We start from the raw sequence: 61,511 nt of genomic DNA on the forward strand, positions 1-61,511 counted from the left end.
TTCTGGGGCCAGCTCCGGACAGGTACCTTCCTCATGGGAGATTCTCTTACACGTATAGCAGTATCGGTGTAGTTCCTCATAAGACAACGACACCTTGATCACGTCTCCGTTTGCGTATCCAGCCTTACGTTCAAATTGTAGAGGTTCATCTGCGTTTATTTGGACTCGAACTCTTCCATTCTCCACGTCTACCTTATCAACCTCTCCAAGAGCCCCTCCTATGCTTCTGTAGGATTCATCTTTTTTATAATGTGTAGGTACACCAGTGATCGTCACCCACAGGAGGAGGAAATTTGGATAGTCTTCATTGATTGTTGGGGTCCATCTTTCCAGCGAAAAAGTCCATTTATTGAAATGGCATGGTCTGCGAAGCAACACCTTCTGGAGGTCCTCTTCTTTATCAAAATCAAATTGAAACTTATTATTCCCAAGGTTTGTTCCGCGTACTCTACCCTCGACATCCCAGATCCTACGCTTTGGCATGTGCTTGATTAGGGCATCCACGCTCCGTCCATCCTGATGAAACATTCTCCCCACAAGGGAGAGTTTGTATTTTTCAACTAGGTCTGTATAGTCAAACTCCGGGACTTTTATGATCTCCTCCTCCTCTTGAAAGCGTCTCCGGACATGTCGGGAGTTTTCAGCCTTTGATCTTTCGTTCCTAGTACGGTACATCGTAGCCGCCCGTACCAATACAGCAGCGCCCTAGTAAAGGGGAGAGTTTGAGTTATCAAAAACAAACCGTCAAAAGCTAGTTTTCTTGATGCTCACGGTAGTCAAGGATCTGTTTACAAAAAAACAAAAAAGCACTGCAAGGGGCAGGAAACCTAGGACGAGAGGAGTGTGGAGTAGTCTCCCTCTCTCCTATAGTCGTCGTAAAGCTCTAGATCCTACGCCTTGTCAGAGAAGGCTCAGATCTGAAAATCGCCTTGGTCGTCGCCCAAAACCCTAGCCATAATCCGTAGTCAATTATTAGTATATGTCATCTGATTTTTGGATGATTTATTGAAAAAAAGTAATCAATAAATGATCAATGACATGGTAATAAAACTGTAATCGTTGTCATTAAGATTTTTTATAACGGTATCCTCATAATTCTACGGAGTAGGATTGGATTATTTTCACTCCATATTTTCTTTTATTCCTTTTGCAGATCCTAAGAGAATTTAAAAAGAGTTGTTGAACTTGCTCGAGTCTCATAAAACTACACACTTCCACACATTTTCAGTTACATCTGATAGTTTGGCCGAGTGGTCTAAGGCGCCAGATTTAGGCTCTGGTCCGAAAGGGCGTGGGTTCAAATCCCACAGCTGTCAACATTTTTTTTTTAATATTTCAAATCATGAAAACGACGCCGTTACCTAGGTATCAACAAGCGAGTGATTCATCTGCTTCTACACATTGGGCTGACCCAATAGTTAAGATTTGGCCCAAAACCTATTTGGAAAGGGCTTATCGAGCTCACTCAGAGAAGTCATAAACCCTAATATAAAATCGCTATCTGATTTCGCCATCTTCTCTCCCTCTTGCCAAATCTCTGCATCGGCGGCGCAACTACAGGAAGAAAGACGATCTTTCACATCCGTTTCTTGCCCTAAAACATGGTAAGCTTCGTCTCTCAGATTTGACCAGAAGAGTTTCGTTTTGTGTTAATTGGAAGTTATGATCTTTGATGAATGACTATAGTGCTGTGATTCTATGTATAGTAATAAAGTATAGCGTTGTGTTGTGTTGTGTAGTCGAGGAGAAAGACGAGAGAGCCAAAGGAAGAGACAGTGACTCTTGGACCAGCTGTTCGTGATGGAGAGCAAGTCTTCGGTGTTGTCCACATCTTCGCTTCCTTCAACGACACTTTCATTGTATAGCTCTCTCTCACTAGTGTATAGGAAGCTTGCATTGTATCTGATTTACTTTTTTTTTTTTTTTGCAGCACGTTACTGATTTGTCTGGACGTGAAACTCTTGTCCGTATCACTGGTAAGCATCGGTTTGATTTATAATGATGTTACTTAAGTCTCTTGAGTACCACTCTTTGTGTGAATACGATTAATAGGTGTAATGTTTTGTTTTGGCTGGGTTAGGTGGAATGAAGGTGAAAGCTGACAGGGATGAGTCCTCACCGTACGCAGCTATGCTTGCTGCTCAAGATGTTGCTCAGCGTTGCAAGGAGCTTGGAATCACCGCTATGCACGTGAAGCTCCGTGCCACCGGTGGAAACAAGACCAAGACCCCTGGTCCTGGTGCTCAGTCCGCTCTTAGAGCTCTTGCCCGTTCTGGCATGAAAATTGGCCGCATTGGTAAGTTGCATAAACCTAAACTCAAGTGAGAATTGGTTTAATGTGTCTTGAGCATTTCTAACATTGTGGTTCTTGTTTTTGTTGCAGAGGATGTTACTCCGATCCCAACGGATAGTACCCGCAGAAAGGGTGGTAGAAGAGGAAGGAGGCTCTGAGTTTTTGGCTTTTTCTTTGCTCTTTATTTCATTTTGTCAGAACAATGTTTTTTTTGAGTTTTCTGAAAGAGTTTCGAAGTTGAATGCTTTTAGTTAATTGTGGAACAACATATTTCTTCTATGATTAGTCGCATTCGCGAATGACTTCAATTGTTATTTTTAAATGCCATAATTTTCATCTCTGAATTAGTGAGACAAAGTATCGGTTTAACACCAGCCATTTGCAAGTACTCTTCAATTTCTGTTAGTGTTTGCCATTCTGTTGAATGGTGAGCTCATGATTGGTACAAAGACATGAATAAATTGTCAGTTGAGTTATTTGGACTTGTAGTTGTCATGTGCAAGTACCCAATATTTTCTATGCGGACAAACCAAGACCTATGGTTTCATGTCTTCTTCACCAAAAAGTTCTCAAAGCATCCAACGTATCTTTGAGGGGAGCATACCGTCTGACTAGTAACATATTGTAAATTTGTAAGAAAGCAATACTACTTCAGGCTCTATTCTTAAAGACAACAAGGTACGCACCATTGAGTTAACAACTTCTTGTAAAAATGAAAAAAAAAATTTGAAAGCTAGTAGATATCTACAAGTAACAAGAATGGTTAAGGTTACCATGTAAATCGAGTCGCTAAAGCATCGTTTGACATATTTACCCCAAACATTCATCCAGCGTCTTGTCCATAAGTTAATGGGCTTTAGCATTAAAGGCCCATCCAAATAATCAACATCAAAACCCTAGAAATGGAGGACAAACTATAAACATTACTCTTCAAAGCAAACTCAGTTATTTCGAGGCTCTTGCGGCGGAGAAGATGCAGATATTCGTGAAAACGCTAACGGGCAAGACCATCACCCTCGAGGTGGAGAGCAGCGACACCATCGACAATGTCAAGGCCAAGATCCAGGACAAAGAAGGTACCTTTACTCTCGTTCTTATCTCTTTGAAAGTCATTTTCTTTTATTGATCCGGTTTGCTCTGTTTTCAGGAATCCCTCCGGATCAGCAGAGGTTGATATTCGCCGGAAAGCAGCTTGAAGATGGTCGTACCCTGGCTGACTACAACATCCAGAAAGGTTTTTAAAACGCTTATCTTAGTTTTGATTACTTTTACGAATGATTGTATGTTATTAATTCAGTGCTCTGTTTTTTTCGGGATTGTAAACAGAGTCGACTCTGCATCTTGTCCTGAGGCTGAGGGGAGGTATCATTGAGCCGTCTTTGATGGCTTTGGCTCGTAAGTACAATCAAGACAAGATGATCTGCCGCAAGTAAGCTCATCACTCCTACCTCTTTCTTTGTTTCGATGAATTGAGTGATGTTGTGTTGATCATTTTTGTGAACCCATGAACTTAGCTCTTTTGTATCTTAATAAGCGTTAACACTTTAACACCTCTGTTCTTGTGGATAAAGTGGTTTCTTTTATGTGATTTTGTGTCTCATGGTGAGAGCTTATTATATCTTTGTTTTTAGGTGTTACGCTCGTCTGCACCCAAGGGCTGTGAACTGCAGGAAGAAGAAGTGTGGTCACAGCAACCAGGTTTTTGCTTCCCTCTCTTTTTTGATTCTTTGCTTTACTATTTTTAGTTGTGTTTTTGTGATGAGGTATTGATTTCTGATTCTGTTTTTTGCAGTTGAGGCCCAAGAAGAAGATCAAGTGATTTGTTTTTTTCACCGGAGGCTCGTTTATCTGTGTTATGTTTTATGTGTTTCATCTCTTTTGTTTTGACACAAACACGTTTCTGTGGATTTTTCACTAGTGATTCTGATTCTCTTTGGCTTTTATATAATATTCGAAACTGTGATGTATTTTAATCCTAGAGGAAACAAAGGCATGCCTTAATTTTCTTATAGGATAACATTTTTGAAACCATAGCAAAACATACAGCACAAGTAATTTACGGCATCCGTGTCATAGCCATCATGCTGTAGTTGACCACGTATATTTTAACTGTGGTCATTTGAGATTGTACAACATAACACTCGATCAATGGACTTGTTGAAACAACTCACTGTTGAAATCTGAACAAAAATATTAAAAGTCTTGGCTACAATCTCCGAAAAAATCTAATTATTAGAGATTTTAGGAGTTTTGGCTTAGAACTTTTTTTCTTTTACTTCTCAAGTTCATTGTTTTGTATTTTAATGATTGGCTTAAGTGTGTCGTTGTTCATGTTGTTCTTTTACAGTTTCTACTTCAATCCAAATATCATTGCATTTATAAGTTCTCATCTACTACTATCATATATAAGCGTCTTGGGCCTTTTAAAACACTTTGAAAGATTCTTGTTAGTTTGCATTCTAAAATTATTTTTATTGTGATTAGTAGAAAGGTACAAGACGTCCATATATAAAGCATAGACTTCTCTAATCAAATTGCTAAACAGGAAGCTCCAAATTTTCTCTATTTTAACCAACGCTAAAGGATCTATAATTAAGTAGCTCCATTATTCATCTCCAAAGGCCTCTCCATGCTCCAAGCATCAAGACTCTCTACGTTCACAGTTTGTGTTCCATTATTAAACACATACAAATGTGCATTCTCTTTCACTGCTTTTATCGGATACACTCTTGACGTTATCACTGTCTTCCCTAACGCTCCAAAGCTCTCTACTACCGAATGGTCAATCTGTAAATTCATAATTCAATTTTATGTTACATTACATTTACATAAACAAACTATAAATATACGAAAAATTCTTATTATACATACCAAACTCCTTAGAGAGATCCTTCCATCAGTTAGGTCAACATCCACAAAACCAGCAAATGGTGGCTTATACATCCTATCTTGTTTGAGTGGACCCCTGTCTTGCTTTAAGGACGAACTAGACCGATATGTTACATTAATGTTAGAATCTTTAAATGAAAGCATACTATATATATAGGATGTTAATTAATGATATAGATGGTTATGGAAACGTACGGTCTAGCATCGGAGCACATGAGGACCTTAGGCTTATTTATGGAAGTGCCTTTGAAGACTCTAAAGAAGACAGGAGTGTACTCTTCCAGATCAGGAGTGGCTAATGTGATCAGACCAAAAGGTCCAACACTACCTGTCACGTTCGAGCCTTTCACTCTACACAAATCTAACGGCTTGTATGTGTAGCTCGGGTCGAATGGCTCAGCTTTCTCTAGACTTCCAACGTTGAATGTCACTTCCACATCGGCCTGGGCAGGAGTGATTCCTTTGACTTCTAAGCGTTGACCCATCTTGATGTCTTTGTTGTTCATTCGGACATAACTACTTCTTAATGACTCTATTTCTTCAATAGGCCAAAACACTAGTTGATTCTTGTTTGTTGAGTCAAGAAGCACCGTTCTTGGAATTACCTATAATTATTGAATAATTGTTACAATATTGAAAATTAATCAAATTAATTATTAGTTTAGTTAAGATATATAACCTGAAGACCAGCCCAGCCCTTGGATATATCATCTTCAACGGTGTCAGATTCATTAGCCCAACCCCACAAGATTCTTCTGTTCTTTTTGTAGTCAAAGAATGTCTTGGAGGCATAGAAGTTACCGTAATCAAATCTTAAACCGTCCCAACCATCTGGCGATTCACCGTTTGGTACATAACGGTCCTTGTTAGGATAGTATTTGCCAAGCGTGTAATACTCGTACCGTGTCATGTCCAAGCTAACTTTCAACACGTGCTTAGCGTTTGGACCGGCGTAATCTAAGTCCAAACCGTTCTCAAAATCGGTTGTGGAAACCGGGAAGAAGTCAGGACATTCCCACATACCGGTGGATTCTTTGGAGTGGATAGGGTGCTTAGCTTTGACCCAATGCTTAAAATCTTTGCTTCTGTAGATATATCCGATTCCTCTATGCTTTCTTCTTGACCCCACGACGGTTCTCCAATGTCCATCTTTGGAGAACCAGGCCGTGGTTGGGTCACGAAAGTCTGAACCATTCATGGTATAATCTGGCACTGCAACCGGATTATCATCTGGTTTAATCCATTTTCTTAGGTATGGGTCCGAGGGATCCTCCGGTATTGCATAGTTTTGGATTTGAGTTTCGTTTTGGTTAATGCCGGTATAGAGGATAACCGGTCCTTTTCCCGGTACGAGTGTTATTGAACCGGACCATGTACCTTTGATGTCGAACCATTTGGAGGGATAGATGGCATGTTCAAGAGCCTCCCAATTCACCAAGTCTTTTGAAACCGAATGCGCCCACACAATATTACCCCAAACTGCACCTTTGGTGTTATATTGGTAGAAGAGATGGTAGAAACCTTTGTAGTACAATGGACCTGCGTTCCAGAAACACCTAGATTAAGATTATTTTTACATATAATAACAATGCACTACAATTAACATAAGAATATATAGAATTATACAAGTACTTATCTGATAAACTCACCATTTGGATCTATTGGGATGGTCGAGAATGCCACATGGAAACACACACGAAAACAAAGGTTAGTCAAGTCATCAAAATTTAGATTTTTAAAGAAACTAGATAAGATAAGAGGATATACGATACAATAGAATCACATGAAAGTCTTTGGTAGAACACAACTTGTAGATGAAATTAAGAAAATGTGAATAAAGGAGGATAAAGTGCAACAAAATATATATTATACGAAGTGCCGTATCTTGGTAGTTATAGTTACTTATTACTAGATAATAATGGTTATCTTCACTCAGAGACAGAATTTCCCTTTTGGCAAAAAGATATATTTACAGAAACACATGGCCACACAATCACAGATAACTATAAAGCATACATTTTATACAAAAATAAGCATGGCTGCGTTCTCACGTGATATATGATATGTTTCTTTTGGTGCATATGAATTTTCTAAAGCTAATTAAGACTTTAATACTAACACATTTTTTTCCGTTAGAACTTACATAAATAAATAGGTTTAGATTTATACCCCATAACCCTTTTCTCAAAACACACACACGCATATATATATCAATACATGGATTGTTAGGGAATATAATAACGGAGGGAAGTTTCCTTCCTAAAGAATACGGGAACTTTTGTTTGTTTCAGATAAAAAAAATTGTTTCGTTCATTGAAACACCGGTTTTAGTATAACATGCAAATATTGGATTTGAAAGAAAATGAAGAGTTTTTAATCTGGCTATGCAAATAACGTCGTAGTGGAAATTAACCCTAATACCAGAACAAGAAAAAAAAAAAAAAAAAAACCTAAAAACTAAGCATCAAAGCCAAATTCGTTATAAACATACATCTAAGGAAACAAATGCTTTCATAAATTATATATGAAGAGGGACAGATCATCAATGTACCGTTAATCCAATTTCATAAATTATATATGAAGAGGGACAGATCATCAATGTACCGTTAATCCAATGCTTTGGAGGTTGAAAGTGAAAAGCGGATCTGTGAAGATGATTCACTGACTCAACTGACTGAGACTGCAATTTTTCATAAACTTGATGAAAAGCGTCAATTCCTTTGATATTATTGCCTAAATTGATTAGTACAAGCAATAACATCACAGAAATAATACTTGAGACACCCATTTGATCCAAAAACTCAGGATTTAAGTGATGTTTGATAGTTTTGTGTGTAGAAGTTGAGTATCCAGAAATGGATAACTGAAAATATAGTTGTTGTGGTGTTTATATAGGCTAAGGATGAGGAGGAAGATAACTTTTGGGATAATGTTAGTTTAGTGAATTTTTACTATAAACTATAATTAGAAAGATATACATCAGGTTGATTTTAAGTTTTAACTTTTCTTATCCAAATTGAAGTTGAATTTATTTGGTCGACAGCTTCACTCCTTCTTTCTAGGAGATCTCTTAGGTGTAGTTATCCAAAGTTTGATAAATATATTAGTTCACCAATATTATTGGATTATATTTCCATGATTTATGTGACGATCCGTTGCTCACGTGAATTGATCTATTTTACTATAACTTCTACAATAATGAAGTTAATTATGGCTAGCATGTCGATCTGCTCTTGTTTACTTGAACAAGTGAACATATTTTGTATCAAGCTTGCATTTCAGACTCTTATTTATATAAAAAAGGTATGATATATTATAGATTAATTAAATATTCCAGCCTTGATATAATATGTAAATTGAATTTGCGGTCATAATAGAATTTGTTTCTTGGGTAAAAAATTTTATATATATATCATAAGATGCTAACCATAATATGTTAATCTTTGGGAGGAAGAAAGTTGAACCGCAATTTTAGTTTAAAAAAAAGGTTGAACCAGAATAATTCTATCATGTTTTGATCTGAAGAGATTAGAAGTTTAAGGACTAATAACTATAGATGAACATTATCAATATCTTTGAAAGTTGACATGCAAAAAAAAAAAAAACTAAAGTTGACATGCACGTATCCGTAGATCGATCTAAATCAAGAACCAGTTTAAACCAGAGTCACACAGTGACAACACTAGAGACATAACGAACCTAATGACCAGTTATATTTTAGCAAGTTGTCTTAACTAGAACAGGCCATCACATCATAACTCCAAAAAGTGAGCAAAGATTCTTCGCACAGTAACATCTTTAGCATTGAACTTACTTGCACAACTTTTAGGCTAGTTGTCACTATTCATTGCTGAAATTGTGAAACAGAACAGCTTGCATCTTTTGTGTATACAAACCTGCATGAGTTATCACCCAGTCTCGGGTTGGCTCTATATGAGGCTAATGCCTAACACAACATCTTTAACTAATTGTTACCATATATTTGATTGAAGATACATTAATGAAAAAAAAATGTATATAACTCGACTTTATTTGATGTTTTCACTTTCTAAAGTGAATGGCCAAATGTACCAAAAGCTTGATATTGAAGCCAGATATGCAATTACCACTATCATAACTAGGAATGGAACCCCCGCGATGTCGCGGAGGAAAACTATATTAACAATAATATATAAAAATGTTTAGAACCAAAAAATAATAGTAAATGGAAGTCAACATTTAAAAATATTTATATAATTAATATAGTTAAAAATGAAAGGACAAATTTAAAAAAAATTTAAATTATTAAAAATTAATTGTAAATAAAAGATATGAAACTGTGATAAAAAGATCCAGTCTGCTAAATCTATTTTTGGTTTAATATTATCAATAGAGTATGCATAGATAAATATACAAACGATTTGTTTTTGAGAAAGTGATACAACTCTTCAAAACATTTTCTTGTAATGTTGAATTATTGAAAACAGTACTCCCTCTGTTTCTTATTACTTGATGTTGTACTCCAATGCATAAATATTAAGAAAAACTATTTTTTTAACAAAAACATCATTAAATTACAATATAAAATTAGTTTATTTAATTATATTAAAAATAAAAAAAATTCAATTGGTTACATACTTTTTGATAAAGTTAAAGTTACGTAGATTTGTGCAAACTTCATATATTATGAAACAACAAAACTTCTCTAAACCTTCAAGTATATTGAAACAGAGGGAGTATAATACAATTTTTTATTTATAAGACGAGATTTTGAAATATATATTTTAAGAGTCTTAAAAAAAAAATCTAAATAAGCCTGCCAGATACCTAAACACCAAAAATACATGGTGAAAAAAATCTCTAATAACATTTGTGTGTTTTTATTTTATTTTTGCTTTTCAGTTCTAAAATTCACATGCAGTTGCTAATGTTTGATTTCTTTAATTAAAATAATAAATTATGTATCTAATAATTTAGAAACTACAGTTAAATGGAAAAAATTTAACAATTCAAATTCGTCGCTAGAATTTAAAATAAAATTAATAAATTAGAGAAAGTTGAAAAAAAAATCTGGAACTCCATGTCATAGTAAGCTATTTTAAATATGAGCTTCATAGTTTAATAGGTTTATAACTTTGCAGTGAACTAATAATATAATATAATTGATGACATATACGGTGTATCCCAAAGTGATGTGTTTTTCATTGTAACTTGCCATTCTTCATCTCTTTATAATAAAACCTTTGCAACACATGCACCTCTAAAATGACAATAAATTTTACCATCAAAATTTCATCATAAATTTAGAGTCGTTTACAATATAATTGATTAACATTTAAAGGTTAAAGAACTTGTCCTAAAGAGTATTTTGACCCTTGTCAAGCCTTAGGTTACACTAAATACTTTTGTAAGATGAGACAACTAAATTTCCTTTTTTCTTTTAGGCTAAGATACAAGAGATACAAACAGAAATTTTCGAGGTTTATATGGGATTCTAAAAAGAACTTTTATGTTCCTTTGGAATAGTGAATCTCTCTTCCTTTCTTTGTTTTAATGTTTCTTTTTGTTGTGCTTTTTCATTGCTCACAATTATATATATATATATATATATTTATATATATAGATCAAATATAGCAATGGTTAACCACCAAAAATTGCAATGGTTGATCACCAAATGTTGCAATGGTTGAACATCAAAACTTGTAATGGTTAACCATCAAAGATTATAATGGTTCATTTAAATAGTTGCAAATATTCATCCAAACAATCGCAACAATTCATTTAAATGGTTGTATTTGTTCACTTAAATCTCTAAAAACATTGCATATATATAAAAACAAAGAAATACAGATTTAATAAACAAAAATAATTATAAGCGAAAAGGTATAATACACAATTCTACCCTTTTTATGCTTGATATAATACTTGTGGAAAAGTTAAATAGTACTTACGTATGATTGATACAATTATACACATCAACATTTTATTTGTGTAATGTTTTGGGTGACGTAAGTAAACACACGAAAACAAAATTAATAGAATTGAAAAAAACATGATTAAGAAGAAATATTGTTGCAAAAAAAACTATAAAAATTGAAAGCAGTTATAAACTAAAAGACACCAAAAACTGTTATGAACAAAAATATACAATGAACATTCATGAGTAAAACTATAATGAAAAGACACATTTCTTAGAATTAACTGGAATACAATTTTAAAAATAAGAACAGTTATAAACTAAAAGGTACCAAAAAACTATTATGAACAAAAATGTACAATAAACAGTCATGAATAAAATTATAATGAAAAGACACATCTCTTAATTTATTTATCAGACATCACGTGATTCATCTCATCTTCTTCATTGATGAGAAGAATCTATGAAAGTGCATTCTAGGATGGCTGCCTCGCTTTAAAACCCATCTACTGTAAGGGTTCGTTGTCTTCAAGCTTTCTACTCTCAGTTGTAAAAACCATTTTTCTGCAAATCTTCATATGTATTCTCTCAATTTTTCTTTTCCGATCCACATGAACGATTATATACATAAATTTTCTGACATAAACCATCAGTTATCGGTAATTTCTGACATAAAACTCCGACAACATTTCGTCCACTTTTCTAAGGTTTCCCCGAGAATATAATCCATTGTCAGAGCACTGATTGTTCTGAGGTATTACCGACAATAATTTCTTAGAACATTACGTACGATACCCAGTTCATTGAAATTTATTTTGTATGCGGCAAGATATTGACAATATGTTTTTGAGAAAACACCGAGATTCAGACGTAATTCATGTATTCTCGGAAAGTGATCATAAACCCCATCAGAATCTTTCCGACGATAGAAGTTCTGGGTAATTGTCCCTGGAGTGAACGAAGATTTCTTGTAGTGAATGATTTGGGAAGAAATAAAAAAATGGATCAGAAATCAGGAATTATAAGAATATGAGAAAAATAGAAATAGTTAACTGGTTATTAAACAGAGGAAGAGATGCAAACCAAGGGTCACAACTTCATCGGACGCAGTGCTTCATTAACAGACACGAAGCTTGGTAGCGTCGTCTTCTTTAAAACAAAAGGTAAGTCTAATCTCAACCTTTAGATTAAAAAGTATGCACTTTCAACCATTGGACTAAGTTCTATTTTTTAAATAGATGACATCACCTAAAGAAAACAGAACCCTTGGATTGAATACCAAATCAATCTGAAACGTTAGATCTTCTTCTTTTTTTTCCTATACAAAAAGATGACACCAGCAGATTCTAAAATTCAGTTTGCTATTATATCAAATCCGTTTTTTCTAAACCTCTGACGTCATTCCTTTTTTATAGGAAAAAAAAATAAAGATCCAAAGGTGTAGTATGTTTTGAATTTAACGTATAAGATTTTGTTTTAGATAAAACTATGACGTCATCTTCCCTTTGAGCAATGGTCACCAATTCATAGCTTTTCAATGGCGCCGCTTTACATAAACGGCATAACCGTCATTGGCCTTAAAAGTCATCTCTTTTCATAAACTTATTAATAGAATGGATTATAGTTTATTCATCAGATTGTCTCTCGCTCATTGTCTCTTGTCCTCCACATCCAAACCTGGTCGGAAAAAAATTCGTTGGACACTCGTGGCTGCTGATCGATCGTTGTTCCTCTCGCCCTCTCTCCTTTCCACTAAATCAATTTGCTCACTGTTTCTCCATTATGTGTTCATCAACAACTCCTAATTAGGTTTTGAAAGAGATGAATAATTCTCTTTAAATCACCGAGTCAAACGTTTGAAAAAAGACAAAGTGTAAAAAGGGGTTAAAACCTATGTTTGAAAACGCCAAGTACGCGGCCGAGTTTACGGCAGACAGGCATTCGGCGGCAAGCATACGCACTGATTGGGTGTTATACGGTTGAGAAATCGGATCTATATAAAAAAATGTAGCTTTTCATGTTATCAATCAATGGAGTTTCACTAAATTCAGTAGAAAAACAAGAAAAATGATGACGGCGGCGTTTGAAAGAAGTTGACGGCGGCCTTTTTTTTAACACTGAATCATGTATTTTATTAAAAAAGAAATAAGTTCATGACGTCATACATAGATGCATGAAAACTGCATAACTACAGCAGTACAAAAGTGAAAGAACATTAAAATAACAGATACGAAATCAGTGCCAGTAGGTACCATTCAAAAAGGAGAATGTAATAAACTTCAATCCTTGATTCAGGGGATATTCATCAAGATGAAATGCCAACCTGAAAACAATTTAGCATTTGCTGATGTTGTTATTACAATGCGTTTTCTCCGTTGGGTTGCTGAGAGTTCGATCCAAACTCAATATTATCCCAAATGAACACGAACTTTAGTTCCCCTGAACATGAGGAAATGCATTAGTTTTACAAATAGAAAATAATAATAACTGTGTATGATAGAAAAGTAAAATGTGGAAAGTTAGTATTTGATATAAATAACCATGTCTTGCTAAAGCCACGCGTGTGTGCATCGCCAGTCAAAACTGTCAATACGTTTCCTATTATGTGTGCATCGCCAGTCAAATCTCCTATACAAGTATACAACAAAACGTGTATTCATGTAACTGCTTAGAACTTTTTTTTCCACCATTCTATTATTAGTAGATTAGTGAAAATTATATTTTGAAAAATGTATGATAGAGACTATTTATAGATTTTTAAAAGACACAACCTTTCAACATTTTTGTAAAAGACATAACTTTTAAATATTTTTTACAAAAGACACAACCTTTCAATCAATTTTTTAAAAAGACACAACCTTCTAACATTTTTGTAAAAGACACAACTTTTTAATTTTTTTTTACAAAAGACATAACCTTTCAATCAATTTTTAGAAAAGACACAACCTTCTAACATTTTTGTAAAAAACACAATTTTTAAAAAAGTTTTATAAAAAACACAACCTTTCAACATAAGTGGATTCACAACCTTTGGAATTAATTGGGATTGCTATTATTAGTAGATAACACTCTGATACAATGGTGGCTTTGGTTGGGACATCCGGTTTACTCCTACAACTGAGTTGTCCCTGTGGGCTCACACTCCTGCGGTTCATTAAATAAGAATAGCATTCTTTGAGAGGGAAGAGGGTCATGAGTTGTGAGTAACAACTTACCATGTATTTTTTAAAAGTTTCTAGAGACTTTTCACGTGTCCTGACAATGATCATGTTGAAAACATCTCCTGTGTTTTCTCCATCATCGTGTGGAACTTCTGCGATTTATGAAAACAATACACTTAACAGTTTTTGTATACGTCCAAGGCCAAAATATGCATAAGCTGACTCTATGTTATATCTCAGAGCATTAACCTTGTCTCAGTTCCCTTGCAAAGAGAGCATTTCTCCCTGGTGAGAAGTAAGAGCATTATGAAGCTCATCAAATAACGACGATGTTGTCTCATCCCCTGAAGCAAGAAACTGAAATCCACAAGACAAAGGCTTACCTCATCAATGGAACATGCACTTGAAGTCGTCAATGCTGAGACCTCCTCAAGACAAGCATTCGAGTTTGCCTTGTGCAAGCGGACTATATTCTGCACTGCCTCCAAGTGAAAACTATATAAATCCCTTGACGCTTGAACCTTCTTTTTCATTTCGAGAACGGCCTGGACAAATAAATTTTCAGATAGTGTTACAAAGCTAGACAACTATTAGAACATTAACAATTTTCAGCAGACAAGAACAAAACAGCTGCTACCTTATTGTGTGCCTCTAAACGAGATTGGGACAGTTTATTAATACCCTGAAGGTGTGCATTTTGCTGGGACAGACATGAAGCAACCATATTGAATAGACTCGAGATTTGTTCAGAGAGCTCTGCTTGATAATTGTCTACCACTTTTCTGTTATCCGCACTGAGCTAGTCCTCTCTTCCTGCACAGCATTAAACAGAACATATAGGTAACAATTCTTATGATATTGCTAATGAAAAGGCAGCCAAATTAGTAAATACACAGACCAATTTTTTTGGTGTAGTGAAACATTGTCTTTAGTAGCTTTCTCTAAGTTGGATTTTAAAGTGCAAGCTTGTTGAACAAGTATATTTTCTGGCAAAATGCGGAAGCATGTTAGAGACTAATTTTGCAAGCATTTAACTAGAGTAAAAATTTAGAGAAGTACCAGATTTTTTTTCTGCACTGAAATGATGAAATCTTTCTCCTTCATGGCATATTGAGATTTCTCCAATTCCTCGTTTGTTTGTGGAAGCAAGCATTTTGCTCGTTTGGCTCAAGTTTTTCTCTGTATAGCATGATAAAAGTATCAGAGCATGTTTATTTAGGCATAAAGCACAAAGGGACATCAAAAGGAATCAAGCAATACCTCAGTGCTATCAAGCCTGCTAGTCAGATCAGAGTACTCCCGCTCTTGACCGGTGTACAAATAATCAAAAGCCATTTCTGACATTGAGGAAGAAGAACCCAACATTTTGCTAATTTTCTATCTGACCACCCATCTGTTCAATCTGTTCAGCCATTGGCCATTTCCTACATAAGGAGCAAGCAACGGATTCCATGAAGTTACCATGTTATTATATGTCAAATGAACACTGTGTTCCTTCAACTTAAGAAAAATCTGAATTGTTCTCAGAAACTCAATACCTTTCTTTTACTCTCCTCCTCTTGATAGTATCTCTCTTTTGGCATATAAACACCATTTTTTTTCTCACGGGAAGCATAAACCTGTACAAAACAAGCAAATGAAAGTATATGAGTAATACTGTAGTAGACAAGCAGATGAGTCAGAGCAGAAGACTCTGTAGCGAGTATTTCTAATTAGCTGAGTGAAAGCACTCCATCAGTCACCCCTCCAATTATTCTATCTATGGCTACAGTGAGAACGCCTCTTACCCGCCTATGATCGGACCTTAATCTAATTTGGACCAAAAGACAAAAAAAAAATCTCTTACTACCTATTTTAATCAGGTGAATTTATTCTTATTCCCTTAATGAATTTTTGTCTTTTACTTATCAACAAACACTTGGGTCCACTCATTCTTCTTCCTCATCAACAGTCGTTTCTTTTTTTTGTAAACTATCAACCATGGTTTCTTCCTCTCATCTTCTAATCATTTTCTTTGACTCTCTCCATTGATGTGTTCTGTTTCTTCATTAACGGTTGATATTCGACCATTGGCTATAGTAACGTAGTTACTTCTCCGGTGGCATGAGATGCACGTCCGGTGATGCATGTTGATGGTTGGCAGTGACAGCTCCGGTTCGTGTACTTCTTCTCTCCACGTTAAAACTGCTCGACTTCATTGTATATCATATCAAAAACGAGAGCATTAATGATGGCTTCAGATGGCACGGCTCCTCCAAGGCTCCAAGCCTCCAACGGTCAACATCAAAACTTCTCTTCATTGTATATCATTAGCGAGGGCATCAATGATGGCTTCCGATGGCACGACTCCTCCTATGGTGATGTATGACAACTCCAGTCCGGTTTGATGGCATGGCTCTCCGGTAGTGAAGAACAGTAAGATGCGGCAGCTCTGAGTCGTCCCTTCCTCCATACACTAACGTATTATAATTATGCAAGACGAAGAAAAAGAAAAGAGGAACGAAAAAAAAGAAGAATGAGAAAGAGAGGAAGGAAGACAAGTACAACAACAAAACCATCTAATCACCTTTGACAAAAGTGGTGCGGCTGGGTTAGCGCAGTGAGGGAAATGCATACATTATATATATAAATGTTGCATGGTTTGACCAAAAGAAAAGAAGTGGATTTTAGTTAATTGTAGTTAAGTAAATTGGTACAACTCAAAAACAGTGAGAACGCCTCTGATCCGGACAAGTCAACCAAGTTCAGCTTGCCACACTTGATTAATGCATTTAAAATGTAAGATATGTTATTTTTTTAAATGAATTTTTTTTTGTAAAATTGAATCCTTTAGAAACGGAGGTAATATATAGTCAAAATTATTGTTGATACTTGATACTCGCGGCACAAAATTTAATGTTACATAAGTTTTGTATACATCCATGATTTTTTTTCATAATTCACCATGATATTTATAATGTTTGCTGACATTCATGGAACAATATTTAATGTTACATATATATTCATTTAATCGTGTAGAAGATAATTGTCTAAGAAATCTTATTTGTTTGCACAAATATCAGTAAGGTCTTTAAATTCAGAAAATATAGGATATCTAAATGAATGCTTAAGATAATGGGTTGAAACATTAAACTGTTCAAAATTGATAATTTTAATATATTAGATTTCCGCTTAGAATTTATTTTGTAATTTCAAAAACAATTCTAAATTCTAATATACATACCTCAGAAGAGGTTTAGGAAATTTGATTTTTTGTAATAGAAATGTATGTATGATATTTAAATTTAGAAAACATAAAATACTTAAATTAACACCTAAGGCAATGAGTGTTTTGTTAACTTTTAGATTTACACCGTCTTGGAAGTATCCAAATTTGGTTTGCATTTGCAGTGGGCCACCGTGGCTTCAGTCATGAACCATCCTGTCGAGTCATGTCGCAATCGTTACCTTTCTCCTGTTAACATTAAATTCTAATGTTACACATATACCTTAGAAGAGGTTTAGGAAATTTGATTTTTTTTGTAATAGAAATGTATGTATGATATTTAAATTTAGAAATACTTAAATTAACACCTAAGGAAATGGGAGAAATATTTGTTAAACCTTTTAATGGTTCAAATTTTGTTCAAATTTTACGAATAGAAAACTAAACCCGAATACTTTTTAAAAAGAAATAATTTTGAAAATCACATATAATCTGAAGAAATCTATTTAATATTTTGAAAGTATTCAGGTTATGGTTTCTAACAATAAACTTGGATTTTTATTTCAAACTATTCCCAACTCCCAACTTAACTTTGTAGAGATGACCAAATGTATTGGAGTTCTATTGATGATATGCCCAAATAATGCTTGGGAATGGAAATCGCTTAGTGTAAATCTGAGCTCTTGATGAAGAAAAGATAGATTTTTGTTTTGTCCACTACATAGTCGTCTACGAGCACTGATGAAAAAGTATTACCTACTAAACTTCTATTTAAAGCTTACTACTATTACTCTAAACACATTATGTTTTTATGTTTATAAATTTTCAAAGGTTCATTGAACTATTTTTCTGGGATAAGTTTCTTCATCATAGCATAGGTTTCAGTATTTTAAGCTAATCTACTAATAATAGCAATCCCAATTAATTCCAAAGGTTGTGAATCCACTTATGTTGAAAGGTTGTGTTTTTTATAAAATTTTTTTAAAAATTGTGTTTTTTACAAAAATGTTAGAAGGTTGTGTCTTTTCTAAAAATTGATTGAAAGGTTATGTCTTTTGTAAAAAAAAATTAAAAAGTTGTGTCTTTTACAAAAATGTTAGAAGGTTGTGTCTTTTTAAAAAATTGATTGAAAGGTTGTGTCTTTTGTAAAAAATATTTAAAAGTTATGTCTTTTACAAAAATGTTGAAAGGTTGTGTCTTTTAAAAATCTATAAATAGTCTCTATCATACATTTTTCAAAATATAATTTTCACTAATCTACTAATAATAGAATGGTGGAAAAAAAAGTTCTAAGCAGTTACATGAATACACGTTTTGTTGTATACTTGTATAGGAGATTTGACTGGCGATGCACACATAATAGGAAACGTATTGACAGTTTTGACTGGCGATGCACACACGCGTGGCTTTAGCAAGACATGGTTATTTATATCAAATACTAACTTTCCACATTTTACTTTTCTATCATACACAGTTATTATTATTTTCTATTTGTAAAACTAATGCATTTCCTCATGTTCAGGGGAACTAAAGTTCGTGTTCATTTGGGATAATATTGAGTTTGGATCGAACTCTCAGCAACCCAACGGAGAAAACGCATTGTAATAACAACATCAGCAAATGCTAAATTGTTTTCAGGTTGGCATTTCATCTTGATGAATATCCCCTGAATCAAGGATTGAAGTTTATTACATTCTCCTTTTTGAATGGTACCTACTGGCACTGATTTCGTATCTGTTATTTTAATGTTCTTTCACTTTTGTACTGCTGTAGTTATGCAGTTTTCATGCATCTATGTATGACGTCATGAACTTATTTCTTTTTTAATAAAATACATGATTCAGTGTTAAAAAAAAGGCCGCCGTCAACTTCTTTCAAACGCCGCCGTCATCATTTTTCTTGTTTTTCTACTGAATTTAGTGAAACTCCATTGATTGATAACATGAAAAGCTACATTTTTTTATATAGATCCGATTTCTCAACCGTATAACACCCAATCAGTGCGTATGCTTGCCGCCGAATGCCTGTCTGCCGTAAACTCGGCCGCGTACTTGGCGTTTTCAAACATAGGTTTTAACCCCTTTTTACACTTTGTCTTTTTTCAAACGTTTGACTCGGTGATTTAAAGAGAATTATTCATCTCTTTCAAAACCTAATTAGGAGTTGTTGATGAACACATAATGGAGAAACAGTGAGCAAATTGATTTAGTGGAAAGGAGAGAGGGCGAGAGGAACAACGATCGATCAGCAGCCACGAGTGTCCAACGAATTTTTTTCCGACCAGGTTTGGATGTGGAGGACAAGAGACAATGAGCGAGAGACAATCTGATGAATAAACTATAATCCATTCTATTAATAAGTTTATGAAAAGAGATGACTTTTAAGGCCAATGACGGTTATGCCGTTTATGTAAAGCGGCGCCATTGAAAAGCTATGAATTGGTGACCATTGCTCAAAGGGAAGATGACGTCATAGTTTTATCTAAAACAAAATCTTATACGTTAAATTCAAAACATACTACACCTTTGGATCTTTATTTTTTTTTCCTATAAAAAAGGAATGACGTCAGAGGTTTAGAAAAAACGGATTTGATATAATAGCAAACTGAATTTTAGAATCTGCTGGTGTCATCTTTTTGTATAGGAAAAAAAAAGAAGAAGATCTAACGTTTCAGATTGATTTGGTATTCAATCCAAGGGTTCTGTTTTCTTTAGGTGATGTCATCTATTTAAAAAATAGAACTTAGTCCAATGGTTGAAAGTGCATACTTTTTAATCTAAAGGTTGAGATTAGACTTACCTTTTGTTTTAAAGAAGACGACGCTACCAAGCTTCGTGTCTGTTAATGAAGCACTGCGTCCGATGAAGTTGTGACCCTTGGTTTGCATCTCTTCCTCTGTTTAATAACCAGTTAACTATTTCTATTTTTCTCATATTCTTATAATTCCTGATTTCTGATCCATTTTTTTATTTCTTCCCAAATCATTCACTACAAGAAATCTTCGTTCACTCCAGGGACAATTACCCAGAACTTCTATCGTCGGAAAGATTCTGATGGGGTTTATGATCACTTTCCGAGAATACATGAATTACGTCTGAATCTCGGTGTTTTCTCAAAAACATATTGTCAATATCTTGCCGCATACAAAATAAATTTCAATGAACTGGGTATCGTACGTAATGTTCTAAGAAATTATTGTCGGTAATACCTCAGAACAATCAGTGCTCTGACAATGGATTATATTCTCGGGGAAACCTTAGAAAAGTGGACGAAATGTTGTCGGAGTTTTATGTCAGAAATTACCGATAACTGATGGTTTATGTCAGAAAATTTATGTATATAATCGTTCATGTGGATCGGAAAAGAAAAATTGAGAGAATACATATGAAGATTTGCAGAAAAATGGTTTTTACAACTGAGAGTAGAAAGCTTGAAGACAACGAACCCTTACAGTAGATGGGTTTTAAAGCGAGGCAGCCATCCTAGAATGCACTTTCATAGATTCTTCTCATCAATGAAGAAGATGAGATGAATCACGTGATGTCTGATAAATAAATTAAGAGATGTGTCTTTTCATTATAATTTTATTCATGACTGTTTATTGTACATTTTTGTTCATAATAGTTTTTTGGTACCTTTTAGTTTATAACTGTTCTTATTTTTAAAATTGTATTCCAGTTAATTCTAAGAAATGTGTCTTTTCATTATAGTTTTACTCATGAATGTTCATTGTATATTTTTGTTCATAACAGTTTTTGGTGTCTTTTAGTTTATAACTGCTTTCAATTTTTATAGTTTTTTTTGCAACAATATTTCTTCTTAATCATGTTTTTTTCAATTCTATTAATTTTGTTTTCGTGTGTTTACTTACGTCACCCAAAACATTACACAAATAAAATGTTGATGTGTATAATTGTATCAATCATACGTAAGTACTATTTAACTTTTCCACAAGTATTATATCAAGCATAAAAAGGGTAGAATTGTGTATTATACCTTTTCGCTTATAATTATTTTTGTTTATTAAATCTGTATTTCTTTGTTTTTATATATATGCAATGTTTTTAGAGATTTAAGTGAACAAATACAACCATTTAAATGAATTGTTGCGATTGTTTGGATGAATATTTGCAACTATTTAAATGAACCATTATAATCTTTGATGGTTAACCATTACAAGTTTTGATGTTCAACCATTGCAACATTTGGTGATCAACCATTGCAATTTTTGGTGGTTAACCATTGCTATATTTGATCTATATATATAAATATATATATATATATATAATTGTGAGCAATGAAAAAGCACAACAAAAAGAAACATTAAAACAAAGAAAGGAAGAGAGATTCACTATTCCAAAGGAACATAAAAGTTCTTTTTAGAATCCCATATAAACCTCGAAAATTTCTGTTTGTATCTCTTGTATCTTAGCCTAAAAGAAAAAAGGAAATTTAGTTGTCTCATCTTACAAAAGTATTTAGTGTAACCTAAGGCTTGACAAGGGTCAAAATACTCTTTAGGACAAGTTCTTTAACCTTTAAATGTTAATCAATTATATTGTAAACGACTCTAAATTTATGATGAAATTTTGATGGTAAAATTTATTGTCATTTTAGAGGTGCATGTGTTGCAAAGGTTTTATTATAAAGAGATGAAGAATGGCAAGTTACAATGAAAAACACATCACTTTGGGATACACCGTATATGTCATCAATTATATTATATTATTAGTTCACTGCAAAGTTATAAACCTATTAAACTATGAAGCTCATATTTAAAATAGCTTACTATGACATGGAGTTCCAGATTTTTTTTTTCAACTTTCTCTAATTTATTAATTTTATTTTAAATTCTAGCGACGAATTTGAATTGTTAAATTTTTTCCATTTAACTGTAGTTTCTAAATTATTAGATACATAATTTATTATTTTAATTAAAGAAATCAAACATTAGCAACTGCATGTGAATTTTAGAACTGAAAAGCAAAAATAAAATAAAAACACACAAATGTTATTAGAGATTTTTTTCACCATGTATTTTTGGTGTTTAGGTATCTGGCAGGCTTATTTAGATTTTTTTTTTAAGACTCTTAAAATATATATTTCAAAATCTCGTCTTATAAATAAAAAATTGTATTATACTCCCTCTGTTTCAATATACTTGAAGGTTTAGAGAAGTTTTGTTGTTTCATAATATATGAAGTTTGCACAAATCTACGTAACTTTAACTTTATCAAAAAGTATGTAACCAATTGAATTTTTTTTTATTTTTAATATAATTAAATAAACTAATTTTATATTGTAATTTAATGATGTTTTTGTTAAAAAAATAGTTTTTCTTAATATTTATGCATTGGAGTACAACATCAAGTAATAAGAAACAGAGGGAGTACTGTTTTCAATAATTCAACATTACAAGAAAATGTTTTGAAGAGTTGTATCACTTTCTCAAAAACAAATCGTTTGTATATTTATCTATGCATACTCTATTGATAATATTAAACCAAAAATAGATTTAGCAGACTGGATCTTTTTATCACAGTTTCATATCTTTTATTTACAATTAATTTTTAATAATTTAAATTTTTTTTAAATTTGTCCTTTCATTTTTAACTATATTAATTATATAAATATTTTTAAATGTTGACTTCCATTTACTATTATTTTTTGGTTCTAAACATTTTTATATATTATTGTTAATATAGTTTTCCTCCGCGACATCGCGGGGGTTCCATTCCTAGTCACTAATAAAAATGGAATGAGAAAAAGTAAATTCTTAAGACTTGAGCATTCTTAAAACCCAACCCAAAGCTTCAGCATAGGAAATTCAAAAAGAATAAAATGGTTCTGATCTAATAATACCTTGAAAGATCAGCACTGATTTTTCATACAATTCAAATATTAGTGTTTCAGGAACCAGATGTGTTATGGATATTGGATACAAGGAGTGATGGACTGGTAATGTTAAAATAGACATTTTTTACAAGATGTTTAATTGAAAATAAACAAATAAGACCAATAACTTTTAATTAGACATTTTAGACAAGATGGTTAGACAAATAAGATGTGGCATATCATGTTAACAATTAACTTGCTATTCCAAGAACAATTACCTTGAAGAAAAATGCTCTTTCTCAGTAGTATAAGAAGTATGTAAACGTTAGATGTCAAAAGAAACAAATAATTGCTCTTTCTCAGTAATATAAGAAACAAAATTGTTATTCAAATTTAATATAAAAAAGGCAAAACCTACCTCCTTTTGTAATTGCTCTCTCTCACTACCTTCTTCTCAGAGTATGATTGGATAATCTTCTACACATTTTCCAATTAGATTAATATATATTTCAACTATTTTCGTCCGAATACAGTTGAGAATAGTGTAAATTATAGTCTGAAAACCAATAACTTTAAAAATAAAAATAAAATCTTCTTGCCGACGATTTAATAAACCGAGATTTTTCGGTGTCCGACTCTTTTGCCGGTGTGTGGAGGTCGGTAAGGGTTTGTAAGAATTTCATCTATTTTTCCGTTTTTTTTCAGTTTCCATCTTCTTTGTTCGTTATCACCTCCATCATTGAGTCAAACTCTTAGTCTCTTACTTTCGGTGGTTATCATGTTAAGGCAGGCGGTGGAGTGGGGCAATAGAGTCAAAGCTTTCTTTTTATCGGCGTCTAGAGAGATATCTCTATCTACCATCGTTCGGAGTTGGCTTTTTGTGGTCTCTTCACCAGAGAGATTTGCTACTCGGGAGAAGCTCTATCAGTTTCGCGAGCTGAGAAACTTGATGCGTTGGAATTGGCTTGTGCAATCTAAGAACGACGTCAGCGCGTGGATCTTCTATGACGTTCGGTTGATGGTTGCACTTCTTCTTGACATATAGCTCACGGCAATAAAGAGGTGGAAATATTTGGAGGCGGACAGGCAGTTGACGGTATTCTTTGGCTTCACGACGGCACTGATCTACCTCCTATCTTTGCTTCCTTATCCATAGCGATTGGAGATTTCTCAAGTATGGATCTTCGGTAGCCTCCTTTTTCTCCTTTTTCTTTAGAGGTGCCAAAGATCTTTCTGTGTCAGTGGTTGTTCTGATGGATAAGGAAGATTCAGAGTTCATTATTGGTGGACTATTACTCTACTAGTATCTGACAACCACAAATATTGGGTCCGAAGCTACGGGGTATGCGGCTTGGTTGTGTATCCTTCTAGAAGTGTAGTTGGATTCTTTTGGGTGAACTTTTTGTCCAAGTTATCTGTTGTAAGTTGTAACCATTATTGATTTCCATTTGGATTGATAAATTAAAAAAATGGTGTACACTATCTCACTTGTTTTGAGTAGAGTAAACATTTCCTCTCATTTTTTCTTTTCGTTTTTTTTACTCCTTAATTAAACTGTCAATTTACTAATCACACCCTAATCAAGCTTCAAATTACCAATCACACCTTTAGTGTCTACACAAACATCCAAACATGTTTGAACCATAAAAGGTTAAAGCGACCAAACATTCTAAACGAAAAAGAAAAAAAAATTTAGGAAACCAAAAAATGATTTAAACTATGAGTACGACTGTATTGTACTTTTAGAGTAACTTCTACTCTAAAAATAAATTTACTCCAAATCCCACTTAAAGTTTACCAATTAAGTGGAAATTACATTTCTCAGTTTAACTCTACTTACTATTTAAATAGAGAAAAACATAGACTTAAGATTACTTCACATTTTGCTAGAGTAAAATGTTTATGTTATTTTCTTTTTCTTATTTTCCACCTGTTTTGTTTCCACTCATTTTCACCTCTTTTTTAACTCTACTTTTTAGAGTTAAATCAAATCCTATAGATAATTATGTAAAGAGACGTGGAATAGACTTACGGTGTAAATAAATGGAATACACCATTTAATGTAACAGAGTTGTATTGTATTCCCACATTTACTGTTTACAATGAAAAATATGTGCAGTAAAACATAAGTGACGTGGATGTGCTCCTTAGCTCCCATTGGGAATAATTTACATGTTAATGGTGTTCACACTTTAAAACGTCGACGTCATCTCCAGTGGCGAGCCACCTTGTTATTAGGAGGGTCAATTGATACATGTAGTTTTTGACAAATTTTGTTTTTATACTCTTACAATTTGCATATGATAGACAAATTTAGTATTTTGTGATTGACCCTCATAATCTAAGTCTAAACATTCTATCTGCACCTGTTCAATAAAATTTTACGTTTGGCCATTTGATTATATGATTATTGATCCTTGTGAAACACAATTCTACTTCCGCCATTGGTCATCTTATTCTTTTGTTACCGATAACTTGTAAACTTGTAATTACGAGAAGTATAACCGGATTGTTTGAAGCATAAATGATATTTTCTTCATTATGTCAAAATCAGTGTTATCCTCTTAATTATGAATTTGGTTATTTGACAAATTAACCCATTGTGTAATGATAATCGATATGTCCGAATACAAATTCCAGGAGAAAAAAAAACAATCCACACCACGCAACAAAGGGGTGTTTTTCACTACAACAAATATTATTTTTTATCACAAGAAGTCAAAGAAACTCCTCGACAAAATCACCGAACTCGAAGTTACCATTACAAGACTCGATGGCGTTAATGACGTCTTGAAAAACGGAGAGGCTACAAGGGACGACCAACATAACCTTCTGATCCAAACAGTGGAACTCGTCGTGTGACTTGTCAAGGAGCATCCTGAACAAAGGGTGGTTCAAATAGCTTGTCGGCACCACGCGCCTCACGCGTTCTTCCCCTACGTACACCGCAAACGTTCCCGTAGGCGTCTTAGTCGCCGCGACGTCCGCCTCATTGATCAGGAGAGACTCGTTATGAGTTGACTCGGAGCCGCCTTCTCTTGTGTTGATGCTCTTCATTTTCTTGGCTAAGTTCTTGAAGGAAGCTATTCTTTTTCCCATCATTTTCTTTTTTCTATTTTTTTCAAGTTATTAAGATTGAGAAGATGAAGAAGAATAAGAAGATGGATGGTGATTATATACCAAGGTTAGATGTATGATAATAAAAAACGCGAACCGGAGAGCTTTGACTTTATATATTTTATTTATTTCGATACTTTTTGTCTTTGTTGACTTGGAATAGTGGGGAGCATTTCTTGGCGGAGAGGATAGTTACAAAAATAAAAGTGCATACATCTTCGTCGCAAATCACGGTTACGTGATACATGCAGCACGTCTTTGGAGTTTGTAAATGAATAAATATGGCACCACTTTTACTTTTTACGCACTTAGTAATACTTTTATACTTTAGTACATTACGCAAGCGGTGGTTTATCACGGAGGTTCGTATTAGTACATATGGATATGGTCACTGACAATTAATTTAAAGTATAAAACGTCATGCTCTATTTAGGATAGGCCCCCTATATTCAACGAGATGATTGCTTGTAGTTGTATCACAAAAAGAAAACTCTTAATTAATGATTTTCTGATGACCATATATTTAAGTTTCAAATAAGGAGTTGGTGATCATCTAATGCATTATTGGATATAAACATAACTATAAAACGAATATTAATTACATAAATTGAGGGAAATAAAAGTATGGTGACATAAACTCTAGTATTTTCTACGTGATGTTGATATATGTGCATGTGCATCTAACCATGTCATAAGTATTGCCGTACGAAAGTGTGTACAAGACTTGTATATTTTGATGATGTTTATTAATATGCGAGTCGAATTCATCTAATAGAATGGTAACATATGTGCAGGGGTTTATATTAAACAGGAGATAATTCAAATGTCAAATGTTAGAGTGGTTGTGTAAAATGAAAATTATTTCGTAATTATCAAATCTCTATTAAAATAGTTTATAGCACATTAGCCAGCTTATAGCATGTGTTTTAAGAACGCGCGAGAAATTAGATGATTTGTAGAATTTGTATAGATGTAGAATAATGATTTTCAAGACGGCTCTTTAAGCTGGCTAATGTACAACGAGAGCCTATAACGACATCTAGTTGTTAGTTGTTACCATGATCTGTTTATAACCTATTAACATTAGTTGTTAATTATTGTTATCCTGCTTTTTTAATTCATATTCCTGATGACCATTGTGGTCAGCATGAAGAATAAAACAAAAGTGATCAAACTTTATGTCCAATTTTTAAAACGGTTATAAGTTCTATTTTTGTTATTATAACTTCTTATCTTTTAGTTATTGGCCAGTTCATGATTAGATTGAAAATGCTCAGCACCAACCTCCTACACTAGGTTTAGAAATCATAACATAAAGTAGGTACGTGAAAGAAGAATTTAATAAATATCATTGAATTTGTATATCTTATACATATCACATATGTAATCAAACTGATTATTCATACTTACATAATATTTATCTTAGAATAATACCATCATCTACTATGATCGCGTATGTAATCAAAGATAATGTCTTTGTACATCTTGTTATCGTTTTGATTGACAAAGAAAGGATAGAGAACCAAGTGGACTTGGCTTAATTGTAAAAGATTCACAACTATGAGTATATTCGATTTTTTTTGGCTATCCAAAGTATTTAAGTGGTAAGAAAACATGGATCATGCAGGCTTCGTGGTGATTAGTGTTTGGAACTAGAAAGTATTTGTGATCAGATCACAGCTATCAAAAAAAAAATAGAGAAGCTTTTATTTGAATTATAAAACGAATTACATATTTTCTACGAAAACAACTATACATGGTGACTTCTTTTTTTCCTGTCGATTCGATTTTATATAAACTGATCAATTTGGCGGCTTATACAGAAATTTTTTGAGAACTGATTTATTTTCGTCTTTTGCATGATTGGTTTGAAAGTTTAAGCATAATTAATATTCATAGAATTCACAATGACAATGCGATTATATATAGTCTGAATACTTTCCCATCTCCAGAGCCACACCCTAAAGGCAATGCTTTAATCGTCTACAATACATAAGCTAATGCAACATTATATTAATAAAAACATTATATTAATTAGCCTACTACGATAACTCTATATTTTCTCTTTCATTCAACGACAATTCTTCATTTGTAGTGGAAAAATAAATGTAGGAGAGGCAAAAATGGTAACAAAAGGATGGTTTCAAGCGGGAAAGTGTCGAGAAGTGGTGGAAAACTAGAAACAAGTGGAAGAATCATTACCATACTGGACCACCATACTTTATCCATAGTCAAAGGTGTAGAGCTTCTCGAAGTTCTTCTAGTGGCCCTCCCCCATTAAACTCAAGTGATCTACTTAAAGAAATTTGTGGACTGTGGTGTTTTCCTTTACATGAATAGAGTTTGAGATTACATTCCAACATGTAGTAGCTACTTAATTCTGTCACTTTGAGTCTTTGACTTTAATTTTTCTCTACTTCCCAATATGTTTGGGTTTGAATACACATTTATTTTCGCCCCTTTCTTTGACTATATGTTTTTGCCTCTTAGCTAGCTAGATTCTACTCTCTATGTTTGTGTAAAACTTGATCAGAAATGTTTTAATATACAAAGAAGCGACTACAAGTATATTACCAATCGTCTTTAAAAGTTAAACTAAATTACTTGGCAACAGGGTCTTTTTTGCCCCCAAAATTTAAGTGCTTAATACCAGTGGTTGCTAGATTATCCACGAGACTGAGACAAGGTTTACATCTTTGAACTATACTTTGATGAATCACTCTCTGAGGTTGTAAAGAGTAAAGTTTCTACATAAGTAAAGTAAAAGATCACAAAAGTTATCAGCATATTATTATGTTATAAAATGGAAGAAGAGAAGGGGACATGCAAGTTATATCCAGCAACAATTACTCTTTGAGATGATATTCCCTTTTATTGAAACACATCGAAATCGAAAAATGTGGTGGGACTTCTAGTGGAGTGTTGAGGCGGGTTCTGCTTGCTTGTGATGCCAAGCCACAACGTCTTTGTAAGGTAGATTTCCCCCAAAAATGTCCAAGGCACTTCCTACTGTTACATCCACACGCCCCTTCCCAGCTTCTTTGATCCTCTCTACATCATCCATCACCGTCACCCCTCCCGCATACGTTACTGGAATCTGTCAAGGGTCAAAATATACATCTTAGATCCATAATCCAAAGCTTAAAAAAGATAAAAACTTGCAATCAAGACTCAAGACTTTTTAGCAAGTTCACGGATACAATCAAAGCTTTCTCGATTAGTCAGTGTATATAGTATAGATCATCATAGTTTTGAGAAATAACCAATCTATCTCTATGTCTCTAATGAAGCATGACCACTATGTACCAGTTTAATAAACATTTAAAGCATCACAACTTTGCTCACCGGAGAATAGTTGCCAAGCAATGCTACAAGCTCTTCATCAATCCCTAGCCTTTTGGGAGAGAATAAGTATTAGAATCAGTACATAATCTAACTACAACTCAAAACGAATCCACTCTAAGACACTGAAAGCAAAAAGCTTACTTCTTTCCTTCAACATCAACACCATGCACCAGAAACTCATCTGCAAACCCTCCAAGAAACTCCATTGATTTCTCATCAACCAAGACATCGCTGAACTTCTGCCATCTATCAGTAACGATTGCATATCTTCCATCCTGCGCAGAATGGATCTTTTCATCACAAGATAATGAACAACATGATCCAACTGAAGACATAACAGAGGTCATAGAATCACCTTCTTTCGACAGCTAAGGTCTAGTATCAATCTTTCCTTCCCAACAATCTTCACAAGATCTTTCAGTCTTTCAAGATCAAGCTTCCCATTGTTAAACACATACTGAAAACAATCAACACAAAACATGACTACTACTGCTAACCAATGTTCTAAAAATTGGTCTAAGCGTTACCTAAATCAAACTATTTTTTGAACACTGCTACTAACAAAAGACAGTATGAGATAACAGATTCAAAAGAGCTATACCGAAGTGACAATGACATGACTTGCTCCCTCCTCTATATAACTCAAGCAATTCTCTGAATTGATTCCACCTCCAACTTGCAAACCGCCTAGAAGTCATCGTCTTGTAATTATCATTACACGACACAATGATTAAACGTGACAGTAAGACCAAAAAACACAACCACAAAAAGGGCATTACTTTACTTACCGGGATAAGCATGTAAGGCTCCTAAAGCAGCAGCTTGGCTTAAAGGGTCAGCTCCAAGCATGATCACGTGCCCTCCCGTGAGCCCATCTTCTTTGTACATCTTCGCATACTCTTCCGCGGACTTGTCGGATTCGAAGTTTGTAACGAGGACTGACCCATCTTCTTCCTTCAAGTCGCTTAGAGTGGATCCAACTATTTGTTTCACTTTGCCCTTCAAAAGACACATGAAGAGAGTAAGGATTCAGCTTTCGAAATGGGTGAGCTTGAAATTCAATTAGATCAATACCTTGTGGATGTCGATGCAAGGTCGGAACTGAACGGCGGATATGAGTTGTAGTCTCGAGGGTTTGGAGAAATTGAGATGCTTTTTAGATGGAGAGCTTTGGTTTTTGGGGAAGAGAGAGATTCCACCATTGGAGTACAGTTGAGAGCTCAAAGTTCTCATCTTTGGATGCTTACAGCGATCGGTTCTAATTTTAGTTTTCTAGGGTTTAAAAACCGGTTTAATTCTCGGTTTGTTAATATTAGATGGTAAACCGAAGACTGTGATGAATGGGGTATGTGGAGTCATGTGATATGGACAAAGGCTTTAAGTTTTTTTTTACAAGAGGATAGGAAAGGAAAGAGCAAAAGTTTGATATGGCTTCTAATCTGTTCAGGGAGATGAAGGAGAAAGTCTGTGAACTCAAATTCGGTTAGCTTCAACATCTTATGTCCAAAGTTATATCTTTAACCAACGAGATTTTTTGATCCAAAAAAGAAATATTTGGAAAGCAAAAAGAATCCGACCTGCCGGAATCGAACCAGCGACCTAAAGATTACAGCAACTACTACAGTCTTCCGCTCTACCAACTGAGCTAAGGTCGGACACTGACGGTAGTGCCTATTCTATAATTATAACATTATGTTTGGATCATTCTGGGCCATTTCTCTGCGACTAAACGTTATTATTCAGTCTGGGCCCTTGACAGTATACAGAAAAATCAGTTAGTCCACAGAACTACTATTATTTTTTGCTTTGCCTTACCCAAATGAACGAACTTGTTTCGAACTGTATAGCTTTTGGTCACTATCAGTTAGTTACCTACACCTTATTTTCTACTTCACATTCCACGTTATATTGCTACACATATAGGCTAATAATTTATACTACTTGACGCTTACCAATCATCCGCAATACATATTAGTACTTGGTAGCAATCAATTTGAGAAATCCATGAATCTCTCTGATCGATTCATACTATCCTCCCATCGTTATAAGGAAGAAAATGATCTGATCAAGCTAAAACTCCTTTACTTTAAAGCAATTTACATCTGAAAGAGTAGAGTAACTGCAATTTTAAGGGCATCTCCATCAGTGGCGGAGGGAGAAATTTGTTTTACATGGGTCATAATTAAATTATTATAAATAGAAAAAGATGTGCATAAGACTTGAACTCAGAACATAGGGGTCAAGAAAGAAAATTTAATCATCTCACCACAACAATTACATATAAACTAACCTAAAGTTCATAATTTATATATTTCACATGGGTCAACTGACCCCCTCACACCTAAGTGGCGGAATCTCCATCATGACATCATCACTCCATAATTTACTTCAAAAATGCAGTAAAAATAAAGTATGAACAAAAAAAAAAAATTCCTCCATTTATAAAATAATCTTTTATTTTTTGTTCATACTTCATGTTCTATTCCATTTCTCTAGTAAATAAATGTTTTTTTAATAGCTAGCTATTCCATTTTTTGTTCATACTTCATGTTCTATTAAATTAATCGTTTATTGCATAAATTGTTCTATAAATTTTAGAAGGCCCAATGGGTAACCCAATAACAATCGATTGCCGTGGCGCGATGTGATTGGCTAAAGACTCCTTCGTCAACCGCCGGGATTATAATTCAACCAGCGAAGAAAAGCCGGTGACTTCCACATTTACCCGGTGGATTTCTCGCCGGAGCTCTCCCCATCACTACCTTCTGAACATGTCTTCCGATGGAGACAACAACATCTCGACGCCGGTAGCGGTGGCCTCCTGCGTCGCTATGGCACTGTTCTACGTCTTGATCCTTTACGCTCCCACCGTCATCCTCCGCCTCCCGTCGCCTTCTTCCTTCTATAACTTCATGATTCGCCGATTCGTTTGCGCAGCTATTTCAACCGTCGCGTCTCTCGTCTTCACAGCTTATATACTTCCTGTAAGCTTCTTTTACAATGTTAGAGTCAAAGACTAAAACTTTGAGCTATGCACACTAGTTACAAGAATCAGTGTAAAGTCTCTTCCTTTGTTTGCTGTAGAGATGTTAAGATTAAAAGACTGTGCTTTGTTTGGTAATATGCATCACACTAGTTTCAAGAATCACTGAAAAGTCTCTAACTTTGTTTGCTTGAGAAATGTTAAAAGATAAAAAGCTGGGAGGCTTCTCTGATACTTGGAGTTTTTGGCATAAGGAAAGATCATCTTGTAAGTTCCTTTGCCTCTCTCAGTCCTTATCTATCTTTAGTATTGGGTGAGGATCACCATGAGAAGCTGGTTTGTTTGTTATACCATACCCATCTTAAAGGATTCTGTGTTTGTGAATATGGAACCAGTGGCAAGGAGTGGTGTATCCTCTTCTATTGACCTCGCTCATTTATGCCGGATCTTTGGTCTTGAACTTGTTGTTACTCCTGGAATCATGGAAGGAAAGTGGTGGAGGATGTAGTTCCTTTAGTAAATTCAGAAGCTTTGTCCAAGCAATCCCTGCTTGCATCTTGACATGTGTTTCTGATGTTTCCTTTTGGCGCAATCTTGTTGTGGTAATCAACTCTTCTCCATCTCTGTATCGAAACTGCATAAGTTACTACTAAACCGAACAGATTGTGATCTGTTACAGCTTCTAATTGCAGGCACCGTTAACTGAGGAGCTGGTTTTCAGGGCCTGTATGGTACCTTTGCTTCTGTGTGCTGGATTTAGGATTTACTACGCTATCTTCCTCTGCCCAATTCTCTTTAGCTTAGGTTTGTTTTCTTTGCGTGCTTCCCTGTGAATGACAATTTTACAGCTCGAGTTGAGATGAAAATTGCTGGATTTTTTGGTTTATTATATGTTTTATGCAGCCCACTTGAATCATTTTAGAGAAATGTACATTAAGCATAACCGCAGCTATATCAAGGCCTCACTGATTGTTGGTACGTTTAACCATAATCATATTAACAATCTTTGTCTCAGGCGTAAACTAATCATCCCTGAGCTTTAACTTGGCCCTTTGATCAGGTCTTCAGCTTGGCTACACAGTCGTTTTTGGTTCATATGCATCGTTTCTCTTCATCAGAACCGGTACATTTACATCTACTACCCGCTTGTAATGTTGTTCTTGATAATGATTTATGTTATATTTTAAAGGACATGTTGCTGCGCCTTTGTTTGCTCATATATTCTGCAATTACATGGGATTGCCTGTGCTGCTACACCCACGAGGAAAAGGTAATCTAAAAAGAACTTGGTCAAATCTCCAAAATAGCACATTTCTAAGTTTATATCACAAAAATAGCACTCAAAAACTAAAATGACCAAAATAGCATTTTATCTTTTGAAAAATTTAAATTTTTTTATTTTTTATTTTTTAAAATTTGAAATCTTATCCCCAAAACCTCACTTCTCAACTCTAAACCCTAAAACCTAAACTCTAAACCCTAAACCCTAAATTCTAAACCCTAAACCCCACCCCTTGATTGCTATTTTTGTGACTTTTGGCCTTGAATGCTAGTTTGGGAACAAAAACTTGATTTAGTGCTATTTTGGTCTTTTTCTCAAAGAACTTTCAATGTTGGTAACAAATGCAAATGCAGAAGAATAAAAGCTAAAGATGCTTTCATGGGTTCTTCTCTTCAGGTTTGGTGAGTGCAGCTGCGTTAGCCGGTGTGGTTGGATTCGTCACACTTCTCTTTCCTTTAACAAAGCCTCTCATGTACAACGATAGAACCAACAATTGTCCGTGTTGGCTTGGCTATTGTTTGTGGAATTGATACTCTGCACTCGTAGCTCTGATCTTCTTTTTTTTTTCCAGTTTCCACTGATCATGTCTTATTTGTTGTTTTTTAACAGATTGTGGTCCGTTATCAAAGTTGCTTTTTACAGACAATTGTTTATAAAAATGGTAATGGAAATTAAAGGAGAAAATGGCTGTTTAGGTACACATAATGTACCGTATATTGTACAAATTCTATAACAAATTTTATATATTTATAGTCCAACCAATTCATGGACTCACGTGATTGTGATTGTTGATGGTTGTTAACTAGACATGGTATATTCTTATATCATTATTATCACTAATTTCCTTATCAGTTACATATTACTTTGAAAACAAACCTGGCCGAGGTTATCAATAAAGAAAAAGACTAAGATAGCACTAAACCAATTTTTTGTTCCCAAAGTAGCACTCAAGATTCAAAGTCACAAAAATATGTTTCATTAAAGAGGTAAATATACATTTATACTCCTTGGGTTAATTAATCCAAACCTTAGGGTTTAGAGTTAAGGGGTGGAGTTTTGGAATTAGGGTTTAAAATTTTATAAAAAATAAATACTAAAATAAAAAATAAAAACTTTAAAAAACAGTTTCAAAAAGTATTTTTAAATTATAAAAAGAAAATTTCAAAAAAAAAAATAAAAAAAAATTTCAAACAAAAATATTATAAAAATTTCGAATCTGAAAACATATAATCTGAAACTATAAAAAAAAATTTCTTTTTTTCATTTTTTTTATTTTTTTATTTATTTTTGTTTGTTTATTTAATTTTAAACTAAGGGTATTAAAGATATTTTACCCTTAATGAATGTCATTTTTGTGATTTTCTCTTTCTAGTGCTTTTTTTGAGACATAAACTTCAAATGTGCTATTATTGACAATTGCCCTTATCAATACTATTCAAAATGAGATTTTAAGATTATCATAGATTTAATCCAAAAAAAAAAAGATTATCATAGATATTTAGTTGATAACAAAATATGGATATATTCAAACAAATATGGATATATTCCAACAATCAACAAATTTCAGATCTTCCAAATCTTAACAATTACTACATAATTTAAAGCTCCACTTAAATCTATATATATAAAGAAATGTTCGTCTCTCTCCCGTGAAGCCACCTCATCAATTCGTGCGTTCTGGGAGTGACACGTGTCCCATTTTATATTTAGGACCAAAATAAATGAATGCAGTTAAGGGTAATTGAACCCAACACCTCTAGCACTGGTAATTTCTCTTAGAACCACTAGGCTAAAGTCACTTTTTATAAATATATGGCCGCGAAAATACTTATTATCGTGTCACCTGGAAGCCCATGCTTCTTCTGCTTGTGGCCAAGGCCGACACTGAACTGGCGTCAAGATGAAGATCGTGAAGTTAAAATTTTTGCTCCAAATAGTTTTGCAATGTTTCCAACCTTTATAACTTGATGCACATAATATATATTAAAATACATTTGTTGTACACACTTTTATTAGTTTTGCTTTTAAAAGAAGGTATTTACAATTATAAATGTTTTGTGCCAGTGAAGTAATGGTTGAAAAATCTCTATACATATGTCATTTTAAAATAACACCCAACTTTTATATATAGTCAATACATATGTCCGTGTTATATTCTAGACTAAATATTTTCTCTTTTAAAAATATAGAAAACAATTTTTGTAGTGTACAAGCAAATGTTGTAGAGCAAGTATGCATTATACAAAATAATATATATTTAAAATCCATACAAAAACATAAAAGTTGTTATAGGCCTCTTTCTAACACATGCACACTCTATTATGAATAAGAATTAAAAAAAAAAACCAGTATTGTCATCAAACTTTATCACAAATCCACATTTGTACATCTATAATTATGAATTGGACAATTAGTTAATTTGATACAATACCAAAGCAAGAATAATCGAAAAACAACTATACCACCACATACTAATAAGTAACACATAACAGATAACCAAATTCTTGAATCTTAAAACAAATTTCAACTCGAGCATTTAGTGAATATCAAATTAACTAATATCCCACCCGTAGGGCGGGCCGGCCCTAGTATATATATGTATATATTCCATTAATACGGAACATGAAAAGAAAGGAGGCAGCTAGAAGCAACCGTGCGTGAGAGAGAAGAAACAAGGTTTTTGAATCTTTTTGTGTTCTTTGGTTTTTACTTTAATTTTGTACGATATGGACAAAATCAGTCGACTGCCGGATGAATTATTGGTGAAGATACTATCGTTTCTTCCAACAAAAGTTGCTGTTTCCACTAGCATCTTGTCCAAACAATGGGACTTTCTCTGGATGTGGTTACCTAAACTCGACTACAGTACTAGAAAGTATTCAGAGTCCGAACGCGCGAGGTTACGGCGTTTTCTTAACAAGAATCTGCCATTACACAGAGCTCCGATTATAGAAAGCTTCCGCCTCGATTTTATTGCTTCACAATTCAAACCCGTGACAATTAGATCATGGCTTCTAACCGCAGTTTCACGCAACCTACGAGAGGTGGAGGTTTCTCATGGTTGTAATAATAAGGTGCTCAACATGTTGCCAAGTAGCTTGTATACTTGTAAATCACTCGTGTCCGTGAAACTCAATGGAAGAAGGCTTCTAGTGGATGTTCCTCGTATGGTTTCTCTCCCTTGTCTGAAAACTTTGCTGCTTCAGGATGTGAAGTACAAGAATGAAGATTCTCTTCAGCGGCTTCTATCTAATTGCCCTGTTCTTGAAGATCTATTGGTGGAAGGATGCAAAGGTGACAATATGGTAAAGTTCATTGTTATCGTCCCCTCGTTGCAACGTTTAACAGTCAATATACTTGAGGATCTAGATGAGTTTGTGATGGATACTCCTTCTTTGAAATACTTCAAACTTGACTACTATAACTACAAGAATCACCACTGTTTGATTGAGCGTATGCCTAAGCTGGAGGAGGCATATGTAGAACTTAGCTTTAATCATGTTTATATTGATAGGTTTATCGGATCAATCACTTCTGTCAAACGTCTGACGTTATGCATAGATGATGTGTATGGTGATGGTTTTGTCTTCGACCAGCTTGAACATCTGCAACTATGCGCATGCGATGAACAACATACGTCGGTTGCGGTGATTATCCGGTTGCTCAAAGATTCACCTAACTTACGAGTACTAGACCTATTCAAAATGGAATATCATAACCCTATTGGTCTGTATACTTGGAATCAACCAAGTACTGTTCCGGAATGTATTTTGTCGAGTCTACAAACTTTCAAGTGTTCAGGATACTTAGGAAGACCAGGAGAAAGAGATCTTGTGATTTATATATTAAAAAATGCTAATAACTTAAAGACTGCAACAATCTGGTTTCCGACGGTTGACATGAAAAAAGATTTGGTTCTTTCTTCTCGAGCTTCAAACGCATGCCAACTTGTATTTGATTGAGGATAGGATCTATACACCTTTTTGTTTTTGGTTAGGCTTTGTCTCTCTTATTATACTCTTGTTTTTTTATATAAAGGATGAGTATTACACTGAAAATAATATATATATATGTATTCCATTATTTCCGACTAACCCTTATATACATATATATTTTTACTAACCTACATTAACTATTTATCTAATCTTATTTAAGTTTATTCTAATGAATCTATTATTAAAATAAGGTTTGATGATTTGTACCATAATTAATAGCATATTTCTTTAGCTATTAAAAAATATTCAAATTACTATTTCTAAGAAAACAAACCAATATATATATATATATATCCGACTCTCATGATAAAATAAATATTAAGAAACAAAGATTCATTTTTTTAATACACATCCTTAAACCAAAGAAACATTTTATTATATAAGGAAATCAAAGCACTTATTGATGACATTTACCGTTTTCTAGGCCCAACACGTAAACTTTATTGGAATCCTAAATCAAACACTTAATTTTACATTTAACATATTTGTATATTTATTTTCAATTTAAGTTTTAGAAATAAAAAATTTCTCACGTTTTTAAAATGCGGATCAAAATTTAGTAAATCTAGTATAAGCTAATGTAAATACAGTGAAAAAAATTCTTAAAGAAAAGAAAATGTAGAATAATAAAAATAATAAAGATACTGGTTGTTTAAGAAACGAGCAGAAGGTAGTACAACGTAGTCCCATAATCCACCATATCCTAAAAAACAACCCCACATGAAAAGGCAACAAAGAAATCTAATTAATATATGAATGGAAACAAATGTAAAATATCCCTGAGAAGATAAGTAGAGAGACACAATATATGCTTCTGTCCTTTTAGTAGTAGAAATAATTTAGAAGAACCCACAAGTTCAAATAATAATAATACTCCTACTGCCCACTAACTTTTGATTATTTTCTTACATTACACCAATACAAAGGAACTACGAAGAGATGGGTTCTTCTAACTGAGCAGGGTCATGATAATTTTTTCAGTATACCAAATCCAATACTTGTCCTAAGAGTTTTACTGCATCAGGATTGTCCAGAAGCAGAACTTGACGAAGAGAGGTTGCTGCTTCCTTGCTTTGATTCATTAGGGTCCTTGGTTTTGGAGAGCTTCTGGTTGAGTTCAATGAGAAGCTGTTGATTCTCCTGATTCAGGATTTCAGCTTTCTTCCTCAACCTTTCATTCTCCTTTACTATATAACAGTTTTGCAGGTACAACTTCGCGTTTAGCCTCTCCATTTCGATAAACTTGCTCTCTCAAAACTAACAAAACAAACAAACAAAATCTCTTATGTCAAAGAGAAAAGAAAAAGATATGATTTATAAATCGCTGTGTTATGATTATAGTTGGGGTTAAATCCTTGCAGCACCACATGATTTGTGCAGCTCGTTCACACATTTAATGTGGAATTACATTAAGCAAAATCCATGACAGCATTTATTTTGTTTTCAACAAAAAAATGTCAATTTTTCTTTTGAATAAAAACCAATGATCAAACAGAAGAACAGTCATGCTTTTCTTGGTTTCGAGAATAGGAAAGATAAAGCCACCACAAGAAATGAAAACAAAAATAAAGTTATGACGATGCAGTACGTATAATGATGAAGTTTGAAAACGAAAATACAAAACACATTTACAGAAAAAGAAACCGACCAAAACAAAGCAGGTATACTAGCAATTTCCAGAGGGCTCGGCGGTCGGCCGGCGCGTGAGCGTCCGTGCCGCCGCCGGAGCTCGTGTTTCTTTCAGATAAAATTACCAGGATCCGGCCTTCTCCTCGTTTCTGCCGGTTCCCGCCTGTCCGATCTCTGGTCTGCCACCAACCGCTTTGGTTCTGGTCCTGGAGTAACGACGCGGTGGCTGTGTAGATGACGCGGAGAAGACCTTAGTTGTTGTCGGAATAATATCTCCGGGAGGCGGAGGCTATCGCAGATCCGTCGCCGCCGGTCTTTTGTCTCCGTGGCGGGGAAACTCCTTCAGGTCCGCCGTCATCGGATCTAGTCTCCGGGGGGTGAAGGCTTCTTCAGCCTTGCGTCGCCGGCTCGTGGCCCTTATTCTTTAGGGTTTTGTTTCTTTCTTTTCTTCGGTCGGGTTTTTTTGTTTGTTTCTGTGGGTTGGTGTGTTCGTCGGAGGAGATGGAAGAGCTCCGGCGGAAAGAATGAGGATGCATGCGATTCCTCTGGCGGGTCCCGGTGGTTAATGTTGATGGAGGAGCTCTCGCTACGGCGATTGAGCCTCTCCGGCTTGAGTGGCCCAAAGTTGGGTGAAAGTAAAGAGGAACGGAGCGATGGAGCTCCGGTTTGGCCGAGTGGTCCGGTGGTTGGATCTCCGGCGCCGACGAGTTGAGATGGTATGGCGCTATCCTTGTGGCACGTGTTTCTTCGCGGAGGAGGATCGCGACACGTGTACAAGCGGCCAAAAGTGGGTTTAGTGAGGCGGCAGTATGCCTTTCCGCCTGCTCCCTAGGGTTTTCTCGTGATGGGTCCGTAGGGCTTAGCCCATTAGAAATTTGGGTGTCCTATTTGTTGTTGGGCTTATGTTATAATATTGTACTGGGTTTGGCCCGTTTCTTTTATAATATTAAATCCCTTTGATGGAAAAAAAAACAAAGCAGGTATACTAGCAAAAACAGAGCCAAAATGATCTTTATTGTAAAATTAAAAGGAAAAAAAGAAAGTTTTGAAACAAGAAAAAAAATTGAAAAAGACAAACAAATAGGGTTTATTCAGTTGCCTTTGTCTGAAAGAAAAGGATCTTTAAAATTTATCCATCAATTTATTGCTATACAAAAATAAAATACTAAAAAATAGTTGGGTGGTTATGCAAATGATATTCACCTTGCTTGTACGTGAGGAGAGAGAGATATCTAGAGAGAGCGAGAGAGATGCTACCTTAAGGAAAAAGTGTTCGAATAGGGTGAGGAAGAAGTGTAGTGTGTTTATATGTTTGTAGAGGAGAGAGATTTGTATGGAAGGTAGAGGGACAAAGAGAACAAAATGAAGATAATGTCTGGTCCGATAATGTCTCTTATATAGAGCCTCAAAAGCTAGAGATAGAGAAGGGGGACATGCCCCTCTCTCCTGACACAACAATCATGCTTTGTTTTGTGTGTTATGCTTAGATGGCGGCCGAATACGCAGCTCGCAATCTTTTGTATTTGTTTCTTTTATAAAGTGAGAAAAAATAACCTAGTGAGGAAAAAGTGAGAAAAATATCTGGTTGCGTCATGTGAATGATGATCGAAAGAGGAGAGTTGAGAAATAAAGAAGAAAACTTAGAGGATAGAGAGTCCTACTTGAGGGGTCTACTTTCAAAGTTTCTCTATATGGTTACTTTTTTTTCTTTTACTTGTATTTTCAAATTGTGTTTTGGTATGAGATGACCATTATTTGTTAATCTAACTCTATATTTTCTTTAAGCTAAAATATCTCTATTATAAAAGTAGTTTTTCCTCAATGTATGATTTTGTGATAAATAGTAAATATTTTTATAATTTTAGGAGAAAATATAATTAAATTTACTTTTACATGTATATTTATAAACAAAAATAATATTTAATTATATTTTTAAGAACAGGAAAAATTCGAGTAAAACTCATATCTGTAATAAAGTTAAGTTTATTTTAAAGAAAATTATAGACATTAATTGAAGATGGTTTAAGAGCATCTCCAACCTCCACTCTATTTTTCATTCTAAAATAGAGTTTATAGTAAAAATGCTTCAATAGTACTACATTTCTCACTTTATAATATAGTAAAAATATGTTTATTTTAAATATAGAGTAACTTGTTTTTTTTATTCATTAGTCTATTTTCTACTATAAAATATAGTACTACTGGAGCAAACTTAAACTATATTATAGAATTATTCTATTTTTGAATAAAATAGAATAAGCCATTGGAGATGTTCTAACAAGTTTATTTCTCACCGACCAAGTAATCATTCACATAAACCGTTTTTGATATCATTATAGACCAACAAATTTTTATAGATATCATAGCAATATTTCAAACAAGTAGAACTAACTCATACAACTCTCACTTTTGTCCAATATGCATCAGTTTATGTATCATCTAACTAATATTAAAAGGGATAAATGAGGAGTAGTTAGACTATCCACGTCCTCATTTTAAATCAGCCAATCAGGAGCTTTTACTTGGACACATCAGATCACGTCAAGCCGAAAATGAAAAAAGCTGGCCTCTTTCGTGTGGGCTCATTGGTTTTGTTACGGCCCAAATTTTGAGAAGCCTATAGTTTAATCCTAATCGTCTCCAAACCCTATCAAACATCTGTTTGCCATCTTTTCCGCTTATTATCTGTAACGTCGGGCTCCCACAACTCTGTGTAATAAAACCCATTACTAATTGCAGCAATAGTGAGCCATGAAACCGTTGCGATTCCCTCAACATATAGCTTTATAAACATCAAACCAGGCGATGACTATAAGAACAGAGAAATCCACCGGGAAGGTTCCGCTCAATTCTTCAATGATGTCTCTCCTGGCTTGGCGGAGGCCGAGCTACTTTTCTGGCTAATCCATTTCTGGTTTGTATTTAGTTACCTTTGTTTTGAGTATGCAACAAAGGCAACTGACAACATGTGTAACAAAGGTAGTGGAATTGCTGCAAAACCTCGTGGAATTGAGAACGTCATAACAATAACTGCATATGGGAGTTCGATCTCATTGTTGCAATGGTTGAACAGAACAAAGGTAGAAACAATAGCATTGTTTTGTTCTGTTTTTTTTTTTAAATCTTTCTTCATGCTCCTTCAACATAACGTTTTCAAGGAAGTTTTTAATCTTTTATTATTCGCAGCCAAACAATGTGGATAGCGAAATCTCAACGCTAAAAGGATACTATGTTTCTCGGAGCTTATATTGGTCCTTCCTCTTTATGATCAATTGTTGGTTTCATATATATATATTTTGTAATCTCAGACTAAATGTTAACTAAGTTTTGCTCTTATCTCTTATTTTACCCAGTTACTGCAAGAGTCATCATGGACATAGACATGTGGTGGAGCTAAGCGTACGTCAGTGTGATTAGTAAAAACCAATCTTCTTAATTTGTTTTATCTCTTCGTTATCATTTGTCATGGTTTGGTCGATTTTTCCGCAAATCACCATCTCAAGATCTGTTTTGGCTTTAAGATGTATTTCCAGTGTGTTTCTACTTTCTACTCTTTTACATACACTTTATTTTCTTTTACATACACTTTAGTTTCTCATGTATCACTCTCATTCGCCAAATACATATGGTCTGATTTAGCTTTTTACTATTAAATGTTTTCTTTGCATAAAACTGTCAAAGGATTATCAACGGCAAGACCATCACTGTACGGTTTTTCAGGTTGGTGCAGCTCTTTCGCTCAACCAGACACATGGCATTTGTAACACGAAGAAGGTCATATACCCCATATTCAAAGGTCTACAATTTTATTTAAAACGTTGGTATGTTCAGCCTTATAATACGTGTTGAGTAACTGAAGATTACTTATTCGCTTGGTTTCTCCGATATACATGAGAAGTATAACATAAATAAATCATAAATCACAATTGTGATTGGTTACAACAATTGCAGCTACTCATACTGTTTTTTTTTTGTGCAGTGATTGGTTAGTAATACAAAGCAGCTACTTATACTTTTTTTTTGTTCTTTACAGTTACAACAATTGCAGCTACTGATTAGAAAATATTCCAATTGCTCACTTTTCTATACGCAGCGTTTGATGTAATAATGGTTTATTTCTCTTCTTCAGGTGTTAATTGCTGTTGCTATGATCCTAGGCGACGGTGTATACAAACTTGCAAGGTGAGCCGGACCCTTTCCGGACTATTAAACCAGATCCGAGGTGGACCTGGTCCGAGAACCTCCTTTCCCATTGCCACCAAAGATATCATATGATGATCAGCATAGAACAAGATCCTTCCTTAAGGACCAAAATTCCTTCATGGGTTGCTGGTGGAGGCTATGAGCTTCGCTTACCTGAATGGTACTACATTCTGGTCATCAGTGTCTTCGTCTTAGTCTTGGCTTTATGCAATGCGTTATGGAGTCAGGCTCACGGTTTGGTCACTAGCCAACCCATGTTTACAATCAGAGCATGGGCTGGTTCAGACCATGGAGGTCTTCCTGCACATATATAGTATCATATATAGTATCCACAGCTTCAGACCTGACACAAGATTTCAAGATAGGTTACCTAATATTGTCATCTCCAAGGGATCTGTGTTGTGAGCCGAGTGATTGGAACATAAGTGGGAGGTTTGATTTCGCCATGTGTGTTCTGGCTTTTCTACAAGTTTTTACTGTTTTCTGAATTTCGGCTTGGTTTAGAATTGAACTGCGATCTTTGTATTTGTTTCTGACGTTGTTTCTACATGTTTGTTTCTTAACTGTCATTTAAGGTTTTATTCTTCAGGGGTTAACAGATATCAAAAACACCAAAGGCTGATAACCTTAACTTGCCTTCCGTACCAATAGCACATGTTGGACCTCTACCTGGTCGAGTTCAGGTTAAGCGTTTCAACCATTCTCTTCTACGAACTTGAGATGCTTCAAAGCATGAGTTAGCTCTTTATGTATGCCTAATGAGAGGCTTAACGACGCGATTAACATGCTGAGGATTAGTTTAGATTAGTGGCGGTACCACCTAGCTTCACGTCATGGATAAGTTATGGCGTTCTCTTTGTGGAGTAGATCTACTAAGCTCTTTGTGTATTTTGATTTTCTTTTGTACGTAATTAAATGTCAGCTTCAAGATTTATCTCTTCTCAACATGTTCTTTTTTTTCCACATAATTCTAATACTCATGCCTTTCTAATGCCAAAGATAAATAGGTCAATAAGTTTTAAATGAATATCTCTCACCGTTTTTCTTCTTTATCTTTGTTTCCGTTAACAAACATGAATCACTTGAACATTGATTTTGAGAACAAGATTGTAGATTTTATACAAGAATTGAATCTAAAAAAGCATTAAGATGGTTAAATTTCTGTGGATTTTATTTATAATCAGATAGCTCATGCTGATTTGTTTCGGCTATAAAAAACGGCTGAGCACAGGGACGGCTCAATACTGTTAGGGGTCCTACGGTAAAAAAATTTTTTTTACTCTCTAAAATTTATATGCAGATAATGTTTAAAATATTTTTAAAATTTAATCAGTAATATTTTGTATATTTTCTAATGAAAATAAAACTATATACATATCAAATTATTTTGAACCCTTTTTAATTTTATTTATTATATTTATAATTTTTTTTATATATAACAATATAGATTTTTTAAAAATAGGGTCCCTTTAAGCCGGTCCTGGCTGAGTATTCGTGTTGCCTATACTAGGAAATAACACAAACACAAGTCCATATTCTGATTAATGATTGTGCTGCTTTCAACTACGCTATATTTATTAATCCATTTAATTACTAATAATGAAGTTCTTATGTACGGTGTTACAGAATCTAAATGTATTCTTAGAATCTATATGGATCATAATTAAAGCTTAGACAACACAAATGCTCTCCGCCTCTTTGTATATAGCCGAAGCAAATCAACATACGAGAGTTATGTGATAATAAATAAAATACACCAAAATTTAACCATTTCTAGGCTAACAAATGCTCTCTATTCATCTCACATGTTTGCTCAGCATCCCAAATATATATTTGATAGTAACAATAAGCAAATTTTGAGCTTAAATCATTGCAAATTTGATATACGATTTATATTTTATATATCATAGCCATGATATATGTGGATTATATATTAAAAAAATATAACTGTCAAAAACCCGGGCTACGCCCGGGAAAATCCCTAGTATAAATAAAGACTGTCTTTAACATGGTGTCATGAGAACATTCAAACAAGATTTCAATACGTACCGGCTTGAATTAATACTTAGATCATAGGAGAATGGTATAGTTTTGTAGTAAGTAGAGGGTTAAAATGTAACTAGAGAAGGATTGAGACGTTTGTTGAGTGAAAATGATGATGATAATGAAGAGGATGGCTCTATAGGCCGTAGTCCCTTCAAGATACGCAATGATGGTTGGGGATTGGTTCTAAACATATCATTATTCATAATTCAATTTTAAGTTTCAGTTTGGACCATTTTCGTTACTCTCTTTTTACTTTTTTTCATTTCCCGGTTTGGTCGATATTGGTTTGTCAATACTACTCATCATCAGCCATAATTTCATGTTCGATTTTTCTTCATGATCATTTTATTCTTTCATCATCCTTTCTTTAGATAAAGATTGAAATCATTAAAAGGAAAAGAAAAGAGAGTAATGATGAAGAGAAAAGTTTTGCGACCCCAAACATTTAGAGAATAAACAACTCTCTTGTGTGTTTATGAGTGTGTCACAGCGTGAAAAAGATCATATAGTTAATAATTTTTCCAAGGTGGAATTGTTTTTATCTTTTCATGAGCTCTTTCGTCACTTCATCTTTTAGCTTCACTAAACCATCGTCCCTCGTGGACCTCGTTTGGTTTAATAATACTACGAATTATTGCACTTTCACCTCTCTATAATTACCTTTTCTTTACCAAATCTTGTGACTTTTTTTTTTGGATTTTGTTATTCTATCACAGAAAATTTTGGGAAATCGTATAAATGTATATTTTGTGAACGGTGAATGATTAATTGATGGGTTGTTGTCCTATTTTTGTTTCCTTTTGCGCTAAGCGTTCCAAATTGACAATGGTTTTAAAGTTTCAAAACACAAGTTCGAACCCATAATTATTATGTGTGTCTTGAAATGGAACTCTAAATAAACAAAATGGAATTAAAAAATAAATAGTGGTTGCACTTCTTGTTTACATCAAAGCCAAGGCAATGACAATTAATAAGTAGGGAGGTGTGTGTGAGTCATCCATGTCAATGTTAGAAGAATTTTTTGATTAATTACGAGGTGTTTAACTTTTATTAGCTAATCAAAAGTTTATAGTTATGGGTTTTATCTTAGTTCCAATTATCATTCGATATATCAAACACTCTCTATATTATAGTTTCTTTGTTTACAATTTCGTTGATTTCAAATCGGTATTTCTTTAAATTTGAAAAATAAAACAATCCATCTTTTCTTTAAAAAAAACTACAATTCGAGACACTAGTTCTATACTTCTATTACATCGTAGAACAGACCTAAAGTTAGTTTATATATAATATTTAAGAAATATTGTGAGAGCTATCAAGGATTGTACCAAGGCAAGACAATTTAATAAACTTTTTTTTTGTCACGAAAAGACAATTTAATAAACATAAGGTCGAAATATGGTAATAATATGGAGGGCTGTGATCAAGGCTTCCATAGCTTCCCTTAGGGCCATATGTTGAGTAAGAACTTTGTTATTATTTTTTTCTTTTAATTATCATTTTGTTAATTAATTATTTTGAAGGAAAAATGTTATATGTAGAATCTATATATATAAAGGGGAGTTTTCTCTCACCTCAGTCCTCCACATCATTATTCAGCATGGGGCTTTTTCTGCCACGTGGCAGTACTTTATAAACTTGCGAAAGCTGCTTCACGTTGTTTAATAATTTGGGCTACGTGTTTTTTATGATCAAATCAGTGGACTTTTGATTATTGTCCAAAACGGCCCAAATTATTTAGGGTTGTTCAATTTTAGCGGACGGAGTTGGAGAGTCAGCCGTCGTGGTTCTTCACATCTCACCGACGACGAACGGCGATCGTCTTTGTAACGGCACTTGGAAACATTAATCCAAGCATTAACTTTTCTGCGCCACTCCTCCCACTCTCTTGAATTAAATTGGCCATAGCATTCTCTAAAGTAATCCCCTGAAGCTTCAACTATAAATGGCTTTGTTGCTTGGGATAAACAGTGGCGAGTTCATCTGTTTTTCTTGCCGATTTAAAAGCTGGATGCTATTCAAACACCGCCGAGGTCCCTCTCCTCAGATTAAAAGAGGCAAGAAATGTTAAGAAAGGTGGTCTCCATAAAGAGAATGTGACTCCGGCTAGCCACCACCGTGTTTTGTTAGCTCTTTCTACTCAACCTTTTGATAGTCCGCTCTTATTATATGTTTCTAAAACAGTCAAACTGTCAACGAGAAGGTACCTATTCTTATTCCTAATTTTTTGTTTTTGGATTTAACGTTAAACTAAGTCGTCACTAACCATAATTTATTTACTCTGTTTTTTTTTTCAGTTGATTTTGTTTTTTTTGAATATTTTTTTCAGTTGATTTTGATTCATGTTCAATAGCTTAATACTTTCAAAAATCTATTGAGGGAAGGAGTGATGTATGGGCTTCGTGGTGTTGATGCCGCTGGAAGCACGTTTCACTGACCACACGAGCTTTGTTGAGGTCACGGAACAAGTGACCATCCCAGCAGAGAAGTTTCGTTTTCAAAAGTATGATCAACTCATGGCTTTGGCTAACACCAACGTAGATTTGTCCGGTTTGTATAACAATTTTGAACTCATACTTTAACCGTATAGTAGTATCAGCACTGTTTTCAATAATGAAAATCATTCCATTCATCATGTGATGATAACAATCTAATTAGACAGGTACAAAACCAATCAACTGATCTATCTTAAGTTGTTTAGTATTTTGTTAGTTTGATTAAGTGAGTCCACTGATAAACCAAACACAACTATGCGAAGCTCATAGTGTGTGTTTAATAAAATTGATTAAGAAATCAGATCGCAGTCAGTTGATTGGATTGCAGGAAAGACATCTCTTTCTCTCTGCAAAGCAAAACTGGGTTAGATCCAGCGACTATAGCTTCCTTGTGCTTACTGATAAGTTCAAAGTTCACTCATTTATGAGACTAAACCTGTGATTCAATTTCATATAATGGAAATATTCCAGAACAAACTTAGGATGAATTGGATGACTTCAATGCTTGGTTAGATATCTCTCCACTCTAAATCAAATGTATGTGAAAGTATATTTTTTTCTTTTCTTATCTTATTGATGTAAGAGATGGTAAAGAGTGTCCTTTTTCTCTGTTGTGCAGAAGAAAATCTGCAACTCTGGAGATGTAAATGAATGTAAATCGATGGAAGCTAAAATCAGAAAACAAAAACTTGATTTTGTGAAGCCTGCTCTAGGGCTTAGCTTATTATACGTTTTGTGTTCTGTAAATATTATATAATTTTGGGGATCTCGGATGTTTTGTGGTTGTAATTCATGCCATCATTGAGAAGAGAAAAGTACACTCATATGGTTATCATATGGTTATTGATTTTGTGCTGACTAATAGATTCCCGGTTAAAGGTGTAATCAGATTTATCAGGATGCCATGATGTGTATCGTTCCATAGGTACCTGCACGGCCTGAACTGCAGTTTTTTGGAGTTAATGGTTCGTGACCCTCCAGTTTATTAGGTTTCAGATTGTCCCCCGGTGACCAGGAGATATTTGATATAAGAAGCTATATCAGGCAATTTCATTGAGTTTTTTTTTCTTGAATTATATAGTTGGATGTGTAACTGATGATTTTTGCAACTGTTTGTATAATTCAAGACTAGATCATGATGTAGCATTTTGAAATAATGCCAATTGTAAATAGTTGTTAATCAATGTTTGAGATTTTTTCCATACATATGCTGCCATGAAGCTTTCTTAATATAAGAGAGAGGCGGAGGGACTGAAAAAAAAAACAGAGTAGAAAAGTTATGACCTTAGACATTTCATTAGATCTACGTATTGCAAAACAACTCTTTGATTTTCCATACACAATTTTTTGTGGATTTATACTATTTGGAGATGATCAATGATTTTGCCAGAATCTCGAGAAGCTTCTTGAATGTTTTCTCATATTGCTACTTGAATATGGCAATCACTTGAAAAGGTTATATATATGTGGAGCATCAATATAATGATTAAAATTATAATCATCGCATGTACTAATGTCTAACACACGCATTGTTTTTCTTTAGTTTTCTACAACACTTATGAAATAAGTTTATGATCCTTCTCATTTGACGATTTAAAAGCCAACTACGACAGGAGAGATCTTAAGTTGCAACTAATTATGAAGTTCAACTCATTCATACTGTTTCAATCAATTTTGGTCTACAATAACAATGATTCTCTAAAAATTAAACAACGGCCAAAGCGTGAAACGGATAACAAAACTTAAACCTTTTTTTTTTCATTGACAAAACTTAAACCTAAAAACATCACAAGATGGTCTAACCCACCCAGGTAGGGTGAATGGGTGATAATTTACAAACGTCCACATGAAAATTACGTATAAAAAAAAACAACTTAAATCTAACGCGTCTTTATCCCAAAATTTAAAACGTAACTTGCACAGAATTTTTAGCAAAAAATACCAAATAATTTCCAAAAAAAACGAGAATATAATTGTGGAAAATTAAAAAAAAAACTACTACTTGATTAAATAAAATAATAATAAACAGAGTGGTTTAATCGTTTGATCTAAGATAACAACACATAAAATGCACTAACACTATTAAGTTCTGACCCGTTTCACTTATCTAATGGTTTAAGTTAATAGCCAAAACACTTAAAAACACATACACGTTACAAGTAATTACGGAAAATTAACTCAGTCAATAATCACTGACAAGAACACTACCATGCATAAGTTGAAACATTTAATACAATTGCAAATTCCACAAAAATATAAATTAGACCCTCCTGCTAGAATAAAAAAACTCATTATCAATACAAAATTCCAAGATGAACGGAGCTCACCCACTATCAACACTCGAAGAACTCCCTCAAGACATCCAAGGCGATATCATCTCAAGAGTTGCACAGTCATTAAGAACTACCGCACGTCATGTCATGCAATCATGCCCACTACTGGCCAAAGAAGCTAAAGACAACCGTATTTACAAGAATATATGACCATCAAACTATTATCCATCCATCCAGTTGCTTCTTTGACAAGGTATAACGATCTCATGTCAAAATTTTTTTTTTCAGCTGAAAACATAGAAGTTCATTATGATAAAGGCATTGAAGAATATTTTTTTAAAAACAATCCCAAGCCGGCCTCCATCATCTACAAACATCAGCAGACGTTTTGTACATAGATATGCAATTTACCTATACGGTCTAACAATGCTTTGCACGGGTGAGAAAAATGTTGATGAAACCTATATTAATAAAATTGGTTGGAAGCAAGACCATAAATTTGACGATCAGTGTTCGAATCGCTTTAAGAAATTATTACAATGACATTAAGAAATTAGTACATGGAGTTCGTGTTAAAAAACTCAAGTCTATTAGACAAAAAAAAAACTCAAGTGTTACTCAACCACTTTAAAAGCAACGAAAGCCACAATACTATGCCATCCGGACAACATCAACAAGAGGTACGAGAAATGCTATTTTTCAACCAAATGACTAAATTTGTATACTTTATTTTATTCATGGTCATTTTTTAACTTAACATTAAGCATCAGATCGTCGCAATTTTTGTATTTCAACAAGAACAAATATTTGTGAATTTATGATGGTCACAAATATTTAATTTCACTCTGTTATGTTCAATAATTGACTATTCCTTCTTATTCTCAACGATATTATATTACGTAAAGTGAATGTCCATACCAAAATAGTAATAAACTCAAGAGAAAAAACAAAGCATATTCCATCAACAAAAATATTTACACGTCCATAAAACACACAAAACTCTTAAAATACAGTTACTAACGCAAATTAAGAAAATAAATTCCTCACATATATTTCAAATAAAACATTAAATCAGAAAACCAAACATAACAAATATTTAGCACAAATGTCAAACAACCACAAATATTTCATTATTCAATTAATTTTACTAAATAATAAAAATTTATAAACATTTACATTATCTAATTTTTTTATTAAATAATTATTTAGATTTATTTTAATTTATTTTTTAAATATTGTATACATGACATCTAAACCAGCAATATTAGCTGGCGCACCCATGTCAACACAATTACAAAATACAAAATAAAATAATACACTACTATCAGTAACCACTATTAAATAGATCCAAAAACACATTATCAACTCATTAAAAAACACAATATACGAACCCGGCGCGTAGCGCCGGAATACCGCTAGTATTACATATAGTCACGAAATATTACTCAATCAGCTACATATCTATTATTTTCATACAAAAAGATCTGAATTTATCTTCTCTAAAAAATAAGTCCAACCATGATGTAAAAGCAGTAACTCTATCTTAGTTATTCAATAATTCGACAAATATTAATTATTTATGAGGTTTTTCCCTATACTGATGTTCCCACGTAAATGTCTTTATGTTCTTGTTCTACAAATCTACCAGTCTTGTTATCCATACCTTGTTACCGAATTACAAAAAATGGTAACTCTTAATATGCCCAGCCAGCCAAGGTATGAAAGTTTTTAATTTATTCTTAAAATGGTTTTGTTTTTCAATTTTCAACGCGTTCCGCTTTCGTCCTGCATTTTGGGGTTCCATTTTGTTTTGTTTTGTTATGTCTACACATTTGTCTGTTACTGATATTTAATTTCATAAAAGGCACAAGTGATATAAAATCAGTTAAAATAGGAAATAAAATAAAGAGGAAGCACCGTGTTAACTTTGCTCTCTGGGTGTTACACTATCGTGAAAAATTCTATCTTTATTATGCACATGCGCTACTTTATATTAAGTTATTAACTTATAAACCAGCAGGTGTAACCATTTTATCGTTATTACTATATTATGTGGATTCATAATCTTTCAATAGGTGAATATTCTTTCGGATTTAAACTCCCTTATTAGAGAACGACAGAACGTCATATTAAACTTGAAATGTATAGAACATTTATTGGCATATAACACGTTATATCCAATGCTGATTTAAGAGCATCTTCAACTATATTTCATAATTTACTCCAAAATGAAGTTTGGAGTAAAAAAATGTTTTTATTATTTAATTTTGTACTCCAAAAAATAAAATAGGGTTGAAATAATCCAAAGGCAAGAAACAAAAAAAGATAGATAGATAGTTTTATTCATTATCTTTTATTTTATTTTACCAAATTTTAGCATTTATACAGTTTAAATACAGATCTTGAATTGAGAATCGAGTTAGAACCGGAAGAGATAAATGTGATGATGCCATTTACAATGAAACATTCACATTCTTTTTATGGCTTCATCAGCATCCCTTTGATATATTCCAAAACACCATCTACATCTACCGTCCACGCCACTGACACTGGTGAATATCCCACCCATGGATTGCTCCCATTCCATCTACAAACCGATCAAAACAGCCGGTGTAAAGATTTTTAAAAGAGTGTTTCTTTGTGAAGATTAAAGTTTATAATATTAAGACCTCTTGAGGCCTTGATCCATGAGCGTGTGGCCAACACATATTCCTTGAGTCTCCACCCTAACAACGCCTTTCTTATATGTGAATAGATCAGGCCTTACTACAGCCACAAAGCTCACCGGGTCATGGAGGTAAACTCCTGAAACAAGCAACAATAAACAATTTGAATCAAACCTTGCAGCAGCTATATAACATGTTTAAGATCACAGTTTCTTGCTTTTTACCGTAAACACCATCAGACTTGACGTGCCAGTCTCTATAAAACTTGCACATGTCACTTAACAACTTAGCGTGCTTCCCCTTGGAGTCACGCAGGGCTAAGAGATCATCGTCTGAATCATGAGAAAAAGACAAAACAAACACTTGGTTTCAGCGAATGTTTAAAAGGAGATAAAGAGTAGGAGAAAGTTTTCTTCACCTGTTAGTTTAAGTTGTGTTGTGATGTTTATCCCAACAACAGTGATATCAGCACCACACGTGAACACAACATCAGCTGCTTCCGGGTCACCATATATCTGCATTGTAGAGGAGCAAACAACCATCATTTACTTTTCATTAATAGAAAGATTCAAGAAGAGGTTGTACATTGGCCTCAGCTGCAGGATTGACATTTCCCAAAGCAAAGAAAGCTCCACCGAGTACAACAATCTTCTTCACCTTACTCGCAAATGAACTATCTCGCTTGATGGCCTAAAACCAAAACAAACCGTCACGGTGACAAACACACAAACTGAGTTTTATTATTAAAGAAAGAGATTTCAAGATTCTTACTATTGCAAGATTGGTTAGAGGTCCAAGGGCGAGAATAGTGACTTCACCAGGATGCTCAGAGACCTTCTCAACTAGAAACTCAGCTGCACTTTTCTCACATTTCTTTCTACTAGGAAGAGGAACAGAGACCTCTCCTAGTCCGTTTTTACCGTGCACAAAATCAGCAACACGTGGAATCCCACCCTGAATCAACACATCAAAAAGCATTAGTAGAGCTTATAAAGTCACCAAAAAATGGTTTTGAGATGTAAAGATTGTAACCTTTAAGGGTTCGGAGCTTCCTTCTGCCACAGGAACATCAGGGAATCCAGCAATCTCACACTGTACATACCAGGAGATCACATACACATCCCAACAAAATTTTGCAAAAGAAAACTTAAGTGGATGGTTTGTACATACCAGGAGTAAGGCGTTGCGGGTAGCATCTTGTGTGGAAACATTACCAAAGACAGTAGTGAGTCCTAATATCTCCAGCTCTGGAGTTTGAAACGCCATCATTATCGCCATGCTATCATCTAACCACACAGTGTAATGTTAATAACCATTTCTCAGATTCTCAAAATCAAGTCACATGTCTCCATAATCAAACCCATTGGCAAGAAACATAATACTAACAATAATTACACAAGCACTGAGCTCAAAGATCCAAACTTTACAACCAAATGAGCTCAGATAAACAGAGTCAAGAGATCACCAAGATTCAAACTTTTCAACTAAATGAGCTCAATAATCAGATTCAAGAGATCAGTACAACTCTTAACTCAAGAATATTGCTTCAGATTACGATTCCAGATACTAAGAAACTCTCAGACTAAGCATCAAGATCCGTTGACTAGAGTTCATGTCTAAACAAAACTAATGTTGTGTCTGAACAAACGAGGAAGAAGCTCACCGATGCCTGGGTCTGTATCGATAATGAGCTTCTCCCTCACCAAAACGTCGCCGTTTGAGATCCCACCGTTGCAAATCTCCATAATTATGATTTCTCAGCTAAAAAGTTAAAACTCAGCAGATGAACTTTAAACCCAACTGAAAACTCTTCTCGATCGCCGTGGGCAGTTTGTTTCCTGATTTGTATATACGAATCAGATCAAAAAGGCCTGACCTTTATGCGAAATATACCTCAGAAAGGTAGAAACTTTTTTAAAGGACGAAGATTCAATCCATCCAGCTATGCTTTTCTTATTTGTTTTATTTTTTTCTCCTTTATTTGTGGTGACAGAAAGATTACTTTCAATTTTACCTAACTTTCAAAGATCTTAACTGAAAACAAATACTGTATTTTTAACTTTATTTAAAGCCACCTTTTTTATTTTATTTTATTTTATTTTTAACCCACAATACTATAATTATCTTTCATGATAATTTATTTTAGTTACTAACAAATTTCGTTAAAATTAACTAATTTTATATTTCATAAACTTTTTGGAAAGCTTTCGCTCTTATAGCTTGACTGGTCTGCGAAGGCACTCTTAGTGTCTGCCTGTAAGGTAATTTTAGAGTAAAAGTTAATGGGTGGAAAAATATTAACGCCACTTCCTATTATTTAGTTACCAATCAGGTGGAAATGCTTTTCACCCATTAACGCTAAAAAAAAGTGGGAAAGTACATTAATATGTTATTCTCTCTATTAGTGGAAGAAATGTTTTACTCTTGATTTGAGGTTTCTTTTTCCACCACTTTTCACCATTTTATTTTCACCATATTACTCTACCAAAAACCAATGACGCCCTTAAGTGCAACACGTGACGAGTTCAATGCTCGAGCAAGGCATGAAGAAGAAAAAAAAAACTTTTTGGAAGTTTGTAAAATTTGATAAAATTTGGTTGTTTGTAGAAAAGTGTTTTTTCCTTGATTAAAAATGTGGAGTTTGAATTTTGGACCGATGTGGTGAAGAAAAAACGTTTATTAATTAGAAGGAATTAAAAGAATAAAATAAGGATCTCATAGAATAATAATAAGTTGGAATATAAAAAAAAAAAGAATTATTAGGGTTTGTTTTTTGAACAAGAATTATTTAGGTTCAGAAGTTGGAAGGAAGGAACCTTTTGTCAGATGTCGACTAAGCCAGTTGTGTCACCAACGACGCATTGACCAAAGTCTATAGAACGCACTTTGTATTTTTCGTAAATAAAGGCCCAATATGTCTTGGGCTTAAAATGAAACTCAACCGTACATTTTTTAGTTTCTTTTTTTCTCACCTTATGACATTTAAGCTTTGATCATAATGGCGTGAACTAGTTATGATTTCTAGAAAAATATTCAAGTGTGCAAGTGTATAAATTCATATGCATATGTTTAGGGTAGTCTATCTTTTGTTAATGTTGCATTTTAAAATTAGATAAAAAGTATTTTTTTTTAATACTTTGTTTGTTGGTATGTAATATTTTTGGCTCTGTAATTATATCATGTCAAAAGAATCAAGTCTTTTTGTTCATGAAGAGAGAATTGACCAAGAAGTAGTCCTCGTTGAATAAAGAATAAACCCAATAATGGGTTAATTAAATAGACTTCACTAAGAAGTAGTGGTATCTCACTCTGCAAGCACCATAATTTGGGATATGCATCCCAACTGCATGCAAACCAAGACAAGAATTTCGATACTTCTGATATATAAACAAAATTATGGATACAACATATATACATGGCTATAAGTTATCTAATCCCTTAGATAACAAAATCTCAAAGTAATCTCACGCTTCTAACAAAGTCACACTTGTCGATATAACATCTTAAAATGTAATTTAAACACATCCGGGATAATAAAAATCCAAAACGAAGTTCTTGCCGACAATAAATCAATTATTAGATGGGACATGTCAAAAGAAAGCGTAAATAAACAAATAGAAAGCAAAGTGGGAACATGGGACGGACGAGAGAATCTTAGCGGCCGAAAATGGGGTTTATTTGGACCAACCTTCTCCATTATCTCTATTATTATCGAATAAATCATAATATATAATCAAGGCTGGAATCATTTGTGTATGAGTTGTTTAAAAAAGTATATTTCATCGTTTCAACAACAAAATAACTTTAAGAAGGAGAAGCAAATACCTACTAATCATACGAAGCTGATTAAATACAAGTATTATAACATATAGATAGTAAATCATTCAATAACCCTTTTTCTTTCTAAAAGAGGCTTCGGATCCCATTCTGACTAGAGCACTGTAAGATTCTAATTATCTGCACCATGTCAATGTCTTAGGACCATAATTAACTTCAGTCTATTAATTGGAGATTTTAATTTCGGTTAAAAGACCATGATTAACCTCAGTCTATTAAGAACTGTCTTTTAAATAAAAAATATAAAAACTGTTTTTTAATCGAAAAGTGAAAAAAAATATCAAATCATGGGTTAAGAACCTCGACTAAAAGACCGGAATTAATCATATCAGTGATGCTAATTATATTCTAATGTTAGAAAATAATCACATGAAGACATAAATGTACAAAGGATTAACAAAATTTATAATTGATCTAGTGATAAAGATGCTAGTCACCATGACAAAGATCTGGATAAAATGCAACTTGCCATCACTAATATAATAACTCCACGAATGAGAAATAAAAAAACAAATATCACACAGTTTCATGCCAAACAGTTTAGGCAAATTCATTGTTTTATGCCCATATACGTCATAGAGCTTATCTATAATAATAAAACAGGCTTTTCTCTCACCTTAGCCTTCCACGTCCCTCTTTAGAGGTGGGCATTTGTTAACATGTGTCGCCATTTAATTGGTTGCGTTTTTTCTGTTTTTTTTCTTATTCGATTTGGGCTTCGGCTAATGTGATGGCTATTTAGTTTTTATTTCACAGCCCATTTTAAAGCCCGCTCATATGAACTGATGGAGCTTAGGGTTTTCCTGTATCGTCTTCTACCTTCTCATCCTCGACCGCGAGACCAGAGATTCGAGCCTGTTCAAAATCCTTAACGCCTCCAATTTCAATAACTCTGCAACTTAACTCCACCTCACCCCTTTTAATCCAGTCCTTCCACTTGAATTGCTCAATCAATACACCTCTTCGTATTCCACCGTACCCAGCTTAATCCTCAGCTATAAATACGGCATCTCACCATCTTAAGATGCACACCTCAAATCAGACAGTAATGGCACTCACCAACGCTCTCCAGTATATCCGGTTCAATGCCTCTTTACTCCTCCTGAAACTCTCTCATGGTATAGATATGTAGAACGCCGGAGACCTTCGAGGCAAAGCTTTTTCGTCCTGCTTGAATATTAAACAAGCACTCGCTTTCTGAAACCCCGACAATCTTGAATCAAGAGCTACGTTTCTCTGAGCTGAAGGCTGGTACCAGGGAATTAATCCCGCTGGAGCTTTTCATGTTTTCCAATTACGACCAGTTGATGTTGTAGGTGAACCACCAACACCTATTTGCCCGGTATGTTGTATTAGACTAATCTCGAAACCCCTTTATTTGCACTCTTTAAACATTTCCTGCAAGTAGATGCTACATACTTATTAGATGTTGTTGGTGAGGTCATGCGAATTACAACACTTATAATGAAAAGCACATAACTCAACGTATTATGGCAAACACACGTATTGAAAAGTGATACCATTGTCCCTGATTTTTGTTATTATACTCAGATATTTTTTTCATATCTCCCGAAGATTAAAAGAGATCTCAAAACTTGGGCAGCCATGGCAAGCACCAAAGTCCAGAGGATTATGATCCAGCTAATTGTACGTTTCCTAGGATCTTTTCTCTTTCATCTATTTGTTAGTATTGCTTTCTCTGTTTTCTTTGATTGAATTTGCCGAGCCATTCTCCTTTTTTATGATGCTAAGACCCAAATTTGGCTATTTGAACAGAAAGATCTGGGCACAGAAGAAATATGAATGTAAGTCATCTTTATCTTTTCTTGCATTACGCATCTCTTAGCTACCAATGGGTTGCTAACGAGTACAAAAAGCATGTGCTTAGTTTTGTTAGTAGAGCAAGCGCGAATACTTGAACATCGTGACTATTTCTATATTTTAGTCATTAGAAAAGAAAATACCCATCTGAGCGAGAGCCTCCAACTTCAACAAGCTTCCTACACCTCATACTCTTTCTTGCCGTGTTGAGGAAGAGTTATGTCCCTCTTAGCCAAGCCCTAAAGTCCAGCAAGAAAGAGTAAGGCGTCAACAAATCTTCATGGTTGTTAGTGTTTCATAGGTTAACAACATTTACTCTGTGTTTCTTTTATCCACAGGTTGAGGCTAGACTAAGAGAAGGCAGAGCAGTGAACATGCGCATGATTTGTTGTCGCAAGGAAAATGCGACAAGTACAATACTTGCCTTTGGAGATTGATAACCGAGCTTAGATGCTACGCCACTAAACCGAACCAAGACGCCATACCCAAAATATCCGACCAGAAGAGGAATCTGGCTTAGTAGGTGTTCAATCAGTTTCTCGAAGATAGCCATGACGAGGAACATTGAGATGAGAATGTCTGTAACTACAAAACCAGAGGAAACGGCGTTAACTAAGTCATCAAATCGAGATTTGCATGGTTCTTCTCGCCAGTTGTACACCAGAGCTCCAATGGGAGGCCATGGATGGTTCTTCTGGCCTTAGTGTTGTTAGTTCGTTAAGGTGAAATAGAGAGAGAAGTTAGATGAAAAAGGAGAAGATAGTGAGCAATATGTGATAATGTGAAAGTTTTGGGATTTTGTTAGAAATTAAAGAATTGTAACTTTTTGGGGACACACGTTGTCTTCTTACTCTGCTTTTTTGAGATTTGCAAAGAAAATAGTGATGTTTGCTATTCTAAAATAATTAAATTAATGAAAAGGAGGATTATATATATATTTAAACGTGCTTAGTAGGGACCAATACCTTCAGCTAGAAAAAATATGGTAAAAACTAAAAATAGTTCAAAACGATGACTATCAATTGAAGAAACGTGCTTAGTAGGGACCAATACGAATAGAGATAAGCTTACAGGTCCGCTGTTAACTATTCAGATTCTTATTCTCGAAACATTTTGAAATGCGATGGTTTTTTAAGAATAATTGCGTATTCTCAATTTTATTGTCTTCAAGGTGGACAACGAGAATTTCGTTTTGAACCAGAGAAAAAATCAACCATTACAGTGATGATTCTAATATAAATGTTTCATGAGCCATTTTTATTTACTATTTCCTGAAGCTGTTTTTTTTTTAAAAGTCTTTTGCTAGGGAATTACAGAGTGAAAATACTTATACAGTTACAATTATTTTTTTTTGAAAAAATCAATTTGAAAATAAAATTAGTGGGAATACTTAATAATAGTTTAGTGAGAAAACGCAATATAATAAAAAACAACACTAAATTGAATATAAAAAAGAGTAATTGCAGTGTACACATACAGTTTATTCCTTTACAACATCATTTTCACGTTTCATCAAACACATTTTATTCATTTTTTTTGATGCAATAAAAAATCCCTTGACAATTTTGACATTGTGTATGTTTTATATAACTTATATTTCAGTTACATTTTTATTAAAAAGTATTTGATATAATAAAAATATTATATATAATAATGATTTAAAATAAAACCAAATATCAAATAAATAAATAAAAACTTTTCTGTTCAAGAATAAAATTTATATTTTTTTATTATTATATAATAAATAGTTACATATATAATACATCAAAATTTATAAAAAATAAAAACAAAACCTGATAGAATATAATAAAAAACCATTTAACCATATAAGTAATTGTTTTAAATTATAATCAGTTATTTGAAGTAGATGGGATGCTTGATCTAAAATAATAAAACATACAAAAATAGTAATATTAATCTTTTTAATATTATCAACAGTAGTGCGATGTGGTTTGTAAACATTCAAACCTTTATTTATTATATTCTAATACAGTAGATCAATTAATATTTTATTATTCTGATTATTTAAATTAAATTTAAGATAAACTATCAACGGGAAATGAAATATCTATAATAATAAAGTTGTATTTTCTTTCTCCACAAGCCGCCATATCAGTAGAGAGGGGTGGATGTTTTTGAACATGTGTCGGCTTCTGAATCTGGAACTCATTTACTAATATGTTCCATTGCCATAGTTAGTTTCATACCGAAAATCAAATAAGAATACATATATATATATGAACAAAACTTCATTACACACGTTTAAATTCAGATTACTCTCTAAAATAAAATTTAAATGCGATTTCTTTTATATATTTTCCACATGATACTTTAACAGTATAAGTATGTTTTCTAAATAAAATATCAACTTTACTTTATGTTTAAATTCCAACTAAATTAACTTTGTTATGACTATTAGATTTTTATATTATTTTTATTGAATCCATTAGTCAGAACCATTTATGCTATTCTACTTTGAACAAAGTAATTTCAAAACAAACAAATACATTATGTGCACTAATCACTACCGAATGGGTCAG

The 61,511-nt window shown here is 34.0% G+C and overlaps 9 protein-coding genes, 3 long non-coding RNA genes and 2 other non-coding genes across 15 annotated transcripts; 8 read left to right on the forward strand and 6 right to left on the reverse strand.

Moving 5' to 3' along the window:
• Positions 1–1,236: 1,236 nt before the first annotated feature.
• Positions 1,237–1,316, forward strand: TRNAL-UAG. Its single transcript has one exon. It is a non-coding gene; the product is annotated as a tRNA-Leu (tRNA).
• Positions 1,317–1,468: 152 nt separating this feature from the next.
• LOC106391301 (40S ribosomal protein S14-2) lies at positions 1,469–2,607 on the forward strand. Its single transcript, XM_013831919.3, has 5 exons — positions 1,469–1,604; positions 1,740–1,859; positions 1,931–1,976; positions 2,081–2,296; positions 2,384–2,607. Exons 1-5 carry the CDS (start codon positions 1,602–1,604, stop codon positions 2,449–2,451), a joined length of 453 nt encoding a protein of 150 aa, XP_013687373.1. The 5' UTR covers positions 1,469–1,601; the 3' UTR covers positions 2,452–2,607.
• A 582-nt stretch (positions 2,608–3,189) lies between these two features.
• On the forward strand, positions 3,190–4,241 carry LOC106391302 (ubiquitin-60S ribosomal protein L40). Its single transcript, XM_013831920.3, has 5 exons — positions 3,190–3,369; positions 3,441–3,527; positions 3,620–3,722; positions 3,925–3,991; positions 4,086–4,241. Exons 1-5 carry the CDS (start codon positions 3,267–3,269, stop codon positions 4,110–4,112), a joined length of 387 nt encoding a protein of 128 aa, XP_013687374.1. The 5' UTR covers positions 3,190–3,266; the 3' UTR covers positions 4,113–4,241.
• Positions 4,242–4,886: 645 nt separating this feature from the next.
• LOC106385410 (beta-fructofuranosidase, insoluble isoenzyme CWINV4-like) lies at positions 4,887–8,005 on the reverse strand (the record flags this gene model as incomplete). Its single annotated transcript, NM_001315553.1, is given in 6 exon segments — positions 4,887–5,080; positions 5,165–5,279; positions 5,378–5,787; positions 5,862–6,721; positions 6,832–6,840; positions 7,787–8,005. Coding segments are annotated over 6 exon segments (1,772 nt in total), but the record flags the coding sequence as incomplete, so codon positions are not given.
• Positions 8,006–25,890: 17,885 nt separating this feature from the next.
• Positions 25,891–26,949, reverse strand: LOC125606602 (auxin-induced protein 15A-like). Its single transcript, XM_048775537.1, has one exon. The coding sequence runs from the start codon at positions 26,379–26,381 to the stop codon at positions 25,998–26,000; it is 384 nt and encodes a 127-aa protein (XP_048631494.1). The 5' UTR covers positions 26,382–26,949; the 3' UTR covers positions 25,891–25,997.
• Positions 26,950–29,083: 2,134 nt separating this feature from the next.
• On the reverse strand, positions 29,084–31,073 carry LOC106437905 (1-(5-phosphoribosyl)-5-[(5-phosphoribosylamino)methylideneamino] imidazole-4-carboxamide isomerase, chloroplastic). Its single transcript, XM_013878918.3, has 7 exons — positions 30,816–31,073; positions 30,530–30,740; positions 30,343–30,428; positions 30,097–30,198; positions 29,883–30,016; positions 29,742–29,790; positions 29,084–29,493 (listed from the first exon to the last, which is right to left on the reverse strand). The coding sequence occupies exons 1-7, from the start codon at positions 30,972–30,974 to the stop codon at positions 29,308–29,310; spliced, it is 927 nt and encodes a 308-aa protein (XP_013734372.2). The 5' UTR covers positions 30,975–31,073; the 3' UTR covers positions 29,084–29,307.
• Positions 31,074–31,312: 239 nt separating this feature from the next.
• On the reverse strand, positions 31,313–31,396 carry TRNAY-GUA. Its single transcript is given in 2 exon segments — positions 31,313–31,348; positions 31,360–31,396. It is a non-coding gene; the product is annotated as a tRNA-Tyr (tRNA).
• Positions 31,397–32,377: 981 nt separating this feature from the next.
• Positions 32,378–34,722, forward strand: LOC106437904 (CAAX prenyl protease 2). The gene is made up of 8 exons (XM_013878917.3): positions 32,378–32,725; positions 32,932–32,991; positions 33,120–33,326; positions 33,417–33,528; positions 33,628–33,699; positions 33,785–33,847; positions 33,914–33,994; positions 34,403–34,722. Exons 1-8 carry the CDS (start codon positions 32,513–32,515, stop codon positions 34,534–34,536), a joined length of 942 nt encoding a protein of 313 aa, XP_013734371.2. The 5' UTR covers positions 32,378–32,512; the 3' UTR covers positions 34,537–34,722.
• Positions 34,723–36,214: 1,492 nt separating this feature from the next.
• Positions 36,215–38,089, forward strand: LOC106443527 (FBD-associated F-box protein At4g10400-like). The gene has a single exon (XM_013885089.3). It carries the CDS (start codon positions 36,733–36,735, stop codon positions 37,966–37,968), a length of 1,236 nt encoding a protein of 411 aa, XP_013740543.2. The 5' UTR covers positions 36,215–36,732; the 3' UTR covers positions 37,969–38,089.
• Positions 38,090–38,735: 646 nt separating this feature from the next.
• Positions 38,736–40,999, reverse strand: LOC106443526 (protein LITTLE ZIPPER 4). Of its 2 annotated transcripts, none has more exons than XM_048775571.1 (2): positions 40,888–40,999; positions 38,736–39,258 (listed from the first exon to the last, which is right to left on the reverse strand). In XM_048775571.1, exon 2 carries the CDS (start codon positions 39,232–39,234, stop codon positions 39,022–39,024), a length of 213 nt encoding a protein of 70 aa, XP_048631528.1. In that variant the 5' UTR covers positions 39,235–39,258; positions 40,888–40,999; the 3' UTR covers positions 38,736–39,021. The 2 variants fall into 2 exon arrangements, with proteins under 2 accessions (XP_048631528.1, XP_048631526.1); XM_048775569.1 differs by having other exon boundaries at positions 40,834–40,968.
• Positions 41,000–41,087: 88 nt separating this feature from the next.
• LOC125606643 lies at positions 41,088–44,796 on the forward strand. Its single transcript, XR_007337933.1, has 3 exons — positions 41,088–42,710; positions 42,817–43,426; positions 43,760–44,796. It is a non-coding gene; the product is annotated as an uncharacterized LOC125606643 (long non-coding RNA).
• Positions 44,797–47,565: 2,769 nt separating this feature from the next.
• On the forward strand, positions 47,566–49,580 carry LOC125606652. Its single transcript, XR_007337944.1, has 2 exons — positions 47,566–48,911; positions 48,994–49,580. It is a non-coding gene; the product is annotated as an uncharacterized LOC125606652 (long non-coding RNA).
• A 3,391-nt stretch (positions 49,581–52,971) lies between these two features.
• LOC106437903 (uridine nucleosidase 1) lies at positions 52,972–55,284 on the reverse strand. Its single transcript, XM_013878916.3, has 9 exons — positions 54,977–55,284; positions 54,484–54,599; positions 54,346–54,405; positions 54,085–54,267; positions 53,899–54,003; positions 53,732–53,828; positions 53,538–53,645; positions 53,317–53,452; positions 52,972–53,234 (listed from the first exon to the last, which is right to left on the reverse strand). The coding sequence occupies exons 1-9, from the start codon at positions 55,056–55,058 to the stop codon at positions 53,126–53,128; spliced, it is 996 nt and encodes a 331-aa protein (XP_013734370.2). The 5' UTR covers positions 55,059–55,284; the 3' UTR covers positions 52,972–53,125.
• Positions 55,285–57,944: 2,660 nt separating this feature from the next.
• LOC125606667 lies at positions 57,945–59,866 on the forward strand. The gene is made up of 5 exons (XR_007337954.1): positions 57,945–58,492; positions 58,702–58,797; positions 58,927–58,955; positions 59,096–59,230; positions 59,310–59,866. It is a non-coding gene; the product is annotated as an uncharacterized LOC125606667 (long non-coding RNA).
• The last annotated feature ends 1,645 nt before the right edge of the window (positions 59,867–61,511 follow it).

The sequence above is a fragment of the Brassica napus genome, chromosome A3 (genome assembly GCF_020379485.1).
Source record: "Brassica napus cultivar Da-Ae chromosome A3, Da-Ae, whole genome shotgun sequence".
Lineage (NCBI taxonomy): Eukaryota > Viridiplantae > Streptophyta > Magnoliopsida > Brassicales > Brassicaceae > Brassica > Brassica napus.

Bases quoted from the DNA above. Each gene is read 5' to 3' on its own strand.
- LOC106391301 (XM_013831919.3), top strand. The intron at 1,860-1,930 runs GTATAGCTCTCT...TTTTTTTTGCAG, and splicing joins CCTTCAACGACACTTTCATT to CACGTTACTGATTTGTCTGG. The intron at 2,297-2,383 runs GTAAGTTGCATA...TTTTTGTTGCAG, and splicing joins CATGAAAATTGGCCGCATTG to AGGATGTTACTCCGATCCCA.
- LOC106391302 (XM_013831920.3), top strand. From the start codon at position 3,267: ATGCAGATATTCGTGAAAACGCTAACGGGCAAGACCATCACCCTCGAG. The intron at 3,370-3,440 runs GTACCTTTACTC...CTCTGTTTTCAG, and splicing joins CAAGATCCAGGACAAAGAAG to GAATCCCTCCGGATCAGCAG. The intron at 3,528-3,619 runs GTTTTTAAAACG...GATTGTAAACAG, and splicing joins TGACTACAACATCCAGAAAG to AGTCGACTCTGCATCTTGTC.
- LOC125606602 (XM_048775537.1), bottom strand. From the start codon at position 26,381: ATGATGGGAAAAAGAATAGCTTCCTTCAAGAACTTAGCCAAGAAAATG.
- LOC106437905 (XM_013878918.3), bottom strand. From the start codon at position 30,974: ATGAGAACTTTGAGCTCTCAACTGTACTCCAATGGTGGAATCTCTCTC. The intron at 30,199-30,342 runs GTATAGCTCTTT...GATTGTTTTCAG, and splicing joins GTCATGTCATTGTCACTTCG to TATGTGTTTAACAATGGGAA. The intron at 30,017-30,096 runs GTGATTCTATGA...CATTCTGCGCAG, and splicing joins ACCTTAGCTGTCGAAAGAAG to GATGGAAGATATGCAATCGT.
- LOC106437904 (XM_013878917.3), top strand. From the start codon at position 32,513: ATGTCTTCCGATGGAGACAACAACATCTCGACGCCGGTAGCGGTGGCC. The intron at 33,700-33,784 runs GTACGTTTAACC...CCCTTTGATCAG, and splicing joins CAAGGCCTCACTGATTGTTG to GTCTTCAGCTTGGCTACACA. The intron at 33,848-33,913 runs GTACATTTACAT...TATATTTTAAAG, and splicing joins GTTTCTCTTCATCAGAACCG to GACATGTTGCTGCGCCTTTG.
- LOC106443527 (XM_013885089.3), top strand. From the start codon at position 36,733: ATGGACAAAATCAGTCGACTGCCGGATGAATTATTGGTGAAGATACTA.
- LOC106443526 (XM_048775571.1), bottom strand. From the start codon at position 39,234: ATGGAGAGGCTAAACGCGAAGTTGTACCTGCAAAACTGTTATATAGTA.
- LOC106437903 (XM_013878916.3), bottom strand. From the start codon at position 55,058: ATGGAGATTTGCAACGGTGGGATCTCAAACGGCGACGTTTTGGTGAGG. The intron at 54,406-54,483 runs GTATGTACAAAC...TGGTATGTACAG, and splicing joins CCCGCAACGCCTTACTCCTG to TGTGAGATTGCTGGATTCCC. The intron at 53,829-53,898 runs GTACAACCTCTT...TCTACAATGCAG, and splicing joins ATCCTGCAGCTGAGGCCAAT to ATATATGGTGACCCGGAAGC.